At 39.0% G+C, this 72,089-nt stretch overlaps 4 protein-coding genes and 1 non-coding gene across 6 annotated transcripts in view; 1 reads left to right on the top strand and 4 right to left on the bottom strand.

Annotated features, from left to right (window-relative positions):
- Window positions 1–2,887, bottom strand: part of LOC132604451 (chitinase-like protein 2) — a 3,498-nt gene extending 611 nt beyond the window's left edge. The window contains exons 1-3 of the mRNA XM_060317964.1: window positions 2,296–2,887; window positions 416–575; window positions 1–67 (exon numbers count right to left, since the gene is read on the bottom strand). The exon at window positions 1–67 is cut by the window's left edge and continues 611 nt beyond it. Coding sequence (XP_060173947.1) covers window positions 1–67; window positions 416–575; window positions 2,296–2,692 — 624 coding nt within the window. The 5' untranslated portion in view covers window positions 2,693–2,887. The remainder of the gene's footprint in view (window positions 68–415; window positions 576–2,295) is intronic.
- A 2,041-nt stretch (window positions 2,888–4,928) lies between these two features.
- Window positions 4,929–8,885, bottom strand: LOC132604450 (extensin-2-like). Its single transcript, XM_060317963.1, has 3 exons — window positions 7,422–8,885; window positions 5,452–7,196; window positions 4,929–5,344 (listed from the first exon to the last, which is right to left on the bottom strand). Exons 1-2 carry the CDS (start codon window positions 8,845–8,847, stop codon window positions 5,491–5,493), a joined length of 3,132 nt encoding a protein of 1,043 aa, XP_060173946.1. The 5' UTR covers window positions 8,848–8,885; the 3' UTR covers window positions 4,929–5,344; window positions 5,452–5,490.
- A 16,895-nt stretch (window positions 8,886–25,780) lies between these two features.
- On the bottom strand, window positions 25,781–52,630 carry LOC132604449 (chitinase-like protein 2). Its single transcript, XM_060317962.1, has 3 exons — window positions 52,230–52,630; window positions 26,855–27,014; window positions 25,781–26,483 (listed from the first exon to the last, which is right to left on the bottom strand). The coding sequence occupies exons 1-3, from the start codon at window positions 52,624–52,626 to the stop codon at window positions 26,069–26,071; spliced, it is 972 nt and encodes a 323-aa protein (XP_060173945.1). The 5' UTR covers window positions 52,627–52,630; the 3' UTR covers window positions 25,781–26,068.
- LOC132604757 (small nucleolar RNA R71) lies at window positions 43,165–43,270 on the top strand. Its single transcript, XR_009568859.1, has one exon. It is a non-coding gene; the product is annotated as a small nucleolar RNA R71 (small nucleolar RNA).
- Window positions 52,631–54,468: 1,838 nt separating the features above from the next.
- On the bottom strand, window positions 54,469–63,400 carry LOC132602674 (extensin-2-like). Of its 2 annotated transcripts, none has more exons than XM_060315470.1 (3): window positions 61,955–63,400; window positions 60,044–61,729; window positions 54,469–54,497 (listed from the first exon to the last, which is right to left on the bottom strand). In XM_060315470.1, the coding sequence occupies exons 1-3, from the start codon at window positions 63,360–63,362 to the stop codon at window positions 54,469–54,471; spliced, it is 3,123 nt and encodes a 1,040-aa protein (XP_060171453.1). In that variant the 5' UTR covers window positions 63,363–63,400. The 2 variants fall into 2 exon arrangements, with proteins under 2 accessions (XP_060171453.1, XP_060171452.1); XM_060315469.1 differs by lacking the exon at window positions 54,469–54,497 and adding an exon at window positions 59,468–59,883 and having other exon boundaries at window positions 59,991–61,729.
- Between the last annotated feature and the right edge of the window lie 8,689 nt (window positions 63,401–72,089).

Genomic DNA, 72,089 nt, shown 5'->3' with positions numbered 1-72,089 from the left:
AATGAATTCGGGATGATTCAACAGATCTACCTTTAGCGCTTCGCCTATAGTTCCATAGTTGTAGTTCCTAAGTAGAAGTACCAAGGGAAAAAAAAAATTAGTGCTTATATATGCTAGAAGAATGAAATTAATAGTACCTAATAACAGGCATCCGCTTAGGTGGAGCATAACAAAGCAACAAAGAAGAGACTTCAATCTGCTTGAGTGGTGTCTTGATAACCCCCAATTAAAAAAAAAAAAAAACACTATGTTGCTTGGACTCTCTAAAAATGTTGCTGCAACCGTGTCAAATCCACCAAAAATGCACTACTTTTGGAAGATCCGATACACATCGGTGGCATTTTTGAAAAGTCCAAGCACCATAGTAAAAAAGAATCAATAGATAATCTGGATAAATTGGTAACGAAACATTTACCAGTAGATAGGCAAGGCACCACGACCATAATATTGGACTCCAGGAGAGCACGGGTAGGTTAACTTGAAGTAGTCATCACAGTAATCTTGGCTAGGACTCATTTCCTTGTTATAGCAAAGCCCCCACGCCAATGGTCCACCCGTAGCGACTCCATAACCACCTGTGTAAAGTCGTAGATTGGCAGAAAGAGAAGAGAAATCAATAAAAGGGTAAGCAAGGCTGAATAAACCAGAGGATTTTTAAAACTTAATTTTCTGTCGTTGTACCCACTAGAAGTTATGTATGGGGATCTAAGTTGCGTGGACTCTTCACTTTGGATGCCGCATCCGTGTCGGGTTCTTCAAAAATACACTACTTTTGGAGAATCCGACACGCACCCATCGACATTTTTGAAGAGTCTGAGCAACATAGATGGGGATACAACTGAATAGAACCATTGATCATGCCCATGAAAACAACTTTAGCAATAATGATTAGCAAGTAAATCCAAAGATCATCTGCTTTGAAGTAAATATGTCACTATCAACAGAGGGACCATCTATCTTATACATCTAGAGAACTGAGAAAGGCTAAATTTTGGCTGACAATAGAGATAAGTTATTAAGTTTTATGCCTGGGATAGCTATTCTTTCAAGAAGACGGCAATTGGAAGTTAAAAAGCATCTATATATATATATATTATACAAAGGTCTAGCTAGATAATATACACACACGCGCTCGAACACAGAGAGAGATACAAATCAAACAACAAGCTCACCGATTTTTAAAAGGAGAGAATATTAGGTGACTGTCTTAAATGGAACATTTTTGTTATTCTCATTATCTAGATTAGGCCAACTAAATTGCTCAGATGTCTATAGAATTAGTTCATCATATGTTAATACACTGCACCAAAATCTCAAGGCCTATATCATATTACTTGAGACTCAAGACCCAAACTAATGTCAAACAAGGTGAGTTTCAACCAGTGATTTTACGCAAGCTGTTGTTCTTTTCTAAGTACTGTTATAATTGATCAAATTAAAGTTCAATCATGACCCATATACATTTTAATCCTTAGAAGATCAAAGTTTTTCATGACTTTTTCTTATTCCAAAAAACATTCTCAATTCCTTGAGTTCTCTACGAAAATGTTCTCAATATTAATTTCAAAATCTGAAGGAAATTAAATATCTCCATGGTCTAAATATCTGTCCATTCATCTATTTCACCATTTCCTGAACAACAAAAAGCTATGCTGCTCGGATCCTTCAAAAATGCCTCCAGGTGCATGTCAGATGCTCCAAAGTTATGTATTTTTTTTTCAAGGATCCAACATGGGTGCAGCAACATTTCCGGAGGATCTGAGCAACATAGGCAAAAAAAAAGGATTTTTTTTGTAAATAAATAAATAAGACACAATCAACAATTATGGCTGAATCCGATATATATATATATATATATATATATATATCACTCAATCCGAGTCTATAACTCAAATGGTCAGTCAACTATCGGAAATTATATACTAAAGTCATTTTCTTGTAAGACAAATCACAAGTGTCACTTAACTATGCATATATCACTCAAAAGATCGCTCAACCATCAAATACCTGTTTTACCCTCTAAATTATCAACCATTGTCGTTTTTTACACAATTGAGAAAAAAGAAAATAAAAGCTTTTAGAAACTAGAGGATCTCTAAAATCTGCCACTTATTTATGCAGCAACATACCTAGTGGAATGTGTTGATTCGGGGAGAGTAGAGCGTACAAAAATCTTACCCCTACGTCACGTAGGTAGAGAGATTGTTTTCGAGGGACACTCATACTCAAGTGAATAGTAACAACAACAAAATAACGCGATAATCGAACTTGATCAAAAAAAAAAAGAGAACTTACAAGAAGTTTTACTTCCAACATGGCCAAGAAAAGCAGCAATTTCTTTCATCTGCATTTTTTTACCACCAGTAGTACCAAAACCAAGTGGTTGATAATCAGCTGAAGCAGTAATAAAAGATTTATAATCCCAAAAACCAACAGCATGTGCTATTGGTGAATTCCTCTTTGAAAACAAATTCTCAAATTGGTATGTCTCAAAATAATCTGATATTGTCAAATTACAACAAAACCTTGACAATTTAGTACATTCCCAATCTTTAGCACACATTTTTTTACCCTTAACTATTTTTACCAATGTTGGTGGCCTAGGTGATTCATTTTCATCACCCTTTGTAAATACAGATATTGAAAGCATTATTAGCATAAATCCCAACACCTTCATCTTTAAAGCTACCATTTTTATCACTCTGCAAAGGAAAAAAAAAATATTAACCAATTGCAATGATATTTGGAAAGATAAAATACTGATTTTTGAGATGTGGGTATGGTTCAAAAATGAATCTTTTTGCCTTTTTATATATGTTCTTGGTTTGTTGGTGAAGTTCTTTTTTTTTTTTTTTCGGTGCAAAACCAGTGAGGAAGAAGGAAACAAATACTCTACTAACTTATAAGGAAAAAAATTGCTTTGAACAAAAGGAAAAAAAAATTCTTTGAACATTCTAGACTAGCAATAAAGCTAGGTAGCTGACATTTTACGACACGACAGGTCAGCGTTTCATATTTGTTGGTCACAACAAGTTTTATGGTACAGTTGGCATTTGGTTGTGAATGGTTCATATGAGTTTAGTATTAGATACCAGATTTAAAAAAAAAAAAAAAATAATTAATCTATTTTTTTTTAACTTTATTCTATATTTAAAATCTATTAACACAGTCTAAATTACAAGGAATTTCTGTTATCAGGTAGTAGAGCGTTGCCTTGCTTATTTTTTCTTCATGTAGTTCCTGTTCGGCTATTTATGTTATTGACTACACTATTGTTTTTTATTCTTCACTTATTATATTATTTTATTGTAGTTATTGTTCCTTTTTTTTTGACCCATTTTAATATTGTTTTATCTTTTTTTTTTCAAACTGCTTACATTTTAAAATAGGGATAAGGTCTGCATATCCGCTCAGACCCACTTTATGCGATTATATTGTGTATGTTGTTGCGTAATATATTTGGTCTTATAATTTTGAACATGTAATGAGTTTAATATTTTAAATTTATAGAATTTAAATACTATACTATGCCTCGAAGCGTGAATATATTAATTGAAGCAGTGCAGAAGCATCTAGATTGAGCCAGAGACGACTTACAACTGTGAGACCCAAAATATAAAATGTAGAAATGACATATTAACGACCTGTTATTTTCCAAATTTAATTTAATGCTACTTACTAACCAAGCCTTTTTGTCGTTAAAGGCAATGCAGAAGCATCTAGATTAAAGCTCCTAGCATTGTTTGCTTCATCTGTAAGAGATGATTGGAAAATTTTCATAGGTAAAATATTATTCATCTATCCAATAACACATAGACATTTATCTAGATTAGAGCTCCTAGCATTTTCAGGGTCTGAAGAGGGTAAGATCAAACTTTATTCTTATCTTTATAGGATATGAAAACAAATTTTTGCTGCTTAAGAAATTTGGTTCCTTTTTAATTCTTTCGACATAAAAAAAAACACTAAAAATTAAAAAAGAGAAAAAGAAAAACACAAAAGACAAGTATTTGGTTCATCACATTGTTGAACAGTAAATACTTAGTGAGGTACTAATATTAAATTATTAAGTTACTTTTCACAATTAAAAATAAAAATAAAAATATTAAAGTTAATTTTAAATGTTTTTTTTCCACCCGGAATTTGATACTCACTTTAGGATGATGAATTCTGATTTGCGCTGCGAAATCTTACCTTGGAGTAGTAAAGTATTCCCCATCAAAGACGATTATGATGACTCCATATCAAGAGCTCGAACTCGATATCTCTAATTAAGGATAGAAGAGTATATATACTAAACCACAACTTTTGGCGGTAACGTTAAAAGTTAAAAATGTGTGCACAATACTTAGAGTCTGTTTGAATGGGCTTATAACTTATACAGTGTTTATAATTTATAAGCATAAATCATGAGTTAAAAATCTTAATTTATGACTTTTAACTTAAAAATAAATACTTAAACGTACTTTTTATTTTCCCAAACGTTATTAAAGTGCTTAGAAGCACCGAAAAACAAGCCAATCCAAACAGTCTCTTACATGTTTTTACCACATAAAATAAAAATGAATTTACCCGTTCCTTTATCTCAAAAAAAAAAAAAAAAAAACAGAATTTTCCTCATTTAGTTAATTCTTCCTTAACCCGCGTTTACAGTGCCCAATTAGCCCGTCTCCTATCTTCCCACTACATTTAAAAAAAAAACAGGATTACAATAATTGATTGTAAAATCAAAATGAAGAATCTAACAATTAGTCTTTTTGCTTTGAAAATTCCCCTTTTTTCTGCTGAATCTTTTTATTGGAGGGGAAAAAGAGTAACAAATAAAGTAATGGTATTTCATGTTTCATCTGTGATCGTATAGGAAAGATCGATCGGTTGAAAACATGTATATATGCAAAGCAAACAACAGAGAAGACAGTGAATAGAACAAAGAATCATCTTTTAATTGATTTGGTGCAAAAAGCACTAGAAGGTACAATGGAACAACTCACAATAGCAAATAAGAAAAGGATAAAAAGAGAGGACATTCTCCATACAACAATAAATTACGAAGAAACTGCACTGTGAAGCATAAAAAATCAGATACACCTCCAAAGGACTTCTAATTGATTAGCTCCCTCTTGTGAATAATTTAGTTGTTGAAGCCACTTCCGTGTGAAGACACAACGAGAAAAATGTGCAAAAAAGCCACAAGAGAAGTAGAATCAAGCAGGTCCAGGTCACGACGGATCAATCATTCCGTCGCAAAACAGAAATCATTTTGATGAATTAAGTGTTATGTACCATTGATGTTTGAATCTTCCCCTCAAGAAGCCATCACTTATTTTGTTCTTTAAATTAAAATCTGAAAAGGGGAATAAAGAAAATGAAGATTTGAATCTTTGATCAATGATATGTAAAACACAAAGTTGATCTTATAAGAAAAGAACTCAAAATCAAACAGTGACTTACTCGGATAACTGTAGATGGCGGTTGAACTCTCAAAAAAACTTAGTAATTAATTGGAGGTGGTGGAGAAGCATAAATGTATACTGGCGGATGAGGAGATTTTATGGGTGGGGGAGGCGAGTTGTAGTGATAAGGAGGAGGAGGAGACTTGATTGGTGGTGGAGGAGACTTGTAGTAGTATGGAGGTGGGGGAGATGGTGATGGTGGTGGTGGGGACTTGTAGTAATATGGAGGTGGGGGAGATGGTGATGGTGGTGGTGGGGACTTGTAGTGGTAGGGCGGGGGAGGTGATGAGGATGGTCGAGGAGGAGACTTATAGTAGTACGGCGGTGGTGGTGATGGTGATGGTGGTGGTGGTGACTTATAGTTGTATGGTGGTGGAGGTGATGGTGACGGTGGTGGTGGAGACTTGTAGTAGTAGGATGGTGAAGGAGATGTCGATGGTGGTGGTGGGGATTTGTAGTAGTATGGTGGAGGAGGAGAGGGAGATGGTGGTGGTGGGGACTTGTAGTAGTAGGGTGGTGGTGGTGATGAGGATGGTGGAGGAGGAGACTTATAGTAGTAAGACGGTGGCGGTGATGGTGATGGTGGTGGTGGTGACTTGTAGTAGTATGGTGGTGGAGGTGATGGTGACGGTGGTGGTTGAGACTTGTAGTAGTAGGATGGTGAAGGAGATGCCGATGGCGGTGGTGGGGATTTGTAGTAGTATGGTGGAGGAGGAGAGGGAGATGGTGGTGGTGGGGAGTTGTAGTAGTAGGGTGGTGGTGGTGATGGGGATGGTGGAGGAGGAGACTTATAGTAGTAAGGCGGTGGTGGTGATAGTGATGGTGGTGGTGGTGACTTGTAGTAATATAGTGGTGGAGGTGATGGTGACGGTGGTGGTGGAGACTTGTAGTAGTAGGATGGTGAAGGAGATGCCAATGGTGGTGGTGGGGATTTGTAGTAGTATGGTGGAGGAGGAGAGAGAGATAGTGGTGGTGGGGACTTGTAGTAGTATGGAGAAGGAGGAGAAGGTGATGAGGGTGGAGGAGATTTGTAATAGTAAGGAGGCGGAGGAGATGGTGATGGGTGTGGTGGTGAGTTATAATAGTAAGGCGGAGGAGAAGATGGGGATGAAGAAGGTGACTTGTAATGGTAGTGTGGTGACGGAGACGTTGATGGTGGATGAGGTGACTTGTTATAGTATATAGGTGAAGGTGTACTTGGTGATGGTGGAGGTGGAGACTTGTAGTAATAATGAGGTGATTGAGACTTAGCTGGCGGTGGTGGAGATTTGTAATGGTAAGTAGGTCGCAGTGGAGATTTGTAAATGTGTTCTGGTGATGGAGGAGGAGGTGACTTGTAAACATATGCTGGTGATGGAGTAGGAGGTGACTTATAAACATAATCCGGTGATGGATGTGGAGAAGATTTGTAGTAGTATGGAGCAGGTGTAGGTTTGGTCTTCTTGCACATCCCATAAGGTGTCTTAGGAGCATAAGCAAATGATTCTGCATAGAGTACAACTTCATGACTAGTCTTTGAGTACACTTTGAGGCTAGCACCCGTATTTCCCAAATGAATATTTGTAGGAATGTTACACTTTGAACCTTTTGGTGCCCTGTGGAGTTTAGCCTGGCAAGCCTTTGCTCCATATTTGCGATAGTCAAATCCTTTAAGAGTTATGCTAAATTTTCCATTGATCTTAGTATTACCATAACCGGCAATTAACTTGTTACCAGCCTTGCAAGTCACTCGAACAACAACATCTGATCCATGTGAACAAGATAATACTTTAATCAACAATAAAACAATTGAGTCGAAACCTCAAGAAGACATATCTCTAGCGAATAATAAGAAGGTAAAGCATTATTAGATCAAATAAGAAGATGAAGCATAAATGATTAAAATGAATAAATAGTTAAATAAATTATTAATGATGAAACATAAAAAGAAATAAAGGAATTCAGGGCGTGGAATCAAGGTTATTGTACCTTTGTGGTATATCTTGCCATGAGACATTTTTTGGTGTTTCCAGTCGTAGCATCTTAAACAATAGACTTGTCCAACAACCATGACCACCATGTGATGGCGTGAAGGATAGTAATGAGTAAGTGGTGGTGGTGAAGTGTAGTAGTATGGTGAGGGAGAAAACTTCTTTGGTGGTGGTGGGGAGGCGTGGTTGTATGGAGTTGGAGATGGCTTAATCGAGGGTGGAGGGGAAGTGTAGTAATATGACGTAGGAGATGACTTCTTAGATGGTGGAGGAGAACTATAATAGTGTGGAGTATGAGGTGCCTTCTTGGGTGGCGGTGGAGAACTGTAGTAGTACGGAGGAGGAAGTGACCTTACTGGTGGTGTTGGGGAAATATAGTGATATGGTGGGGGAGGTGATTTCGTTGGTGGTGGTGGTGAAGAGTAGTGATATGGCGGAGGAGACTTCATTGGTGGGGGTGGAGAACTATAATAGTATGGGGAAGGATATGGCTTAGCAGGCGGAGGTGGAGACTTGTGGTAATAAAGTGGAGGAGGTGATGACGATGGTGGTGGAGGCGACTTATAATAGTAAGGTGGTGGAGGAGAAGGTGAGGGAGGCGGTGGAGATTTATAATAATATGGTGGGGGAGGGGATGGCGAAGGTGGTGGAGGAGACTTAGAATAATAGGGTGGGGGTGGTGATGGTGAGGGCGGTGGTGGAGATTTGTAATAGTATGGCGGTGGAGGCGACGGTGAAGGTGGAGGTGGAGACTTATAGTAGTAGGGTGGTGGTGGTGATGGCGAGGGAGGTGGTGGAGACTTGTAGTAATATTGGGGTGGTGGTGATGGTGAGGGAGGTGGTGGAGACTTGTAGTAATATGGTGGTGGAGGCGATGGTGACGGTGGAGGAGGGAATTTGTAGTAGTATGATGGTGGTGGAGATGGTGACGGAGGTGGTGGAGACTTATGCACATATGGTGGTGGTGGAGAAGGTGAAGGAGGAGGTGGTGATTTATACTCATAAGGTTGTGGAGGTGAAGGTGATGGGGTTGGTGGAGACGTGTACACATATGGTGGTGGGGGAGAAGATAGAGGGGGAGGAGGTGATTTATACTCATAAGGTGGTGGGGGTGAAGGCGATGGAGGAGGTGGAGACTTATACACATATGGAGGAGTTGGAGACGGTGAAGGAGGAGGTGGAGATTTATAGATGTATGGTGGTGGGGGAGAAGGTGATGGAGGAGGTGGAGATTTGTACTCATAAGGTGGTGGTGGAGATGAAGAAGGAGGTGGTGGTGACTTGTACTCATTCGTTGGAGGTGGCGGAGAAGAATATATGTAAGTGTCTGCTGAAACTACATTAGCAACCGCCAATATGGCCAATGCCACCAAAATTTGATGCAAATGATGACCCCTGCCTGGGCCATTGCCTCGAAGCCTCATGTTATAGTTCAGAGGCTAGGATAGAAGAAACGCTGTAATGTTTAGTTCAGAGGTGATGAGTTTGGGGATTCAGTTGCCAAAGTATTTATAGTTGCACTGCTTGGAAGTAGTCGTTGCTATGAGATGTCAACTAGTGACCAATTCAATTAGTCTGATTGATGCTCAAGACTAAAAAATGATAACTCTAATAGCTGGAATTATTCTTGATCACTTTTAGTTTTCCATTTCATTTCTTTAACAAATATTTTTCACTAGCAGATAATGAGAACAACACATGAATGTGCACAGCCAGACAGAGAGTGCTAATTTTTAATACTTCCACTCTCTTGCCATTTTGTTTTCTCTGTGTTTTCCTTTGGAAGCCTAAACAGTTTCAGTAAGATTACACCCTTTAGCCATTCTGTTAGTTTATTGGTTGATAATTTCAAGATAAATATAGTGCAACCATTTTGTAATATTGAATTATGTGGTGTTTTACATTACAAATAATTACAGCAACTGTTGAGTTTTTTAGCCAAGTTAATTAATATCTCTTCCCCTGCTTTTAATTGCCTGTTGATCTATAGCGAAATCAGGATATATAATATTCTACGTCATGGACTCAAGCTAGCTGGTGAAAAAAAAGAGGCTGATGTCGATAGAGTTTATTACTGGTAATTGCTAAGGTGCGTTACTATGGCATCGCAAAATTCTATTCCAACTATTGCCAAATGCCCTGTGCGGACTTTTGTACATTTTTTAATCCCATAGTTAGGATCCTGGCTTCGCCACTAATCATGGTTAAAATGTTTAATTTTGCCAAGTGCATGCATAATTTTCTTTTTGGATCACTAGTTGGTAATAAAATCAAACTTGCAACCTTTTTCCTGTCTTATAATGATATTCAAGCTATTCAAACTGAAGATCACTCAATAACCCATTTGAGAACTTTGATAACTGGAAAGAATAAATACCTATTTACTATAAGTATGTCTGTTGATTGTTGATAGCTTCAAGTTGTTTGTTAGCTGTTGCCAACTGGAAATGGTGGTCTAGAAACTTAGAAGACAATAGTTTCTTTGACATCAGATTGTTTCACCAAATTGAGTGTACTTTATGATACTTAAAAAAATAAGTTTGACAAATTCTCTTTATTCTGATATCTTTTTATTATTTATTTCAGAAGCATCAGTTGACGAAATGAGTTATTAAAAATTATTTTCCGTCATTTTTTGGTTAGTACCACATAAGATTAGGAAAGAGGTTGTTTGTTGAGACTTGCCATGCACTACTACTAATTCAAAAAGTACAAATCCTAGTTTTGAGTTTTCTTTATTTTCTTTCGAGTGTACTAACAATGTACATATTTCTTTTATACAATAAGGTTACATTGACCTACAAGTTTACAAGTACTCCACTCCTCATAACAAGTCTGATTAACCTGAAAGCTTGAGTAACGACCTGCCATAGTTAATTCAAAAAGTACAAATCCGTGCACACATTTTGTAATTTTGTTATGTGGTGTTTTACATTTACAAATAATTACAGCAACTTTGACTTATATATTTAGCCAAAGTAATTAATCTCTCTTCCCCTGCTTTACTTGCATGTTGATGCTCTCTAGCGAAGTCAGGATATATATTCTATGTCATGGACTCAAGCTAGCTGGTGAAAAACAAGGCTAGCTGGTGAAAAACAAGACTGATGTTGATAGAGTTTATTACTGGCCGGTAATTGCTAAGGAGCGTTACTATGGTATCATCCAAATTCTGTACCAACTATTGCCAAATGCATTGTGCAGCATGCTCAACAAAGTCGAATTCTAAGTGTGCTATTCGTGTACTTTCTTGAATCCCCTTATTAGGAACTTGGCTTCGCCACTAATCATGGTTAAAATCTTTAATTTAGCCAAGTACATGAGTTATTTTCTTTTTGGATCACTAGTTTGTAATAAGATCAAACTTGAAACCTTTTTCCTGATCTAATATAATAACATGGTTAATATGCTGATTGTTGATGGCTTCAAGTTATTTGTTGCCAACTAGAAATGGTGTTCTAGAACTTTAGAACACCAACATTGTCTTTGAGATATATAGAATTGTTTCACCAAATCCGAATGTATTTTATGATATAAAAAAGTAAGTTTGACAAAATTTCTTTATCCTGATATCTTTTTAAAAATTTGTTTTTTGTCATTTTCAATTAGTACTACATAAGATTAGGAATGAGGTTGTTTGTTGCGACTTGACATGCACTACTACTGATCCAAAAAGTACAAATTCATGTTTCTTTCTGATGTCTTTTTATCATATATTTCAGAAGCATCAGTTCACGAAATGAGTCATTAAAAATTTATTTTCTGTCATTTTCGATTAGTACCAATAAGATTATGAATGAGGTTGTTTGTTCCGACTTGACATGCACTACTACTAATTCAAAAAGTAGTTATGTGTACAAACAATGTATATGTATATTTTAACATCATAAGGTTACATTGACCTACAATAACAAGGTACTCTCTACTCTTCGTAACAAGTTTGATATTAGCTTGAAAGGTTAGGTAATAACCTGCTATATTCGATTAACTACATAAAAGTTATTATTGTTAGTGTGATATAACTTAATTAATCCTTTCCTTATTACACAGTTGCATAATTATCGGTGTTGGAATGAGAATCATGAGGTCTCAGATTCAAATTCCAGCAAAAACAAAGGATAGTAGGTGATATTTTCTCATATGTCCAAGCATTGGTGGACAACTTTATTCGGTACTTATACTGATGGGAGTTAGTAAGCATTTCGTATAATTAATCGAGGTGAACACAAGCGGGCCATAATTATTAAAGAAAAAAAAGATATAAGAAGCTAGGGAGAAAGCTATTCATTTATGTTAAATAACAAAGAATATGGGTTGTAGTATTACAGGACTACTTAATTAAGTTTATTAATTTATTCAGTGGACTTTGCTTCCACACTATTACGTCTATTAGTTAAAGAGTTACTAATTAATATAATGCATTGCAAAGTACTTCTGAAGAATTTCTATTCTGCTTTTTTGTTTCATATTTAGTTACTTCTTCCACGTCTTAATAGTCTATTATTTCGCTAATTAGTTATAATTCTGATCAACTCAGAAAAGAAAATTAGACGTGGGTTGATTAACTTTTCAGTGATGATATTCTACACATTTTAAACTATATGAAAGTATAGGAAATTTTGACCTTTGTGACATTGATGTAAAAGATTTCAATTAAACATTTTTTGCTTAAATTTGAGAAGGCACATACTATATCTGGAATCCGAGAAATGTTTTACTTATTTCTTGAGTTCTTTTTACACTAAAATTGAATTTTAACTTCTATACTCTTTACAATTTCATATTACGTTGTAGATAACTACATATTGCAGTGTTGTATATATATCGAATTAACCAATGTGTCATCTTGGCAGGCCTCCGCAATTAGGCCTCGGACAATTCCTTTTGAGTTTCAGTCTTGTGACATACACTCTAGCCAGAGTGTTTCACGCGTTAGCTGGGCACAATAGACCAAGGCCGAACACTCATCGTTTACGACATGGACTACTAGGGTATTCAATCTTGTTCACTCCCCATGCTTTGGCATATTAGTGTCGGTAGGGATCCAAAATCCTGCCTTCTCTTTTGGTGTTCCTTTGTAGATATTCGAATTTCACTCCGCACGAAATTTCATTATTGTCGGTTATTTTAAAAAACTGGTGCAGCAAAATCGATTTGAAGAATGATTTAAAATGTCTCAATATTTGTGGACTTTAAACAACAACAACAACAACAACAACAACCTAGTGAAATCCCACAACTGTGGGGTCTGGGGAGGGTAGAGTGTACGCAGACCTTACTCCTACCAAGGTAGGACGGCTGTTTCCGAAAGACCCTCGGCTCAATAAAAAGCATAAAAAAGGTCAGATAAGGCTAAGAAATTTAAAGTGATATGAAAATGCAAATAACGAAAACTGACACAGATAAAATAGGATAATCAAAGTACAGGAAATAACAGATAATAGCAGAAATCAGAGCACAAGAAATTATACTGTGATAATGCGCCTACTAATAAGGAAGGATAACGAGACTATCTACTAGCCTACTACCCTAATCTGGGTCCTCCAAACCCTTCTATCTAAGGTCATGTCCTCGGTAAGCTGTAATTGCGCCATGTCCTGTCTAATCACCTCTCCCCAATACTTCTTCGACCTACCTCTACCTCTTATGAAACCATCCATGGCCAACCTCTCACATCTCCGCACTGGGGCATCTGTATCTCTCCTCTTCACATGCCTAAACCATCTCAGTCTCGCTTCCCGCATCTTGTCTTCCACCGAGGCCACTCCTACCTTGTCCCGAATAGCCTCATTCCTAATCCTGTCACTCTTGGTGTGCCCACACATCTATCTCAACATTCTCATCTCGACAACTTTCATCTTTTGAACGTGAGAGATCTTAATTGGCCAACACTCCGCCCTATACAACATAGTCGGTCTAACTACCACTTTGTAGAACTTGCCCTTAAGTTGTGGTGGCACCTTCTTGTCACAGAGTGCTCCGGAAGCGAGCCTCTATTTCATCCACTCTGCCCCAATATGATGTGTGACATCATCGTCAATCTCCCCGCTGCCTTGCATGATAGACCCAAGATACTTGAAACTATTTTTCTTCTGGATGGCCTAGGTACCAAGCCTCACTTCCACGCCAACCTCCTGAGGTGCTTCATTGAACTTGCACTCCAAGTACTCTGTCTTGGTCCTACTCAGCTTAAACCCTTTAGACTCCAAGGTATGTCTCCAACCCTCCAGCTTAGCGTTAACTCTGCTACGAGTCTCGTCGATCAGGACTATGTCATTCGCGAAAATCATACACCATGGCACCTCACCTTGAATTTGCCGCGTCAATCTATCCATCACTAAGGCAAATAAAAACAGACTAAGAGCTGATCCTTGGTGCAACCCCATCACGACTAGGAAGTGCTCTGAATCTCATCTTACTGTTCTTACCCTGGTTTTGGCTCCCTCATACATGTCCTTGATCACCCTAATGTACGCCACAGGTACACCTTTAGCCTCCAAGCATCTCCATAGGATCTCTCTTGGAACTTTGTCGTAAGCCTTTTCTAGGTCGATGAATACCATGTGTAAGTCCCTCTTCCTCTCCCTATACTGCTCCACCAGTCTCCTCACAAGATGGATGGCTTCTCTAGTTGAGCATCCCGACATGAATCCGAACTGGTTTTCTGAAATAGATATGCCTCTCCTCACCCTCATCTCCACCACCCTTTCCCACACTTTCATAGTATGGCTTAGCAGTTTGATATCTCTATAGTTGTTGCAACTCTTGATATCCCCCTTGTTCTTATATAGAGGTATTATTACACTCGACCTCCATTCTTCGGGCATCCTTGCCATCTTAAAAATGACATTAAACAACCTAGTCAGCCACTCCAAACCTACCGAGCCTGCGCTCTTCCAAAATTCCCCAGGAATCTCGTCAGATCCGGTCGCTCTTCCCATGCGCATCCTACGGACAACACCCTTAACCTCCTCAACCTTAAAACGCCTGCAATACCCAAAATCATGATGCCTCCCTGTATGTTCCAAATCTCCCAACACAATGTCTCTGTCCCCTTCTTCATTCAAGAGTTTGTGGAAGTATGATTGCCATCTTCGTCTAATGAGAGTATCCTCTACCAGTACTTTGCCATGCTCCTCCTTGAAGTGCTCGTCCTTGATGCACTTCACTTGATCCACATCACGTGCCCTTCTCTCCCTCGCCTTGGCCAGCCTGAACAATTTCTGATCCCCGCCTTTCTCCTCTAGTTCAGCATAAAGGCGTTCAAAAGCTGCTGTTTTTGCCGTCGAAACCGCCAACTTCGCCTCTTTCCTCGCTATCTTATAAAGTTACCTATTCGTTCACTTCTCCACCTCATCCTTACTTTCTATCAACTTCCCATATGCCACCTTTTTTGCTTCCACCTTCCCTTGAACTTCTCCATTCCACCACCAGTCCCCTCGATGCCGACCACGACTACCTGTCGAGACCTCCAACACTTCTCTTGCTACAACCCTAATGCAACTAGCCATCCTATCCCACATACTGGTCGCATCCCCACTACTATCCCAGGCCCCTATATCCTTCAATTTCTCTCCCATCTCCAGGGCACTAATCATGGTCAAACCCCTCCCCCCATCTGATCCTAGGTCGATCATTCACGTCCCTGTTCATACTCGTCATCTTGATCCCTAAATCCATCACCAAGAGCTTATGTCGGGTTGTAAGGTTGTCGCTCGGAATGACCTTACAGTCTTTGCACAGACCTTTATCATCCTTCCTAAGGAGTAAAAAGTCTATCTGAGTCTTAGCCATCGAACTACGGAAGGTTACCAAGTGCTCCTCCTTATTTGGGAAACTCGAATTGGCTATCACCAACCGAAAAGCTCTAGCAAAATCCAAAAGTGACACTCCTCCCCCATTCCTGCCAATTTAAAACAAAAAATCTGCTTAATTTAAAATTTAAAAAAAAATCAAATATCTCAACAAACTAATCTATCCAATAGAAATTTAAAATTCACAAATTAGATTCATCCTATACCCAAGAAACTTATTATTATGCTAAAAAATGACTGTAGTAACTGAAAGCAAATTTCAACAGTATTTTAAAAAAAATGGTTTGCCCTTCTTTAATTTGTTGCTTTGGCAGTTTGTGCTTGTGAATTCATTTGAGTCTTGCTGAATTTGCACAATTTTGAAACATGACTTTACCTTCTTCTTTTGATTTTACTCATAACACCCTCAATAACCTTGTCTTATCGTTTTTTTTAGCAAAAGTTTTTTTTTTAATAAATAAAAGTGAACCTCAAAGAGAAGAGTACAAGCAAGGGGGGCTAGGCCTTACCTTACTAATCCTAATAAGGTAATGAAACTCTACTAATTAACAAGCATGAAGAAAATAAGAGCTAGAGAAAACTAGGTATTCTATGATCATTACAGAGTTTATAATACACTCTATGATAATATTACAAATGAGGATGCTTAGGTAATGTAAAAATATAAAAGTAATGAATAATGTTGAGTTATCAACCTCGAACTTCATGTTATATATGTATGAACTAAAAAAGATAACTTGCCTGTCAATTTGAAGTATTTTCCGCTTGTCTTCTTCTTCAAATTTGTCCAACAATAGTTGATAGTTCATTACTTCTTGGATTTATTGGATATTTTTAAAGTTGTTGACACTGTCAGATGATTCTGCTTTTCCAGTCGCATCGGTAGGTGCCTTGGAACAAATTCCTCAGTCACCTTACCATCCCAACTGTGTTTCCTTCCATGTGTCTTCTTTTTTGCTTTTGTTGCTTCCACTTCTTTGTTGCCTAGGTGAGAGATCTCCATCCTTGGCCACCTTATCAAAGCATATGTCCAGCATAGCATCCTCATCATCCCCATAGGACATGTCATCAGTCATCGCCCAAGTCAATATCATAAGCTGTAGGTGATGTTGCTTGCTGCCACATATGCCCAGGAGATGTGGCATTGGTTGTGCAAATTTTCTTAGCTAGAGGTGTAACACCATACCCTTTATGTTGCTGATTGCTACCAATTGGAGTAGTCACCTGAGTTGAATTTTTTCTACTGCTCTTAGGCACAAAACTTGGTGCATTATGGTTGAGATTACTGCCCGAAATTGGTGAGCTATTCTCCTGTAAGCTTTCTCTTTCACTACCACTAATTTGATATTGTTGACACCCAATTTTGTCCCGCCTCTCCTCCAAAATATCTGTTTACGCTTATCATTATTTTTATTATTATTATTATTATTATTATTATTATTATTATTATTATTTTATTATTGCCAGTATTATTATAATTTGCATTATATTCATTTCGACATTTTTACCACCTTTGCACACGCATCGCATTTATTTTGCGCAGTTAAATAATAGCGTTTATTTAATTTTATTTTTATCCGAACACTGATAAATACATACTTTTATATTATGTAATATTTTTATTAAAATAGATTTTTTATTTAAATTTAGAACCCAAATCCGAGCCCAATCAGCCAAATATTTCAGACCAGCCCATAAGAATTCGTTTTCCTATAACCCGGCCCACTAAAGCATTAAATCCCCAAATCCACCAGCCCACTACCCGAAATACCCATGACCCGACCCGACTCGTCAACATAATGAACCACTAGGGTTTCTATTATTCATCCGCCGCTTCTCTCCCTTCTCTCTCTTCCGCTCCTCTCTTCCCTCTTCTCCCCCTCTCTCTTCGTCGACACATATAGAAAATCTGCAGGCTCCTTTCATTCCCAACAGGCCTTGAATGGCAAATTTTGGGAAAGAAATTAATGAATTGGCCTTTTTCCTTCAGGGTCAACGTTGAAGAGTTTGTCTTTTTTTTTCTCCCTCTGTTCTTTCGATCTGAAATGTTTTAATGGACTTCGTCCATTTGTGAATTCAAATCGCTTTCTTCATCAGCTCTTTTTCATTTTTCAAGTACCTATTTTTAATTGTTTTTGTCTCTTTATCTGGGTATTCTGATCGACGATCAGAACCCAACGTTTGAAAAGGGTTTCAACTTAAATCCCGCCCAAATTTGAAACCCTAGAGCAAACCCTAGATTTTCCCCCTATAAATAATCGTTTCTGGGTTCGTTGAGGGAGGTCTTGGAACGGCAGAAATTCCCTAAGATTAAAGTTCTTGAATCGCCAAATTTCCCTTGAAAATACAAGTCTTTAATTGTTCCAGTTCCCCTTTAAAAATATCAGCTCTTAATTTTCTTGATATCGTCTCAAATACTAAATCCTTTTCTGTTTTGCCTTTGGTATTTGGTTCGGATCCAAGTATATACAAACTCGGAGTTTGCGGTGTTTCGAGACATGTCGGAGACCCCGCCCCACTTCGCTGCACCCGAAGAAGGTAATTTATTTCCCTTTTAATTTCTGTAGCTTTTGTATCATTTAAGTGTTAATTATATGTTTAATTTGAGTAATCAACATGTTTTAAAATTTAGCTAAATATGTGGTTTAGTTGTACACTAGTTTTGGCATCATGTGTTTTAGCTAATACTGCTAGTTTTGGAGCTTTGTTGCTGGTCCTTGTATGATTAGGGTGCACTTAGTTTGTATTCCTGTTTTAAATATATGATTTGTTCCTGCTAATTAGTTGTCTCTTTAGATCTTAGCCATGTAACTGATTGGTATGATGAGGAAGCTATTAATCTAATCAAATGTGTTTATGTGTTCATACCTGTATGTGATCTCGGCTGGTTTATTTTCAGTTTAGCTTAGCTTAGTAGCATTATGCATATTCCTGTTTTAGTTAGTTTAGTCTCGGCTCAAAAGTTAAAATATTTTGATGTTCACGTTTAGTTCGGTTTGACTTCCAGTTTAGTAGTTGGTTATGTGTTAGTATGACAAACCTATTTCAAGCTTGGATGTGGAGTTTGTTAACTTGAGAATTTGGTGTATATGTATGAACTATACCAACATGGTATCATTAATGTCTCTATGCTAGTCCATAAGCTGGTTCTGATAGGTTTTGGTGTTGGCATGAGCTTATTTTGGTTCATATAGTCTTCAACATGATAAAGTAGAATTTAAATGATGTTAGTAGGTCTAAATAGGATTAACAAGGGATCTGAACTCAACTTCAATCAGCTTGTAAACATATAGTGTCTCTGATTAAATATCACTTTCTGCTTAAAAATGACTTAAATGACTATCTTGTTGCAACTAGTTTGGAATTAAGATTCATGCAAACAACCAGAGAAGTCTGACTATTAGATGAATATCATGTTAGTATATCTAGCCCAAGTTAGCTTGTAATAATCTATACCCTGTTGAACATATGAAGCCGAATATCATGTTTTCCTATGCTGCCTATTCTGAGTCATGTTTAGTTTTGTCAAAGCTGCCTGTATTTCTAAATTTAGCATGATTACTTACCTGGTTGTCTCAAATACATTGCATGAAATTACTAAAGCCTAGCATCTTTTCTAAAAGTTGTTTAAAGTCTACCCAATACGGCATCTGTTCCTGCCTGCATAAGTTCCTGGATTTTGTTAAAATAAGATCGCATACTAGATGATTGTCCAAGTTAGTTCCTTTATTGTTTTCTTTTCCCAAATAATAAGTCTTTTCTCAAACATGAAGTAGTTCGGTTTTCTTTCTAAGTTCGAATTTGGATAAATTGGTTTTCTTTTATTCTCTTAAGACTTTTCTAATTGAAATCTGAGTTCTGAAATAGTTGATATCTATTCTTAAGATAACCTGACCAGATGTGTATATTTGTTTCCTTCCCTTCTTTAAGTTAATCCCAACAGTTTCTTTCTTTTGCGGATAATGTCCACGAGATTCAAACTTTGTTCCGTTAGAGTCTTTAAACTGTTTTACTGCCTTAACTTGGACATACCAATATCCCAATTAAATGGCTTCCGTATCCTGGGGGTACTTGAACCCAAATGTGTCAGCTAATTACGTAAATTCCTAAAGAAGGTGCTGTTTGTAGTTTTTATGCTAATAGTTGGTTTAAACTTAGCTTCTTCCCTGAAATAATTGAACTCTTCCATGTTTGAATCACTGTCCCTTGGGAAGTCCGAAAGAGTCATTTCCTTTTATTCATATTTATGTTTTCTGTTTAATCATTTGATGAATTACTGAAGTTTGATTAAACTTGTTGTGTTAAGTCTAAAGCATGCTTGCGTTTCTGCACTTGTTCAAATTTCATATGCTCTTACATTGAATATAACATGCTTGATTTCGTGTATACTTATGTATATTGCTAGTATACTTTTAGTTAAAGCACTGTTAATGGGGAGGTTAGATTGGTCATTATGGATTAAGCTTGAACCCTCCCCGGTGTTAGCCATGCCTGGGATTCATGAAATCCCTTGGAACTTGTGCAACGTCGGGAAAACTGGGGGCAAAAGCTTTCCAATATTAGCCTTCTATACATCTTCATAGGATGTGTATACACTGAGGTATACTTAAATATACATAGTATATACATAATCTACTGATTTGTTTTGAACTTATATTCTACATGTTTAATCTTATTCGTTGAGTAGATACTAATCCTTTTCCTTTCGTTTTATGCATGACTATCGCATACGATGTCCGAGGGACTCGTTTTCTTCCGCATTTGACGTTGGGCTAAAAGCCCAACATGATTCCTCTCTCTGCCCAGCCCTCTATCCGCAGCAAGAATAGAAAAACATAAAATTTTGGGCCAAAGCCCAATAGGCATGAACAGTTCGCAGCATGTCTTAAAATGGGCCGAGCCCATTCCCAACAGCAGCAGATAGCAGCAGTCCTAAAACTGGGCTGAGCCCATTTGATTTGCTCCTTTATTTTATTTTTTTGTGCACTTAATTTGTATCATGCGACTAACTCTTTATGTTGCTTTATTTTCTTAATTTAGATGAACCTTAGCGAATTTAGGGGGTTAGCTTTAGTATAATGGGTAGTAAATTTAAGAGAGAAACTCACAATTAGTCCCATAGATTTCATTCCTTTTTTTGTTAAAATTATTTATAGCATCTATAATATTTTTTTTTATATATTAGAATGATTGATTTTCAAAAATAGCATGACTATATATTTTGAGCTAAAGTAATCATGATTTATGCTTACTATCTTAAAGAATTCAAACATAATGGATAGGCCAATGTGAACTCAAGTATATGTTTGTAAACAATTTTTCAAGATTTATCCAAATCGTGTATATTTTTAGCTAAGCATAATTAATAAGAAATAATAAAAGGATAAGGAAAGCTCTCATTAGCTATTTTTGTATTTTTGTTTATACTCCTAAAATGTAAAAATCAATTAATATCTCACCATTTGAGTTATTTCAAGGATTTATGAAAACGCTGCGGCAACCTGCATTTTCTTTACTTATATGCAAATTAGTATATAGTTTCTGCAAGTGTTATTTTAAATAACATTTTTTTTAAAGCCCTAGCAATATTTATAAGTCTATTTTTTAAATAGCATTATTATATTTTCATTTAAAGCCTTAGCAGCATTCTTAAGTCTTATTTTAAATAGCCTTGTTATTTAAAGCCTTAGGCAATACTTATAAGTTTTTGAAGTCTCCTTTTTATGCAAATTATTCTACAAGTCTTATTCTAAATAGCATTTTTTATTTAAAGCCTTAGCAATATTTATAAGTATTATTTTAAATAGCATTATTGCATTTTCCTTTGAAACCTTAGCGACATTTTCAAGCCATTTTCTTAAAATTTAAATGCTACATTTGCATCTTTAACCTTAAATTAATTAACCTTAAGTTTGACCGGTAAACCATAATTAATGGATTCTAAAGGATGCCTAACCCCTTCCTTTTAGGATAATTAGAACCCTTACCTAGAATTAAAATTTAAGCAGACCATTAACGGGGTTTAGTTAGCCTTCACCTTAGTTAATAATTAGGTGCCCTAATTCACCTTAAAATCAATTAGGTGGCGACTCCTTAGAACTAATAAATAAAGTAATCACCAATATGTTGTACTCTACTTTAACCCGTTTAAATGGGGTATAACAGATATTATTCACCTTCAACCTATTCTGCCCATGTCTTAGACTTGGACGAAACCTCGTCAATTACCTAAACTAAATCATTATTTAGTTGTCTAGGTTGCTTCTTGCTTATCTCTGTCGAAGTTGAACTATCTTTGTGTTGCTTATTTCCTATATGCGACGCCTCGTAGTCAAGATCCCATGCATAGTAAAAAACAGTTGCATTAGTCTCACCAGTAGCGTTCTCGTTTTCAACAACACACTGCCTAGAATCAGCAGTCTGAATCTCACATGTAGCATTTATTTTCTGCCCGGAATCAACTTGCAATTCATTGACTTTAACTATTGATGTTACCCCTGCATTAACAATTGCAGTTGGGCATTAATTTCTGCTCCGATTCTCTTTCTTGCACTCCATCTGTAGTAGCTAAAATCCCAGCTAGTACCAAATTATCACTTTGAGCAATAGCTTGAAAAGGATTATGTGACAAAATTTGTTGAGAAGTTGTATGTTCATTAATCCTAATTCCAGGTGATTTTCGATGTGTAACTACAACCCAACCATTGTCAACTTGCTGGTTATTTTTTCTGGCAATTTGGGTATTTCTAGTCCCACCTGAAATCTCAACAGTTTCATTCGAAACTGGAGCTCGCACCTGTCCATCCATCGCGTTTTCACCACCAGTAGTTGACATTTTTCCACTCTTGCCTATATTCTTTTGTGTATCACTAGTAGAAACAAGAGCATCAATAGTAGGGCGAGCTACAGCTGAGTCTTTCTCACGTTGCTTACTCGTCCCAATCGAACCAACTCTAGCACCACTGTTTCCAACCATCAGTTGTTGCCCAGAATTCTTTTGTGATGCATCGATCAAAGTTGCAGATTTTTTTCAGCTACATCAGTAGATAAATTATCATTTTTTTCTGCAATTTAGCATTTATAATCTCCCTTGCATCACCCTGATATTGCTTCACATATATACCTTTATGTACTGCCTCATTCTGGGTTTTATCACCAGTCTTTTCGAACATCAACGACAACTATTTTCATCATGCCCTTGACGTTTACAATGAGTACAATAATTCGGGAGATTATCATAAACAAATTCTTGATAATGTTCAATAACCTTACCTGAATTTTTGTCCACAAAGAATAACTTTATTCGTTTTGGGTGCTTACCAGTAAGTATAGAATTACCTTTACTCTAGTTGTACTTGGCTTGGTCCGATCTTGTCTTATCTGAAAGCTCTTTTAAAAGCATTTTAATCTGGACAATGATGAATTTCTAGGGAGTGCTCATAAGGATTGTTCTTCCATTACAACATTTCATAGATCATAGGTTTTGAGATATGATTTTATTTCACTGACCAAATATGATAATTTTCTCTAGCGAAATTTTGGAAATTTTGTGGGGCATTCAAAGAGAGACTGATGCTTGCCATGGTTGAAAAAATAGGTTTGAAAGTAATATGGATTAGAAAAATAGCCTGCGCTATAAAATAAGCACGGTTTAAAAATGCCCCATCTTCCCGCTTCCTTTGATCAATTTGTTGGCCATTTTTTGGGTTGTAAATTAGAAGATTGAACCCATTCGAAGCAGATTTAAAGCGTAATTTTCCACTTAAAGTATTGAAATTGCAATTTCCCAAGAGAATGCCTAATTTCTTTGACTATGATAAACACCAAAGATTACAATCAAATTGAACTTAGAACCGTTAATTAAGCTGTAGCATTTACTTCTATATTAGTCTTTTAATAAGGTAGTTACTCTTTTTTGCTTTAAAAATTTCCCCTTTTTCTGCTGAATCTAGTTATCGGGGGAAAAAAGAGTAACTAATGAAGTAATGATATTTCAGTTTTGATATGCTCGTTGAGAAAAGATTGATTCGATTGAATACATACATATATGCAAACCTGAACAACAAAGAAGATAGTGAATAGAACAACGAATCATCTTTTAATTGATTTGGTGCACAAAGCACAAGAAGGTACAATGAAACAACTGACAATAGCAAATAACAAATAGATAAAAAGAGAGGACATTCTCTATATAACAATAAATTATGAAGAAACTTGCATCGTGAAGCGTAAAAAATCAGATACACCTCCAAGGACTACTAATTGATTAGTTCCGTCTTGTGAATAATTTAGTTGTTGAAGACACTTCAATGCAAAGACACATCGAGAAAAATGTGTAACAAAGCCACAAGAGAGCAAAACACACCTGGACTTATATACTATGGTGTGTATAAAATCGTTTGATCTTAAATTGATTATTTTTAAAATGAGTAAAGGGTCAAAAACATACCTAAACTATCACTCTTTTTGTGTTTCATACCTGAACTATCCAAAGTAAGCAAAACACACCTAAACTATCACTATGCAGTTAGCAAAACACACCTGGACTTATATACTATGGTGTGTGTACTACACTCTCTTTTTCTGTTTAAAAATAGTGCCATGTGGCACTCCACGTGGATAAATAATTCCACTGTGGCAGAAGTTTATTTCACATGGATAAATAAAAGGTTTAAAGTTAAAGGGGCAATATGTTTGGTTAAAATTAGAAATCACCTGTCATTGTAAAAAAATTGTAAAATTCACACTGGATATTCTCTTCTTCTCCGATATTGATCTCATCTCTGTTGTGGATGGTGTCTAGCATTCCCCCATTAAGCTTCAATTTCATCATGGATTCCATATTAGTTGCTGATTTTCTTTAAAAAAAAGTTAGGGTTCTTCATGTCACAAAATATTGGGAATTTTGTATAAAAATTTAGGGTTTTAAATATAATGAAGAAGAAATAAATGAAAAAAATCTGCACAGGAGAAGAAGAAATGAAGAAAAATGGTTGAGAAATGATGAAGAAGGAAGGGTAGGGTTTTAAAGAATTAATTGAAATTTTTTTTAAAATTAAAATAATTATGAGTCAGCAAAATATAGCTGTTACCTATGCCAAATGGACCAAAATTTTTTGATAAAATTTTGCTTCACGCGCTTTTAGGTGAGTGAGGTCAAATATTTGGTCTAGTCAGCGTCGAGGTGTGTTTTGCTAACTGTATAGGGATAATTTAGGTGTGTTTTGCTCACTTCGGATAGTTCAGGTATGAAACACAAAAAAACGTGATAGTTTAGATGTGTTTTTGATCTTTTACTCTTTTAAAATCTTAATCATATATTGTTTTTTCTAAACAGACAAAAAAGAAGAAGAATAAAACACGCGAACTTGTAACACTGAACTCTGAACAAATCTGTCGGGTAAATATCTCACTATTCACGACATGGCATGACCAAGATTTTTTCAAACGTCTTGCTAAAAAATAATAAGAGTAATAAAGATGAAAATGTCGATGAAAAGATAGTTGAAACATTTGAAGAAAATTAAAAGAGTACAAGAAAACGTAAAGAAGAAAAATTCATACTGAGTCGAAGGAACGTCTTGATGATCTTTTTAATTGTCTTAACTTGGTAAAAGAAAGGGACATACGTAAGTTATTGTCAACTGTTTCCTTCCTCTCAAATAGTCATTCTTTTCCTTTTTTGGTGATTGAGAAATTTCTGAGGATAGTAACTTATGATTTGAAATTAAGTGGGTAATATAAGCTCCTTCTTTTACCTTTATCTACTTAAATATCAAATTTATGTCTGTGATAGAATTTGAGCTTGTGAAGTGTGCCTAAGCAAGTAACGCACGGCTCTAAATTCAGTGTGCAATAGGCCCGCTCCTTTGCTCGGCTCTAATTAAATACAAAGCTTATGACTGTGTCAGGATTTAAGCTCGTAACATGTGCCTAAGCCAGTGACTCATGGTTCAAACCTCGATGGGTAATAGGCCTGCTCCTTTACTCTTCTATTTAAATATCCGGCTTATATCTGTGACATGATTCGAATTCTTGATATGTACCTAAACCAATGACTCAAGATCCGAAAGTCAGTGGGTAATAGGCAGCTCCTTTCCAGATTTATGTCCATGACATAATTCGAACTTGTGACGTGTTTCTAAACCAATGACCAATGACGCATGATCCGTTCCTTTACTCTTCTATACTTAAATATACAAGGCTTATGTCTGCAATAGGATTCGAACTCGTGACATGAAGCACCAGTAGCAGAAGATTTGAAACTTAGTGAGTACTGGACTCACGTTTTTGCTCTTCTCTACTTAAATACCAAGCTTATGTCAGCAATAACATTCAAACTCTTGTACCCAAATCGAACTTGAAGGGCTTCTCTTTTCATCTTCTTCTTTGCCTTTGTTGATTGCATATTCATTTTTGTGATGGAACTCTCATTTTAATACCTAGTTTGGAACACTAGTATTGATTCCTTTTGTTGTGGCAGACTTGCAGTAACTTAGCTGTTCATTTCCCGAGTCTATGATAGCTCTCAAACAAAATGGTAGCAATGCAAGAACCATACAAAGTCTGTAACTTTTAAAAGTTCAAAAGATTACAATGACTAAAGTTCCACCTACACTGCGCATATTACACTGATCAAAATTCACTTCAATAAGACACAACAAGAAAGGGGCAACACATCCTTAATCCTTATATACGACTCCCAGACACACAGTTTACACCGGGAGCAGGACAACGACCCCAATATTGCTCCACTTATTGGATGCTTCTTTTCACGAAAACACTCGAGGATAAAAGCAACAAGCGCAAGCTGTCTAGAATCCAAACAGTCTCAAGAAGAAGCAGCGGGGGTGGAAGATGGATTGAAAGGTTTTTGTTCTGCGCATGTGAGTATTTCGTTAGGCCCTGCCTCCTCCCGACCAACGCCCATCAAGTCGAGATAATACAAATAGTGGGAAATGATGTTGTTCATGGAGTCAACATCACCTTGGTTACAAACATTGTCACCGTAGAGGATGTTCATCGTGGTGCCAAAACCGGGAACTCGTTTAGACAATGTGTCATTCTTTGTGGGCTTCCAATTGCCAACAAAGGCATCATGAGCTGAAGGCTGACCCTTTTTAACCGGGTTCATCCACTGCCAAATTGCGGCTTGGAAAGCCAATGTCGCGTTTTGTTCAATGAATTCGGGATGATTCAACAGATCTACCTTTAGCGCTTCGCCTATAGTTCCATAGTTGTAGTTCCTAAGTAGAAGAACCAAAGAAAAAAAAAAAACATATTTTAGTGCTTATATATGCTAGAAGAATGAAATTTTAATAGTACCTAATAACAGGCATCCGCTTAAGTGGAGCATAACAGAGCAACAAAGAAGAGAGCTCAATCAGCTTGAGTGGTGTCTTGATAAACCCCCTCCCCCCCCCCCCCCCCAAAAAAAAAAAAAACAACTATGTTGCTCGGACTCTCTAAAAATGTTGCTGCAACCGTGTCAAATCCACCAAATATGCACTACTTTTGGAAGATCCGACACACATCGATGACATTTTTGAAAAGTCCAAGCACCATAGCAAAAACGAATCAATAGACAATTTGGATAAATTGGTAACGAAACATTTACCAGTAGATAGGCAAGGCGCCACGACCATAATATTGGACTCCAGGAGAGCATGGGTAGGTTAACTTGAAGTAGTCATCACAGTAATCTTGGCTAGGACTCATTTCCTTGTTATAGCAAAGCCCCCAAGCCAATGGTCCACCTGTAGCGACTCCATAACCACCTGTGTAAAGTCGTAGATTTGCAGAAAGAGAAGAGAAATCAATACAAGGGTAAGCAAGGCTGAATAAACCAGAGGATTTTTAAAACTGAATTTTCTGTCGTTGTACCCACTAGAAGTTATGTATGGGGATCTAAGTTGCGTGGACTCTTCACTTTGGATGCCGCATCCGTGTCGGGTTCTTAAAAAATACACTACTTTTGGAGAATCCGACACGCACCCATTGACATTTTTGAAGAGTCTGAGCAACATAGATGGGGATACAACTGAATAGAACCATTGATCATGCCCATGAAAACAACTTTAGCAATAATGATTAGCAAGTAAATCCAAAGATCATCTGCTTTGAAGTAAATATGTCACTATCAACAGAGGGACCATCTATCTTATACATCTAGAGAACTGAGAAAGGCTAAATTTTGGCTGACAATAGAGATAAGTTATTAAGTTTTATGCCTGGGATAGCTATTCTTTCAAGAAGACGGCAATTGGAAGTTAAAAAGCATCTATATATATATATATATATATATATATATATATCTATTATACAAAGGTCTAGCTAGATAATATACACACACGCGCTCGAACACAGAGAGAGATACAAATCAAACAACAAGCTCACCGATTTTTAAAAGGAGAGAATATTAGGTGACTGTCTTAAATGGAACATTTTTGTTATTCTCATTATCTAGATTAGGCCAACTAAATTGCTCAGATGTCTATAGAATTAGTTCATCATATGTTAATACACTGCACCAAAATCTCAAGGCCTATATCATATTACTTGAGACTCAAGACCCAAACTAATGTCAAACAAGGTGAGTTTCAACCAGTGATTTTACGCAAGCTGTTGATCTTTTCTAAGTACTGTTATAATTGATCAAATTAAAGTTCAATCATGACCCATATACATTTTAATCCTTAGAAGATCAAAGTTTTTCATGACTTTTTCTTATTCCAAAAAACATTCTCAATTCCTTGAGTTCTCTACGAAAATGTTCTCAATATTAATTTCAAAATCTGAAGGAAATTAAATATCTCCATGGTCTAAATATCTGTCCATTCATCTATTTCACCATTTCCTGAACAACAAAGCAACAAAAAGCTATGCTGCTCGGATCCTTCAAAAATGCCTCCAGGTGCATGTCAGCTACTCCAAAGTTATGTATTTTTTTTCAAGGATCCGACATGGGTGCAACAACATTTCCGGAGGATCTGAGCAACATAGGCAAAAAAAAAGGAAAATATTTGTAAATAAATAAATAAGACACAATCAACAATTATGGCTCAATCCGATATATATATATATATATATATCACTCAATCCGAGTCTATAACTCAAATGGTCAGTCAACTATTTGAAATTATATACTAAAGTCATTTTCTTGTAAGACAAATCACAATAGTCACTTAACTATGCAGGTATCACTCAAAAGATCGCTCAACCATCAAATACCTGTTTTACCCTCGAAATTATCAACCATTGTTGTCTTTTACTTTTTTTTTTAATTATTATTATGATATCTATATAATAGACTTACTACCAAATAATTATTTATGAATTAAAAAGGTGAAAAATAATTTCAAGAATATATATATAATATTGGAAATAATAAAATAAGTAAGCACAACAAAAAACAATTAATTAAATAATATAACAACAAAAACTCAAAAAAAATAAAAAATACACAATTGAGAAGAAAAAGAAAATAAAAGCTTTTAGAAACTAGAGGATCTCCAAAAATCTGCCACTTATTCATGCAACATGTAACACCTCGTGCATTCGGGCTAAGATTTGACTCATAAGACGGGGGTATAATGAATCCAATTTTAGTATTATATAAATGGTGTTTGAAACCCAATCAAGACATGAGAAGAGTCCTTGAGCAAAAGAAAGTCGGAAGCTACCCTATGGAGCGTGTTTTTAAGTGAGTTTGCACCATGTCTAAATTAAAATGAGTATACGGAAAAATCCGTAAGGAATTTGGGAAAATTTCCTTCGTGAAAGTTGTATATATTTGAATTACCTTTCCAACGGTATATTATAGAGGCCAAACAGACATCTGTACAAAATGTTATGCCCGTTTTACTAAAACAGTGTTTTGGGATATACGGTACGGGCCGTGAAAATTATACGGGCCATATATTCCAGCCGTAAAACTGGTCCAGAAAGCCCAAATTACTGTAATGGATGTACGGTTACATATACGGTCCGTAAAACTTTTATGGACCGTAAAATAGGGCGTAAAATGGGTCAGATATCAATTTTAAAATTTCGTTTTAAGGCTTTTTCACTTTATTTTTCACACCCCCAAGCCCTAGAACGACCTTCTATTATCTCCCATCATCAAGAACACTAAGGTAAGACTATTCTAATCATTCCAAGTCAATTCTAATATATATCCTTGTAATCTAAACAAGTATCATCATTCCAAAACTAGGGTTTTCAAGAAAACCCATCTCAAGGTTCAAGAATTCAAAATTTTGGAAATCTTCTTCAAAGCTCAAGTCTTTAATTCAAGTTTTGGAGCGACTAAGGTATGTAGAGTTACTATCTACGCGTGGGAACATCATTGTTCTTCCCCATGCCTCATAATCCATAAATTATGATTCTTTACGAAAACTAGGGTTTCTATACCATGCTCATGATAACCCTAGGTCCATGTCCATGATTATATTATCTATGAATTGTTATAATTCCATGATTATATTATCTATGAAGATAATTCCCGACTTCCAACTTACTTCCCGTCTTGCAACTCTCTTAAGAATTATTCGTAGCCTCATAATCTACATATATAATTATTCATAATATCATTAGGATCATCGTCATACGCTCGTCTTAAACACTTAATGAAAGTCCTTTTAGATTCTGTCGAAATTCAGGCAGCATTTCCCCTGTTTATGTGCCTAGCCCGAAATTCCAATTCAACAACCAACAACATCGACAACAATACCAATAGTAGTAACATCATTTCCAACACCAACATATGCCATACAACAGCCCACACACTGTTGTCCAAATTTCTCAACCAACCAACTTGGGGTACGACTAATTAATAACTTTATTTCCGCAAAGAAGTCGAAATTAATACTAACAACATCAAGAACAACATCCTTAAAATTCTACAAGATGAACATATACATATCTTATCCAAAATTCTCTTCAAGCCTCGATCCATAATTCAACAACATCAACACAATAAACTATAACTCTATTCTTGCAATTATTCCTTAATCAAACTTGATAAAGAGAGAGATTTGAAGATTCATACCTTGTTTTATGAAAGCAGCAAAATCTTCAACATTTTCTTGTTCCCATGCTCCTCTAACTCCAAACGAAATTATATTCGTGACTGTACGGTGCCCGGACTTCGATTAGTACTTCGTAGCTTGAAATTTCACTCAAAATCCTCAATTTTAGGTAGCATGAGAGGCCCTTTTTATGGCTGAATTTTCTGGAAATTTTTGGATGAAAAAAATGGGGCTTTAACCCTTTTTATAGGGGCTGAGGCGGCGCACTGTAGCTACATTACTGTAGCAGTACTGTAGCGCCCTGTTTCTGCGTCAACAGTTCAGTTTGTAACGTCTATAATTCTCTACTCCGATGTCCTATCAACGAGCGGTTTGTTGTATTACAAACTAGACTCGACGAACTTCATTTTTGGATTTTGAAACACCTTAAAACTCCATATATACTAGGAGATATGCGCCTCCACAATTGACTAAAAATTCTTCCAGCGTTTCTCAAATTTTCGTCGAACTTATTTTGTTCAATTTGCTCGATCTCGAAATATTCCGAAACTCTCCATACATGATATTTATCACTTATTATACTAATAATGGCCATTTTCTTGTGTTTCAAAATACTTTTTCCCGATTACGACTTACGAGATCGTAATTCACCATTTTTTTTCGTTGTTACGTACTTTCCATGGCTTGTGCCTTTCAAAACATCATGGGACGTCTCCGACACTCCATTACTACGGTGAGGTACATGTCATACTCATGCTCTGAAAACGCGGGGTATAACAGGGCCTTGTCCCATTAATTATGTTTTCCTGTCAGACTCATGATAGAGGTTTCATAGACTAGACAAGTCAGTTATGTTATGTTAGACATTCGGAGTCGTATAGCCATTTTGGCTCATTCATGTTATTTCCGCACTCATGTTTAAATAAGTATTTTTATTAAGTATTATGACTTACTACGTTTTATAAAGGCTCATCATGCATTCACGTTATATTCCGCTCATGTTATGCCTCATGATGATTCAGCAAGCCATGTGGTTCGCTCGGTCACATGCAGCAAGGCACCGAGAGCCGTGTTACGCCCAGGCCATGGTTCGGGGCGTGACAAAACTTGGTATCAGAGCCTAGGTTCAAGTGTCTTAGGGAGTCTATGAAACCGTGTCCAGTGGGGTCACTTTTATATATGTGTGAGGGCCCCATACATATAAACAGTTGACCACCAAGACATTCAGGATTGTCTCACTTCTTTTATACTCTAGATCGTGCAGTTAGAGCAGTACTTCATGAATCCTTCTAACTCGTGCGAATTTCGTATTTCAGAAAATGCCTGCAAAAAGGAAGTACACCAGAAAAGCCACAACCACCAGCCAGGGGGCTACTGCAGAGGCAACTCGCGAAGAGACTGTTCCGACTCAGACAGCAGCCCCCACTGCTCCTACAGCTACGCCTCCTAACACTTCGGACATGGATGTTAGAGGAGCCATCTGATACGCTCAAATTACACCTATTAATGGTATAACGCGGACGTTGTCAAATATAGTAACCCAACAAGGTTGGGGTTGAATCCCACAGGGAATATGGTGTGAAAAGGTTACCAAAATCGTAGATGCTAAGTTCTAGGTCTAATGTCTTAATCCGATAATTGGTGTAAAAGTTGGTTGTTTCTATGACTAATTGCTAAACTATTGCTTTGGTGGAAATTTATGGTAAAAGAAACTAAGGTTGTGTCCCCGTTAGATAGGGTGTATGATCATAGGTATTGATCTTGATATACTTGTAATGGATCATTATATGAATGCACTTAATCTCTATGTGAATCTCTACTATTTCCCGATAAATAAAGATTATATCTTTCTATGATTTTTCCAAATATAAGAAAGTGACTATGAAGAACGATTAATCATGCCAAGTAAATTGTTCTTATTCCTAAGTGAATTTATTAAACAAAGTTTAAAGCTTTGAGTTCTTGTTAATTATTCTTACCAATCCTAATTATTTTCCCAAATAAATTAGGGTTTATGGTTTTAATCAATGTTTGCAACTATTAATTATGAATGAAGAATGAAGAATAACTAAACCCTAATAATCCATTATGTGTATATCAATCACAAACCCAATCACAAAACACCCATCATTGGGTTCACAACCCTAGTAGGGGAATTTAACTACTCATAAAGAAAGAAGAACAATGAGAAATAATAATAATAATCATAAAGCTTACAATTGATTGAATGGACTTGAGAAATTACTTGCAATTGTTTGTAATCTCCAAAAGAGCTCAAAAATATAGATACTTATGCTAAGAAATATAAAAACTGAGGTCTGAGGCAAAAAGCTCTGTACAAGAACCCTACAATTAAGTATTTATAGGAGCCAAAATCGTGAGAAGTGAAAAGACACAATTGCCCGTCGGGCTCGGTTTACGTTCCATTTTACGGTCCGTAAAACTGTTATATGGACCGTAAAATTACTTCCTCTCCTTCGTCAAATATCACAGCCTTTTTACGATACAATTTGACAATCCGTACAACAGTTTTACGGACCGTATAAATGTCCCGCAGAAATGGCTCGTCGATCATTGCTCACTGTGACCACTATACGGTCAATTTGACGGTCCGTCAAATACTTTTACGGTCCGTATAATTGTTCCGCAGAAATGGTTCGTCTATCATTGCTCACTGTGACCACTATACGGTCAATTTGACAGTCCGTATAAGGTTTTTACGGCCTGTCTAATTGCTCCGTCAAACTGCCTCTTCAGTGACTCTTATTTTCTCCACTTCTTCAACTTTGGCCATCAAAACACTTGATACCTGAAATCCACTAAAAAAACACATTAAATCACGTAGACTTTGCTTAAAAACAAGTAACACTTATAGTCGAAAAGCATCAATTGTGGCGTAAAATCACGCCACATCAACACCCCCAACTTAAAGTGTTTGCTTGTCCTCAAGCAAGCCATACAAAACAACGACTCAATCTACACCTAGATATCATAGAATAACAATGTCTACATCGATTTTGACTCGGAACTTCTGGCATGCATGCTTTCCTTCAACTGACCACCCAAACTGTCTATTGTAAAGCAATATTACACAACTTAAGAACGTTATGACTAACCATGAAGCTTCAATACATGACATTACATTACATTATCGAACATATTATAATGCACACAAACGCTACTTTCGGCGGTCACTTTATTTTGTTCAATTCTCATCCTTATGCCCTCACATTGACCAAATAATGTACCAACACACATATATACGACAAGAATGGGACGAAGATGAAAGAGAAGAGAAAAACACTCAACACTCACAAAGAATTCATATTTACACATGCAAATACCATAGGCTTGCCCTTATTTTCTATGTTTTCATCCTAGGCTCGTTCGATTGTGATCACATTAGGACTTGTTTCGGCTTGTGATGTAGGCTTAGGGATGGGTAGGATGTAATTTGGGTATTAGTGACTCACCCTCCTTGACACTACAACATCTCTTTACCTTGATTCGCCTCTTTTCCTTTCTTTCACGTTTTCGATCTCGATGTGGTTTTATTCCTATCCAACTAGCAGTTCTTTTTGTGTTTCAATTTTCTGTTTTTTTTTTTTTTTTTTTTAGTATCAACTACCACATCGACTCTCTACTAGCAATTTCACCACCCCCAACCTTTGTTCTCAACATCTACTTCACATTTAATTTACCCCCAACTTAGGAGTTTTGCCTCGTCTATCTAGTAGCATCAAGGAGGAAACGAGTGCGAAGATGGATAATTTTCACAACGGGTGAGGTTTCATTCGGCTAGCCAAGAAAAGGATCAAAAAGGCTCAAAAAGGGAAAACTAGTGATATTTTCAGCTTTTGGTGAGGCTTATTTAGGCAAAGTGACTTATTAACACAAAGAAAACCTAAGATCATTTCACAACTAAACTAACTTTCAGATTTCAAACAAGACCAACCAGGCAAGTTCTAGATTATGCATGCGTAAACCGAATTAAACTAACAACTCACACACATATCAGCATAAGGATAATCATTTTTACACTTGTGACTTCCTAAGTAGTCATTCATCACACACAATACCCCAATAATCAAAATGTCATATAAAAAATCAATCATGTCAGACAATAACTGTTCTAAGTCTGCATTTTTCAATATTTCTGAGGGGTCTAAAATTTTCAACAAACCACAACACATGCCATCAGTTACAAAGTAACACCAAATAAGTCAAAGTTATTCTACTCAAACTAAGCAACATCTTAAACATGCCAGTTTCAGCAAAATAAAACCACCCTCAGGAAAAGAACTCTGGTAAAGAAAAGCCGAGGGGGTTCCTAAACACATATTTACTCACCACTATTATCAAATAGTCCCACCCCCAACTAAAGAAGCATGCATTGTCCCCAATGCATGTAAATAAGCAAACCAAAGGGATAGGGCTACCTGAAACGCTCTAGGCGTCCTGCACGTCCTGAGGTCTCGTCACCTCAGTAGTGGGGTCCAGTGCCTGCTCTGCCGCTGGAACGGTAGTACCAACAACTGGCTCTATCAGACTCTGAGAGCGCGATTGCCCCCCTGAACCCATAGTACTAGCCTTTGCCGGTAGCACAACACTAGGCACTGTCATCTCAACAGGAAGGGTATGGCTGGATGACGCCCCTGTAAAATGGGTCTCCTCACGAGAGCGTCGCTGAACCTTTCGAAACTGATCTTCCTTCTCACTGTCATCCTCCTCATCATCAGTCTCCCCGTCCTTCCTAGGCCTTTTGCTGGTAGCCCGAGGTGGGGAATCATCTCCCAGCAAATCGACAACAGGCAACAGAGATGCTAAATCTAAATTCTGTGCTTGTGGCGGGGTTGCAGACGCAAGTCCCTCTTTTACCTTCAACGCTAGCACATCTTTCTTCAATTGCATCAACTCTGTCTGCTTCGTCCCTAGATCGACTGTGGGGCCTACCTTCTCAAGACCCAGAATCCGCCGCTCAAGGCCATCGATCCTAGAATGGATGAGTTTATGGGAATCCTCCCACTTCTTCCGTGCGGGATCCAAGGCTGCTGCCACCCTTTTATCTATATAACCCTGCAGCTGTCCCATCAAGTTTGCAACTTGGCAGTCTGCCCTGTCTGCTTTTACAAACGCGTCATGGAAATTTTGAGCATTAAACTGTATCATAACACCGCCAGGTAAGGCTGTAGAAGCTGAGGCCACATGGCTTCTCTGAGAGGTAGGAGTGCTGGGAATAGCTGGAGCTGCCTGGGAGGAGGGCCCTGTAGATGTATCCACGGTGCCCGAAATGAACTGATCTGATGTGCTTGTGGCAGTCAGCCTCTCCTGCGATGTCTCGGGAGCTGCTGGCTCATTTCCCTGGGATGCTGGAGGAGGCAGCCCAGCAGCTAGCTCTATAGGAACATCTGGAGTAAGGTGGATGTCCCCATCTCGACTCTTCCAAAGGTCATACACACTCTTGGCTATTAACCGATGATCTCGATGTGCATAATGATCTAGATTTTCCCGTAAGCACAACGCTGTAATGAGGCAGGGATATGCTAGTGACAACTCCTTGGTCATTGCTCGGTGATGAATTTGTTGAACCACCAACTCTCCCACATTTATGTTGTACCTTGACATGATGGCCGCTACTAGTATGGCCCGCTCAATCGTCAACATATTATCCGCCTGACTGGGGTACAACCTATGAATCAACACGCTCCACCAAAATTTTCCTTCCACGGACAAATCGGCTTTCTTTATTGGTAACGAGGTGTTTTTACTCTATTCAGGGGAACCCCGTGCTATCACTGACGCAACCCATGGTAACTCAGCCAGTTTGTCGTTCCGATCACCACCCAATCTGTATTGAAGCTCATCTGTGTTTGGAGGTGGTACATAATCGGGGCCAAAGTAGAAACGATTGATCGTCTCAGTAGAAATATTGATTCGCTTGCCTCGGACTGTCACTTCTGTCAACGGGGGTGGCTTCTTTTTCCTAAGTTGAACTGGCTTGAAGGTATTTTTCATTTCCGCCGCATAGTTAGCATAAAACTCCCGTACTAGAGACGAGATGTACTCCCCTGGAGGGTGGCTAATGAAATTCCACTGATGGTGGTCAAGAGTAGCAAGAAGCCGTGGAAAACCCGCCAGTCTATCTAGGTTAATTCGTTTCTCCTCATGGATGCTTTTCTTCGGGCCACCCCCTTCTTTTTCTTCAAGCCCCTGCTCGTATATTTCTTTGGAACCCGACACGGAAAACCTAACACTGTGTTCTGATTTTTCCTTCATTCGGATTTCCTTCAGCCTGGCAGCCTCCACCTCATCTTCCGAGCTGCTAGATGATGTAGACGTGTCCTTCTCTTCAGACTGGGAGGACACTTGTACCTGAGTTCCACCACTAGCTCTAGTGAGTCTTGCTGCTAGTGGTTCGTCATCCCCTGCACTAATTTCTCCTTGGTCGGGCTCATCACGGAAGCGTTGGCTACTTTGAGCTCTGTCCCTACCTCGTGAAGTGGTTGGAGCGCTTCCTCGAACTTTGGGAGGCATACCTGTAGAAAGCAAGTAAGTGTCGCCTGCAAATTATATGTGAGATGCACAAGTTGCATTGAATTAAAGCGTCAAGTGTGTTGTTTGGATCATTTGACGGTGATGTTTTAAGGTCCGTAGAAATTTCTACGTTCTGTCAAACCTACCGTCAAATGGTTACAGTGATTGTTGGCTGGTGGGATCATTTGACGATGAGGTTTTACGGTCTGTAGAAATTTCTACGGTCCGTCAAACCTACCGTCAAATGGTCACAGTTAGTGGGTTTTGTTTGGATCATTTGACGATGAGTTTTACGATCCGTAAAACAATTTTACGGATCGTCAAACCAACCGTCAACTGGTCACAGTACCTTATAGTCTCATTAAAAATTTGACGACACAACTTGACGAACCGTCTAAATTTTTACGGTCCGTCAATGTTGTAGTCGAATTGTTCCACTCAGTTCATGTTGTTCATTGTTACACTCGACTCTTTAATTCACAGACAAGATTATACATTCCCGCCCCCTTGTAGAACTCATATAAAGCCGGGGCTACTCAGACTTCACCCTTTTCTTTATCGATTTTCCTTTTTGGCATTTCATCGAACAGTTGGCGGACATCACAGTGATTGACTCCAAAGGCTTGAACAAAATCATTGAAATGCCCTCCAACCCATCATATCATCAGTTATGAGTTCATCAATAGACAAATTTATGCACACACCCCAATCCCAACATATATTATCAATTATGAGACATAATTCCCATTGATGATCATAGGAACATAGAATCACATACCTGTTTGCTTGTTGAAGTTTGTAGTATAGCACACAATCACTAATTTCCCAACAGGGACCTTGGTTTCGTTAAGATAACCAGCAAAAAAATAATAATATATTTTTACCCCAAAATTTGAAATATAAGACGGCTGGGAATTTTTTTTTTGTTGCTAAGGGAGAGAAAGATGGTTAAATGGAGAAAGGAAAGAGGAGACGTGGGGTGTAAGTGTAGGGAGTGGGTGGGGGGAGTTGAACGAATTTGTGTGAAGTGGGAATATGAAAGGAGTTGGATCTGTATTTGAATGGGAAATGAAAATGTAAAACCAGCGGACTCTTTATATTCTTTAAAATAAAAACTATCGGATAATTTTTTTTTTGAATGTTTTACGGATTGTAAAAACGTTTTACGAACCGTAAAAATGTTTTACGGCTTACATGGGAACAACAAAATGGCATCCTTTATTGTGACGGTTTTACGCTTACATTTGACGGACCGTAAAAAATTATACGGTCGTCAAATGTAGCGTAAACGCATCACAGTGAGCAGGTTTTGTTTGTAAAATTAAGCGGTCCATTTTATGGTCCGTCAAATGATTTGACGGTCCTTCGAATGTTCCGTCTAACGGTTGCACTTGTTTCTCCACTTGTTCATATCCTTCACCAAAACAAACATTACCCTATATCCAACTAGAAACCTGAATGAAAATAAATATTACACTTGGGTTGCCTCCCAAGAAGTGCTTGATTTAACGTCGCGGCACGACGGTGGTGATCATTTACTCCTTATGTTGGTGCACCAGATCATTGTTCGTTCCGAGGTGCTTCAACCTGTATCTGTCAACAATCCTATCCAATTGCTCCATGGGGTGAAACACCTACCACCTCAAACGGACCAGACCACCTCGATTTAAGCTTACCAGGCAGCAACTTCAACCGAGAGTTAAACAGCAATACAAGATCACCCTTATAGAACTCTCGCTTCAGGATCTTCTTGTCATGGTATTGCTTCATCCTTTCTTTATAAAGTGCTGCGCTCTCATATACTTGGTACCGAAATTCATTCATCTCATTTAGTTGAAACAACCTGAGCTTGGTTGCTTCCTCCCAATCCATATTCAGTTTCTTAAGCGCCCACATAGCCTTGTGCTCAAACTCAACCAGCAAGTGGCAAGCTTTTCCGAACACAAGCTTGAAGGGTGAAGTCCCAATCGGGGTCTTGAACGCAGTCCGGTATGCCCACAGAGCATCATCGAGCTTGCGGGCCCAATCAGTTCTATTTGCATTCACGGTTTTTGCTAGAATACTTTTGATCTCCCTATTGGATACTTCAACCCGTCCACTTGTATGAGGGTGATAAGGTGTTTCCACCCTATGTTTTACACCATAGTTCTCCATCAATCCCGCGAAAGCTCTATTACAAAAGTGTGATCCACCATCGCTGATTATAGCCCTCGGAGTACCAAAACGAGTAAATATGTTCTTCTTGAGGAATCCCATGACACTCTTGGCCTCGTTATTAGGTAAAGCCACCGCTTCTACCCATTTTGACACATAGTCCACAACAACCAAGATGTATTTCATGCCACCTGAGCTCACAAAGGGTCCCATAAAGTCAATCCCCCAAACATCGAACACTTCTACCTCCATAACAAAATTCATAGGCATTTCTTGCCTTTTTTCGATATTCCCTTGCCGCTGACATTGATCACAGGACCGAACCAATAGCTTAGAATCGTGGAAAATGGTCAGCCAGTAATAGCCGCACTCAAGTACCTTAGCTGCAGTTCAGTTTCCGCTATGGTGACCCCCAACAGGAGAGTCATGGCATGCTTTTAGAATTTCCATCACTTCACTTTCCGGAACGCAACACCGAATGATATTGTCAGCGCATGTTCGGAACAAATAAGGCTCGTCCCAGTAGTACTGTCGAGCGTCCCGCAAGAATTACTTCTTTTGGTAGGCTTTGATATCGTCTGGAACTATCCCTGTTACCACATAATTGGCAATGTCAGCATACCACGGGGCCACCTCATTTGACACAGCCAACACCCTCTCATCCGGAAAAGCATCCTCTATATCAAGCTCATGAGAAGGTCTCCCAGCTTCTTCCAACCGAGAGAGATGGTCAGCAACCTGGTTTTCAGTGCCCTTGCGGTCCTTCACCTCAAAATCAAACTCTTGCAGCAATAGCACCCATCTGATCAGTCGCGACTTTGCTTCCTTATTTGCCATGAGGTATCTCAAGGCTGTGTGATCAGTATAAACCACAACTTTGGACCCCAACAAGTTGGCCCGAAATTTCTCGAAAGCAAACACAATGGCAAGCAGCTCTTCCTCCGTCACTGTGTAATTCATCTGTGCAGCATTCAGTGTTCTGCTAGCATAATAGATCGGGTGCATAATTTTATTGTACCTCTGCCCAAGCACAGTTCAAATGGTAGGGACCAGTGAGGAGCAACAATGATAGGAGAAGTAGTGAGACGCTCTTTTAACTCCTCAAACGCCTTCTGGCACTTCTCATCAAACACAAATTTAGCCTCTTTTTCAAGAAGCTTGCACAATGGATTGGCAACTTTGGAGAAATCTTTGATGAAGCGCCTGTAGAACCCAGCATGTCCCAAGAAACTTCGGACACCTTTGACTGAGATAGGTGGAGGAAGTTTTGAAATCACATCAATTTTTGCTTGATCGACCTCGATTCCCTTTTCAGAGATTTTGACCGAGGACGATTCCTTCCTTCACCATAAAATGGCACTTCACCCAGTTTAGCACCAGATTGGTCTCCTCACACCTTTTTAGCAGTTGACCCAGATGGCCAAGACAGTCTTCAAACGAATCACCCACAACAGAAAAATCATCCATGAACACCTCCAAGAAATCCTCTACCATGTCAGAGAATATTGACATCATGCACCTCTGAAAAGTGGCTGGTGCATTACACAGACCAAACGGCATCCGGCTGAATGCAAATGTCCCATAAGGACAAGTAAAAGTGGTCTTCTCCTGATCCTCTAAAGCGATGTTGATTTGATTGTAGCCCGAATAACCATCAAGGAAACTTTAGTAGGAACGCCCTGCTAACCTATCAAGCATCTGATCAATGAAGGGCATAGGGAAATGTTCCTTGCAAGTGGTTGTGTTGAGCTTGCGATAATCCATGCAAACTCTCCATCCGGAGACAGTTCTGGTCGGGATCAACTCATTCTTTGCATTCGGCACAACAGTTATGCCGCCCTTCTTAGGAACACATTGGACCAGGCTCACCTATTTACTATCCGCAATTGGGTAAACCACGCCCGCATCCAGCCATTTGATGATCTCTTTCTTGACGACCTCTTGCATATTCTCGTTCAGTCGCCTCTAATGATCTACACTCGGTTTGCTATCTTCCTCCAACTGGATTTTGTGCTCACAGATTCCAGATGGAATACCTCGAATGTCTGCTATTGTCCAACCGATGGCACGTCTAAACTCCCTCAACACCTCCAAGAGCTGCAAAATCTGCTCCTCAGTCAATAGGGCTGAAACAACCACCGGTAATGTATTGTTCGGACTAAGGAACTCATATTTCAGATGTGATGGGAGCTATTTAAGCTCCATCTTAGGTGGCTTAATAATTGAGGGCTTTGCTGGAGGAGTTGTTCTATGTTCAAGATCAAGATTCAGCTTCTTTGGGTGGTATGTGTATGAGCCCAACCCAACAAGTGAGTTAACTGTCTCTACGTAACCTTCCATGTCTTCAGCATCGAAATTCATAAGAATACTAGCTAAAGCCTCACCCAAACTTTCGTCTTCCATCTTGAACTCCACTGTTTCATCAACAACATCGAATGAATCAATTACCGAAATACTCTCGTAGGCACTTGGTAACTTCATCCCTTTGCTAGCCTGAAAAGTCACTTCTTCATTGTTGACTCAGAACTTTATTTCATCTTTTTCTGAATCCATCAGAGCCCTCCCTGTAGCAAGGAAAGGTCTCCCCAGAATGATAGGAATGTCCCGATCAACAACACAGTCAAGAATCACAAAATTAGCGGGCAACATAAAATCACCAACCCGCACAATGATATCATCAACCACCCCAACAGGTCTTTTGATAGACCTATCAGCCATCTGCAATCTCATTGTAATCGGCCTTGGCATCCCCAAACCTGATTGTTTATATATAGCAAGGGGCATCAAATTTATACTCGCCCCATTATCACACAAAGCACGAGCAAAATCATGGTGCCCAATAGAACAAGGAATGGTGAACGCCCCAGGATCTCCCTTTTTCTGTACAGTTGTGGTTGAAATGATGGAACTCACAGTGTGAGTCAAACTCACGGTTTCATGTTGCACCGTTTTCTTCTTGGTCAGTAAATCCGTCAAATATTTCGCAAAACCGGGCATCTCCTTGACAACTTCCAAGAAGGGAAAATTTAGAGATAACTGCTTCAGCTGATCATAATACTTCTCAAACTTAGCATCTTCTTTCTTCTTTTCCAACCTCTGAGGAAAAGGAGGTTTAGATTTGAAAAGCTGTGTCAAAGGGCGGAGAGCCCCTTTTATAGCCTGCTTGCTTGTGTTATCAGCTTCCCTCACCATCTCTGGAATATCATCACCCTTCTTGTCTGTAACAATCTCATCAGCGGTGATGGGTGCCTCAGACTGCACCTCATTCTCTTCATCTATCGGCTCAAGATCAATCACCTTCTCAGCAGCCCCCTGTATTGTTTTACCACTTCTAGTAGTGATGGAAAACGCACGGTCTATACTGCCTCCCCCATTCTTGGGATTTAGAATAGTGTCACTTGGAAGTCCTCCCTTTTTTGGAGGGTGCTGTTCTCTAGAAATATCCCTCATCTGCGACTCAAGCTTCTGAATAGCCGCTGTATGAGAACCCACTGTTTTTGTCAGCCCAGATAAAGTCCTTTCAGACTTAGATTGATTTGCCAAAATCTTCTCAAGCATTGCTTCAACCTTCGAACCACCTTGCTCTGGTGACTCACCTTTCGGTGGTATATAAGGATTGGAACTCTTGTTCCCAAAATTGTTGTTGTTGTTGTAGCTCCTGTGGTTTCCACCACCATAATTATTGTTGTAATTCCTAGAGCTGTTGTAAGAACCTTGACCTTGCTGCGATCTCCATTGATTCTGACTCTGATAGCCACCTTGGTAATTCTGTCTTTGAAATCCCCCTTGAGAGTTGTTAACATAGTTAGCATCTTCAACCTGCATAGGTGGCCCATCAAGGAATGGACCATCTTGAGCATGGTACATCCCTTTTGGCAAGATTGTATCATCTTCACAAACATTTACCTTCTTGATTTGCGATTCATCAAACTTCTTCGTCAGCAGGGAAATATTTGTTGCAAGTTCTGCCAATGTTTGCTATGTGTCTTGATTCTCCTTCACTATATTCTGGAGCATAGCACTACCATATGGTACCACATCAGCATTGTTTGAGTGCCAAACTTGATTATGAGTGGTTAGCTTGTTAAGTATGGTGGTCACTCGTCGAAAGGTCTTGTTCATAAAACAACCATCAGCTGCATTATTAGCTACTGACTGTGTCACTGGATCTAACCCTCGGTAGAACTTCTCCATCAATATATTTTCCGAAAAACCATGATTCGGACTCCTCTGCAAATACTCTTTGAATCTCTCCCATGCTTCATATAGTTGTTCCCCCGGACGCTGCTTAAATTCATATATCTTGTCACGAATTTCAGCCTTTTTGCTAGGGGGTACCGCTTTGTGAGAAAAACAGCTACCATCTCTGCCCATGAAGTAATCGAATTTCGGGGCAGCTTCTCAAACCATGTTCTTGCCTCTCCAGCTAAGGAATATTTGAATAACCTCAACCGAATAGCATCTTGTGAAACATTGTTTTGGATGTGATTAGCACACACATCCACAAAATTCTGCAAATGACGTTGAGGGTCATTCTCGGTAGAATTCCGAAAGTATCCCTCAAGTTTCAACAACTGGCATAGAGAGGAATCAATTTTCACAGTAGCAGCTCCAACTCGAGGGTGAACAATAGGAGATGCATAGTCCTCCTCCGGAACAAGTTCAGCGAAAATGTTCTCATCGTCTGATTCATTCGCCTGATTGTTCACCAGATTTCCCTGGTTTTCAGCACGTTGATTTTGCTGATGTCGATTCATGTTCACCTTATTTACACAAAGTAGCAAACAAGGTGTGATGGAATAAGAAAAAGACTTTAATCAAAGCAAACACAATTTAGTAATTTCAAAACTGAATTCCCCGGCAGCGGCGCCAAAATTTGATACGCTCAAATTACACCTATTAATGGCATAACGCGGACGTTGTCAAATATAGTAACCCAACAAGGTTGGGGTCGAATCCCATAGGGAATATGGTGTGAAAAGGTTACTAAAATCGTAGATGCTAAGTTCTAGGTCTAATGTCTTAATCCGATAATTGGTGTAAAAGTTGGTTGTTTCTATGACTAATTGCTAAACTATTGCTTTGGTGGAAATTTATGGTAAAAGAAACTAAGGTTGTGTCCCCGTCAGATAGGGTGTATGATCATGGGTATTGATCTTGATATACTTGTAATGGATCATTATATGAATGCACTTAATCTCTATGTGAATCTCTACTATTTCCCGATAAATAAAGATTATATCTTTCTATGATATTCCCAAATATAAGAAAGTGAATATGAAGAACGATTAATCATGCCAAGTAAATTCTTCTTATTCCTAAGTGAATTTATTAAATAAAGTTTAAAGCTTTGAGTTCTTGTTAATTATTCTTACCAATCCTAATTATTTTCCCAAATAAATTAGGGTTTATGGTTTTAATCAATGTTTGCAACCATTAATTATGAATGAAAAATGAAAAATAACTAAACCCTAATAATCCATTATGTGTATATCAATCACAAACCCAATCACAAAACACCCATCACTGGGTTCACAACCCTAGTAGGGGAATTTAGCTACTCATAAAGAAAGAAGAACAATGAGAAATAATAATAATCATAAAGCTTACAATTGATTGAATGGACTTGAGAAATTACTTGCAATTGTTTGTAATCTCCAAAAGAGCTCAAAAATATAGATACTTATGCTAAGAAATATAAAAACTGAGGTCTGAGGCAAAAAGCTCTGTACAAGAACCCTACAATTAAGTATTTATAGGAGCCAAAATCGTGAGAAGTGAAAAGACACAATTGCCCGTCGGGCTCGGTTTACGTTCCATTTTACGGTCCGTAAAACTGTTATACGGACCGTAAAATTACTTCCTCTCATTCGTCAAATATCACAACCTTTTTACGATACAATTTGACAATCCGTACAACAGTTTTACGGACCGTATAAATGTCCCGCAGAAATGGCTCGTCGATCATTGGTCACTGTGACCACTATACGGTCAATTTGACGGTCCGTCAAATACTTTTACGGTCCGTATAATTGTTCCGTAGAAATGGTTCGTCTATCATTGCTCACTGTGACCACTATACGGTCAATTTGACGGTCCGTATAAGGTTTTTACGGCCCGTCTAATTGCTCCGTCAAACTGCCTCTTCAGTGACTCTTATTTTCTCCACTTCTTCAACTTTGGCCATCAAAACACTTGATACCTGAAATCCACTAAAAAACACATTAAATCACATAGACTTTGCTTAAAAATAAGTAACACTTACAGCCGAAAAGCATCAACTGTGGCGTAAAATCACGCCACATCACCATCCAGTTGTTTACTTAGATCGTTGCCAACCAGGCGCAGCGACAAGAATCAGCCCCTAGCTTAGGTTCTAATGGTGGGTCAAACAGTTCAAGAACTCAGGAATTCTTGCGGATGAAACCTCCCATTTTCACAGGGACTAAAGCTGAGGAGGATCCGCAGAACTATATTGATGGCCTACAGAAAGTGTTTCGTATTATGCATCTCACTGAGATTGAGGCAGCAGAGTTTGGTGCTTTTCAGCTGCAAGATGTTGCTCATATTTGGTATGAGACATGGGAACAATATCGAGGGGAGGATGCATCTCCTACTACTTGGGACGAGTTCGTTGACACTTTCCTTGGCTACTTCGTGCCTATCAAGGTCCGGGAAGCAAAGGCTTTGGAATTTGAGAGGTTGAGGCAGGGTATCTTGACCGTTCAAGAGTACTATCCCAAATTTATTTCGTTGTCCAGATATGCTTCTCACATGGTTCCCGACATGAGGGCAACGGTTAGAAGATTTTTACTGGGGTTGAAACCCGAATTGTATAGAGATACCAAGACTGCTGCTCAGAATGATAAGATGACTATCTGTAAGATCTTGGCATTTGTGCAAGGTAATGAAGCTGAACTGAAGGAAGAAGAAGCTCTGCAGAAACAAAAGGATAAAGAATTCAACAAGAGGGCTAAATCTTCAGGTAACTTTAGTCAGGGAGGAGGTAGGTAGTTCTTTAAGAGTAGGTCAGCAGGACCCGCTCCATCTACAGCTAGTGCCCCAGTCCATAATTTCAGAAATGACAAGAAGCAGAACTGTAGACCATCGAGTTTTTATTCTCAAGCTAGTGTGGGTCAGTCAGCCTATACTATTCCAGCTTGTAGCAAGTGTAGCAAGAGACACTTAGGTGAGTGTCGTATGGGCACAAATGCGTGCTATGGTTGCGGCCAGAAGGGCCACATTCAGAAGGACTGTTCATCAGCTAGACAGGGTACCGGAGGTAATGTGACGCAGTCCACAAATTCAGCAGCTCCTCGTTACAATCAGGCCCAGCAGGGGCGTGGCACGACAAGGTCCGGCAATACAAGCGGTGGTCAGAACCGTTTGTATGCATTAACAGGTCGTCAGGATACAGAGGCTAGAGCAGATGTTGTCACAGGTATACTCACAGTTTTCACTTTTGAAGTATATGCCCTTATTGACCCAGGATCCACCTTATCTTATGTAACCCCTTTTGTTGCTAAAAATTTTGGTATTGAACCTGAAAAATTGTATGAACCCTTTGAGGTGTCCACTCCAGTTGGGGAATCAGTCATAGCTAGACGTATTTATAGGGGTTGCCCAGTCTTAGTCTATCACCGCAGGACCATAACTGATTTAGCGGAATTAGAAATGGTAGACTTTGATGTGATCATGGGTATGGACTGGTTAGCTTCATGTTATGCCACAGTATGTTGTAGAACTAAAGTTGTAAGATTCGAGTTTCCTAATGAGCCAGTCATAGAATGGGAGGGTAATTCAGTAGTGCCTAGAAGTAGATTTATTTCTTACCTAAAAGCTAGAAAAATGATTTCCAAAGGTTATATCTACCACCTAGTTCGAGTCACGGATTCAAATGCCCACACTCCAACTATCCAGTCCGTCCCAGTTGTAAATGAATTTCCAGAGGTCTTTCCCAAGGATCTTCCAGGAGTCCCTCTTGACAGGGAGATTGAATTTGGAATTGATCTACTTCCCGATACTCAGCCGATATCTATTCCGCCATACAGAATGGCTCCAGCAGAGTTAAAAGAGTTAAAATCCCAGTTAAAAGATCTTCTTGACAAGGGGTTTATTAGGCCCAATGTTTCGCCTTGGGGTGCGCCAGTCTTATTTGTCCGAAAGAAGGATGGTTCCTTACGTATGTGTATAGACTACCATCAGCTGAACAAGGTCATCATTAAGAACAGGTACCCTCTTCCTAGAATAGATGACTTATTTGACCAACTGTAGGGCGCCCAATGTTATTCCAATATTGACCTCAGATCAGGCTATCATCAGTTAAAGGTTAAGCAAGTTGATATTCCGAAGACCGCTTTCAGGACCCGTTATGGCCATTTTGAATTTCTTGTTATGTCATTTGGGTTAACAAATGCTCCAGCTGCTTTCATGGATCTTATGAACAGGGTCTTCAAGCCTTATCTTGACTTATTCGTCATTGTCTTCATTGATGATATTTTGGTGTATTCCCGTAATGAGGCTGATCATGCAGGACATCTCAGAATAGTATTGCAGACTCTTAAGGATCGCGAACTTTTTACAAAATTCTCAAAGTGTGAGTTTTGGCTTAAGTCAGTGGCATTATTAGGCCATGTAATCTCAGGTGAAGGTGTTCAAGTTGATTCTCAGAAGATTGATGCCGTAAGGAGTTGGCCCAGACCCACCTCAGTTTCTGATATAAGAAGTTTCTTGGGTCTGGCAGGCTATTATAGACGCTTCGTAGAAGGATTTTCTTCTATCTCTGCTCCGTTGACTAAGTTGACTCAGAAGAAAGTTAAGTTTCAATGGTCAGATGCTTGTGAGCGAAGCTTCGAAGAGTTGAAGAACAGATTGACTTCTGCTCCAGTTTTGACGCTACTAGAGGGAACCAAAGGGTTCGTAGTTTATTGTGATGCTTCGGGAGTTGGTCTCGGATGTGTCTTAATGCAGCATGGCAAGGTTGTAGCTTATGCATCTCGTCAGCTCAAGGTTCACGAAAAGAATTATCCGACTCATGACCTAGAGTTGACAGCTGTAGTTTTTGTACGTAAGATATGGCGTCATTATTTGTATGGAGTGCATGTTGATATTTTCACAGATCATAAAAGCCTGCAGTATATCTTCAAGCAAAGGGAGCTGAATCTTAGGCAGAGGAGATGGCTCGAATTGCTTAAGGATTATGATGTGGATATTCTCTATCATCCGGGGAAAGCAAATGTTGTAGCCGATGCTCTTAGTCGGCGCTCCATAGGGAGTTTAGCCCACGTTGATGCAGATAAGAGGGTTATGATCAAGGAAGTTCACCGTTTGGCTAGTCTTGGAGTTCGACTTTTAGACTCCGGGGATAGGGGTGTGGTTGTTCAGAATAGGGTTCTTTCCTCTTTAGTCGTTGAAGTCAAGGAGAAACAGTTTAATGATCCCTACTTATTGCAGCTGAAAGATGGGATTCACAAGAATAGGACGATGGCTTTCGAACAAGGGGGAGATGATGGTACCTTGAGGTACCGAGGTAGATTATGTGTTCCAGATGTAGATGGGCTCAGAGAGCGAATCATGTCAGAAGCTCACAATTCCAGGTATTCCATTCACCCAGGTTCCACTAAGATGTATCATGATCTTAAGGAGATTTACTGGTGGAACGATATAAAGAAGAATGTGGCAGATTTTGTAGCTAAATGTCCGAATTGTCAGCAAGTGAAAGCCGAACACCAGAGGCCTGGTGGCTTGGCTTAGAATATTGATATCCCCGTTTGGAAATGGGAAATGATTAATATGGACTTTGTATCAGGTCTACCTCGCTCAGCCAGGAGACATGACTCTATTTGGGTGATCGTTGACAGGCTTACTAAGTCGGCGCACTTTTTACCAGTCAAGACCACAGATTCAGCAGAAGATTATGCCAAGCTGTATGTTAATGAAATTGTCAGATTGCATGGGACCCCAGTGTCTATTATTTCAGATCGTGATGCTAAGTTCATGGCGAAATTCTGGAAATCCTTTCAGAAAGGATTGGGTACCAAGGTGAACCTCAGCACAACTTTTCATCCACAGACAGATGGCCAGGCAGAACGTACTATTCAGACTCTGGAGGATATGTTGAGAGCATGCGTCTTGGATTTCAAAGGTAATTGGGATGACCACTTGCCTCTCATTGAGTTTTCTTATAATAACAGTTATCATGCTAGTATTGGGATGTCACCATTTGAAGCTCTGTATGGGCGTAGGTGTAGGTCACCAATTGGTTGGTTCGAAGTTGGTGAATCAGAGTTGTTAGGGCCAGATTTGGTCTATCAGGCAATGGAGAAAGTCAAGTTGATTCAAGAGCGTTTGAAAACGGCTCAGAGTCGCCAGAAGTCTTACACAAATGTGAGGCGAAGGGACTTAGAGTTTCAAGTTAATGATTGGGTATTCCTTAAAGTCTCACCCATGAAAGGTGTTATGAGATTTGACAAGAAAGGGAAGCTAAGTCCCAGATATATTAGACCTTACAGAATTCTACGAAAGGTCGGTCTAGTAGCTTATGAACTTGAGTTTCCACAAGATTTAGCTGCTGTACATCCCGATTTTCATGTGACCATGTTGAGGAAGTGTGTTGGAGACCCGTCGTTGGTTGTTCCGGCTGATACTATAACAGTTAAGGATGGTTTGACTTATGAGGAGATCCCCGTAGCCATTCTTGACCGTCAGGTTCACAAGTTGAGAACTAAGGAAGTAGCCTCAGTGAAAGTCCTATGGGGGAGCCAGAAGGTTGAGGAAGCTACATGGGAAGTCGAGGAGGATATGAAATCCAAATACCCATTTTTGTTTGAACAGCAAGCAGAGAACTCTCAAGGTAACTTTCCATAGCCCATGTCATGTTATGTCTCATGTTTCACGCTCATGTTATATATCCAGCGCTCATGTTTCATGTCTCATGCTTCAGTATCCATGTTCTCATGTAATCACATCCTTTCATGTCTCATGTTTCATGTCATGTTTTTTTTCACATTCATGTATTCAAGCCACGCTCAGCCATATTCTTAACCATGAGCCATCATTCGAGGACGAATGATCCCAAGAGGGAGATATTGTAACACCTCGTGCATTCGGGCTAAGATTTGACTCATAAGACGGGGGTATAATGAATCCAATTTTAGTATTATATAAATGGTGTTTGAAACCTAATAAATACATGAGAAGAGTCCTTGAGAAAAGGAAAGTCGGAAGCTACCCTACGGAGCGTGTTTTTAAGTGAGTTTGCACCATGTCTCAATTAAAATGAGTATACGGAAAACTCCGTAAGGAATTTGGGAAAATTTCCTTCTTGAAAGTTGTAGATCTTTGAATTACCTTTCCAACGGTATATTATGGAGGCCAAACAGACATCTGTACAAAATGTTATGCCCGTTTTACTAAATCAGTGTTTTGCCGATATACTGTAGAATATACGGGCCGTGAACATTATACTGGCCATATATTCCAACCGTAAAATTGGTCCAGAAAGCCCAAATCACTGTAATGGATGTACGGTTACATATACGGTCCGTAAAACTTTTATGGACCGTAAAATAGGGCGTAAAATGGGTCAGATATCAATTTTAAAACTTCGTTTTAAGGCTTTTTCACTTCATTTTTCACACCCCCAAGCCCTAGAACGACCTTCTATTATCTCCATCATCAAGAACACTAAGGTAAACCTATTCTAATCATTCCAAGTCAATTCTAATATATATCCTTGTAATCTAAACAAGAATCATCATTCCAAAACTAGGGTTTTCAAGAAAACCCATCTCAAGGTTCAAGAATTCAAGATTTTGGAAATCTTCTTCAAAGCTCAAGTCTTTAATTCAAGTTTTGGAGCGACTAAGGTATGTAGAGTTACTATCTACGTGTGGGAACATCATTGTTCTTCCCCACGCCTCATAATCCATAAATTATGATTCTTTACGAAAACTAGGGTTTCTATACCATGCTCATGATAACCCTAGGTCCATGTCCATGATTATATTATCTATGAATTGTTATAATTCCATCGTTGAGTTCTTAATATTTCTTTATGATTATTAAGAATCTATCCGTAATCTATGAAAAACTCATATATCTCATTCCACGGGTTCATGCATGCTAGTTTATGATATATTATGTTATTTCAAGAAAATACTATATATGTTTTACAAGTTCATGCAAGCAAGCTATAATTCATAATATCCATATACAAGCAAGTTATATTCATGAAAACCATGGGCAGCAAGTGCCACTTATTTTACATGTTCATGTTTTTGGGAGTTGCTTTAATTACCGAGGAGGGCTTTAGATAGCCTGAAACTACGTAGCCACCATAGGATGAGGATCGCTCCACCCATGTCCCGGACGATCTCTCATAATGACTGGATCCTTTCATATTTTATTAAATCTCATGTTCCCTGGAAAGGACTGAGTGTTCTGCTGGTGGGATGCAAGCACCAGACCATGGATCGGTTATAAGTTATTCCTCTCCCTACCGATAATATTTTTACCATGTTATGTATAAATATATGTATTCACGTTCATGACCATGTTTCAGTCCTTATCATTATTATTTCATGTCCCATGTTATTTCTTTCATTCGCTTTACATACCAATACATTCAATGTGCTGACGTCCCCTTTTATTGCCCGGGGGCCTGCATTTCACGATGCAGGTACGGATTTACAAGACGACGCATCTGCTCATTAGGATCTGCACGTACCAGCTTACTGGTGAGCCCCATCTCATTCGGGGTTTAGACATTGTCTTTCTTTATTTAGTTTTGCATCTAAAGGTATGCTGGGGACCTTGTCCCAATAATTAAGTTTTCCTGTCAGACTCATGATAGAGGTTTCGTAGATTAGACAAGTCAGTTATGTTATGTTAGACATTCAGAGTCGTATAGCCATTTTGGATCATTCATGTTATTTCTGCACTCATGTTTAAATAAGTATTTTTATTAAGTATTATGACTTACTACGTGTTATAAAGGCTCATCATGCATTCACGTTATATTCCGCTCATGTTATGCCTCATGATGATTCAGCAAGCCATATGGTTCGCTCGGTCACATGCAGCAAGGCACCGAGTGCCGTGTTACGCCCAGGACATGGTTCGGGGCGTGACACAACAACAAAAACATACCTAGTGAAATGTGTTGATTCGGGGAGGATAGAGTGTACACAGACCGTACACCTACCTAAGTGGATAGTAACAACAACAAAATAGCGAGATAATCAAACTTGATAAAAAAAAAAAAAAAGAACTTACAAGAAGTTTTACTCCCAACATGGCCAAGAAAAGCAGCAATTTCTTTCATCTGCATTTTTTTACCACCAGTAGTACCAAAACCAAGTGGTTGATAATCAGCTGAAGCAGTAATAAAAGATTTATAATCCCAAAAACCAACAGCGTGTGCTATTGGTGAATTCCTCTTTGAAAACAAATTCTCAAATTGGCATGTCTCAAAATAATCTGATATTGTCAAATTACAACAAAACCTTGACAATTTAGTACATTCCCAATCTTTAGCACACATTTTTTTACCCTTAACTATTTTTACCAATGTTGGTGGCCTAGGTGATTCATTTTCATCACCCTTTGTAAATACAGATATTGAAAGCATTATTAGCATAAATCCTAACACCTTCATCTTTAAAGCTACCATTTTTATCACTGTAGGAAATCAATCCGTGATTTGTATTGATGTATGAAAGTCATTATATACAAAGTAGGTATCTCACTATCAGAATGATACTCGGCTAAATTATAGGACCTAATTACTATACAGAAGGAAGAGAATATTTACAATATTTACATAGACTATTACATAGTCTATCACACCCCCGCAGTCGAAGCGGGAGGTTGTCGTACTGTCCCTGAAATCATCAAAGAGCGTGCGCGAAAGACCTTTAGTGAAGATATCTGCGATCTGGTAACGGGATGGACATACATTTAGTGTGTTGGTGCTGAACTGGATTACCTGATAGGTATATGGCACTAACATTATCACAATAAACCAATGTAGTTGTCCGGATAGGACCACGGAGCTCCAAAAGAAAGTTGCGAAGCCAACAGGACTCAGAGACGACATTAGCGACGCCACGGTATTCGGCCTCGGCACTCGACTTAGACATAGTAGGTTGCCGTTTGGATGACCATGAGAGGAGATTATCGCCAAGGAAGACACAGTAACCTGATGTGGATCAGCGAGTGTCTGGACAACCACCCCAATCTGCATCTGTATAAGAAACAAGAGAGGCAATTGAGGATTTGTACAGATGGAGACCAAACTCAATAGTACCTTGAATGTATCGGACTATGCGTTTAAGAACATGTATATGTGCAACCTTTGGATCATGCATGTGAATGCATACTTGTTGAACCGCATAAGAGATGTCTGGTCTTGTGAATGTAAGGTATTGCAACGCGCCGGCCAACTTATGATATTGGGTGGGATCATCGCAAGGAGGCCCGGCCGTGGCACCAAGTTTGGCTTTGGTGTCGACCGGTGTCTGACTTGGCTTACAGGCAGTCATGCCCGCACGCTCCATAATATCTGCTGAATAATTTTTCTGAGAGAGAAACATGCCGTGTGAAGTCCGGGTAACAGCGATACCTAGAAAATAGCTTAGAGGGCCCAAATCCTTCATAGCAAATTCGGTACTAAGCAGAGATATGATGGATTTTTTGAGAGCATCTGAGGAAGCTGTGATAATAATATCATCAACATATAGAAGAATGTAAGCAATGTCAGAACCTCGACAATAAATAAAGAGAGAGTGATCAGATCGGCTATGTGAAAAACCAATAGTGGAGACATAGTCTGCAAAGTGTTGGAACCATGCACAGGGAGCTTGCTTAAGTCCGTACAATGATTTCTTCAAGATACAGACATGATGTGGATGCTTTGGATCCTTAAACCCAATAGGCTGATGCATATAAACAGTCTCATTAAGATTACTGTGTAGGAAAGCATTCTTGACGTCCAACTGATGAATGGGCCAAGAGTGTGCAAGTGCAATGCTTAAGACAACGCGAATAGTAGCCGGTTTGACAACCGGACTGAAAGTCTCGTCGCAGTCAACTCCAACCTGTTGAGACCTGCCATCATAGACAAGACGGGCTTTGTGCCTCTCAAAAGAACCATCAGATTTCTTTTTATGACGAAAAATCCACATAGAACGAATAAAATTCACATCAGTGGGACGTGGAACCAACTCCCACATCTTATTACTAATTAGAGCATTATATTCATCAACCATGGCAGCTTTCCAATTGTGGTCATTTAGAGCACTGACAGGATTTCGTGGGATAGGCGAGATGGAGAGAGTGCTAGAAGTATTTAAGTTGAACGGTTGTTTGGGCTTAAAAATCCCATGTTGGCTTCTAGTGACCATGCGGGTGGGCTGCTGGGCAGTCACGGGTGGGGCAGTGGGGGGTAGGGGCTGTGGGGCAGTGACCATGGGGTTGGACTGCTGGGCAGTGGGGGGAGAGGGCTGCTGGGCAGTCACGGGTGGAGGGGGGGGGAGGGGCTGGACCGAGGGAACGACGGGTGGAGGAGGCTGTGACAGAAAATGCAGGGTATATGGAGAAATCCCATGGTCCAGAAAATCATAAGAAGTTGGGGTTGGTGAGTGCAATTTGGAGAAGGGAAATTGAGTTTTCTCAAAGATGACATGCCTTGAGATGATGATTTTGTTGGTGGATAAATCATAACATTTATATCCTCTATGATTCAACGGATAGCCCAAAAATACACACGAGGTGGATCTTGCTTGTAACTTATGAATAGTTGTAGATGGGAAAAGTGGATAGCATAGACACCCAAAAATCCAGAGATGAGAATAGGAGGGGGTTCGTTGATAGAGAACTTGCGTTGGTGATTTATACCCAAGGACTTTGGTGGGAAGTACATTAAGGAGGTATGTGGCCATTTGGAGAGCATGATGCCAAAAAGAGGGGGGCATGGAAGAGTGGACACGAAGAGTGCGCACTATGTTGTTAATGGATTTAATTTTTCTTTCCGCTTTGCCTTTTTGAGGAGAGGTATGGGGGCAAGAAAATCGGAAATTTAAACCATTTGAGGCGCAAAAAGATTGAAAATGCCCATTGGCGAACTCCCGCCCATTATCACATTGAATGTTTTTAATGTCTCTTTCGAATTAAGTCCGTATTAATGCCTTAAAAATAGAAAAGTGGAATAGACTTGGGGCTTGTTAGAGATTGCAAAAGTCCAAAGAAAATTACTATAATCATCAAGAAAGAAAACATAATAGCGGTGCCCATTAGAACTTAAAACAGGAGATGTCCATAAATCACTATGAATGATATCAAACGGCATAGTAGTAAATGACAATGAATCATAATATGGCAATTTAACATGTTTCCCCAAAGGACAAGAGGTACAAAAAGAAGTTCGGGGCCTATTACATTCAATTAAGGCATTACTACGAAGAGAACTAAGGATATCATTTCCCGGATGGCCGAGTCGGGAATGCCACAAGCTAGGTGATGCGGCAATGAAGGTGGATGGTGGAGTGGTCCATTTTGTGGAAATGATAGGATACAATTCCCCGGTGCTCTCACATCTCATTAGGCGGCTCCCCGTCGGTAAATCCTTCACAGAAAACCCAATAGGATCAAACTCAACAGAAACATTATTGTCCTTAGTGAATTTACGTACGGAAATAAGGTTTTTGATGAGTTTTGGAGTATGCAAGACATTTCGGAGACGTAATTGATGATTAAGAGGGGGTAGGGATGTATGACCATAGCCTCGAATTGGAATAGTGTTACCATTACCAACAATGATTCCAGAATTATTGCTCAAATTAAAATAAGACGTGAGAGTACCTGAGTTGGCAGTCATGTGGGAAGTCGCTCCGGTGTCCATGTACCAATTATCATCCGGTTGATGCATGGATAGAGTGTGCATGGCTACCTCCACGTCTGTCAGAGTGTACCCAGAATAGGTCGGACCATGCATGGAATAGGCCTGCTGAGGTCGAGGACCCGCACCGAGAATGCCTCTGGCGGGCCGTGGTGTGGTGGGACACTGCTGCCACTGTCTCGTCGGATACGGGCAGGGGGCATTGGCCACTGCTGGGGCGGCCAGGCAGGCCAGTAGTAGCCCCCTGCCTGTGGCTGTCCCGTCGGCCACTGGCCGTTGCTGGTCTGTCCGCTGCCGCCGGATTTCCCGCGGTTGTTGTTGTTGTTCCCCTTTCCCTTGTTCCTGTTAGAATTCCTGCCACGATTATTATCATGACGGTTAGTTGAATTATTGTTTCCGCCAGGTGGCGGGGAGGGAGTATCATTATCAACAAGTAGAGCCGCGAGACTGGAATCGCGGGTACGTTCCTTGGCTGCTGCGTCTTCGAGCTTGAGTCTGGAGCACACTTCAGAGAAAGAGGGCAGCACATCCTTCTGTTGGATGGTGGTGACAAAGTGTGCATATGTCTCCGGTAAGCCTGCAAGGAGGCGTAAGACCAGACGTTGGTCGGACACCGGCGACCCCACGTTGGCAAGCTGATCCGCGAGAGACTTGAGCCTATTATAATAGGCCATAACCGAGCCGAAGTCGGCCATTTTTGTGGTGGCGAATTCAGTTTCAAGGTACGCTGCCCCTGAGTGCTTGTTATCTTGGAAAAGTTGAGCAACTCGATTCCAAGCCTTCTCTGCAACATCATCCGCCACGAGAATAGAGGTAAGAATATCATGGGATACGGTGGCGTATATCCATTGAAGGACCACCTCATCTAGCCGTTTCCATAGCGGAAGGTTAGCCGCCTTTGTTGCGTTGTACGCGGTGAGTTCAGTGGTGTCAGTTGGTGGTATGATGTGTTCAAGTACGGAGTGGACGCGGGCTAGAACTTTGAATAGTGTCGCCCATTCGTGATAATGACCGGTTTCCATGTCTAGAGTGATTGGGATTAAAGATTTCACATTCGTGACGGTTAAAGCAGAATGAAATTTTTTGTTGTCAGCCATTGAAGAGAGAAGAGGGAGGAGGAAGGGGTAGCGGCTACGGCTAGGGTTAGGAGAGAAGAGGGAGGTGGACGGCTAGGGTTTAGGAAGCTAGGGTTTTTAGGAGAAACCTAGTCTGATACCATGTAGGAAATCAATCCGTGATTTGTATTGATGTATGAAAGTCATTATATACAAAGTAGGCATCTCACTATCAGAATGATACTCGGCTAAATTATATGACCTAATCACTATACATAAGGAAGAGAATATTTACAATATTTACATAAACTATTACATAGTCTATCAATCACTCTGCAAAGGAAAAAAAAAAATATTAACCAATTGCAATGATATTTGGAAAGATAAAATACTGATTTTTGAGATGTGGGTATGGTTCAAAAATGAATCTTTTTGCCTTTTTATATACTATGTTCTTGGTTTGTTGGTAAATTTTTTTTTTTTTTGGTGCAGTGCAATTGAGGAAGAAGGAAACAAATACTACTAACTTCTACGAATTTTTTTTTGCTTTGAACAAAAGGAAAAAAAAAAAAAATCTTTGAACATTCTAGACTAGCAATAAAGCTTGGTAGCTGACATTTTACGACACGACAGGTCAGCGTTTCATATTTGTTGGTCACAACAAGTTTTATGGTACAGTTGGCATTTGGTTGTGAATGGTTCATATGAGTTTAGTATTAGATACCGGATTTTTTTTAAAAAAAAATTAATTAATTAATATATTTTTTTAACTTTATTCTATATTTAAAATCTATTAACCCAGTCTAAATTACAAGGAATTTCTGTTATCAGGTAGTAGAGTGTTGCCTTGCTTATTTTTTCTTCATGTAGTTCCTGTTCGGCTATTTATGTTATTGACTACACTATTGTTTTTTATTCTTAACTTATCATATTATTTTATTGTAATTATTGCTCCTTTTCTTTTTTGACCCATTTTAATATTGTTTTATCTTTTTTTTTTTTCAAACTGCTTACGTTTTAAAATAGGGATAAGGTCTGCATATCCGCTCAGACCCACTCTATGCGATTATATTGTGTATGTTGTTGCGTAATATATTTGGTCTGATAATTTTGAACATGTAATGAGTTTTAATATTTTAAATTTATATAATTTAAATACTATACTATGCCTCGAAGCGTGAATATATTAATTGAAGCAGTGCAGAGGCATCAAGATTGAGCCAGAGACGACTTACAACTGTGAGACCCAAAATATAAAACGTAGAAATGACATATTAACGACCTGTTATTTTCCAAATTTAATTTAATGCTACTTACTAACCAAGCCTTTTTGTCGTTAAAGGCAATGCAGAAGCATCTAGATTAAAGCTCCTAGCATTGTTTGCTTCATCTGTAGGAGATGATTGGAAAATTTTCATAGGTAAAATATTATTCATCTATCCAACAACAACACATATACATTCATCTAGATTAAAGCTCCTAGCATTTTCAGGGTCTGAAGAGGGTAAGATCAAACCTTATCTTTATAGGATATGAAAACAAATTTTTGCTGCTTAAGAAATTTGGTGCCTTTTTAGTTCTTCCGACATAAAAAAAAACACTAAAAATTAAAAAAGAGAAAAAGAAAAACACAAAAGACAAATATTTGGTTCATCACATTGTTGAACAGTAAATACTTAGTGAGGTACTAATATTAAATTATTAAGTTACTTTTCACAATTAAAAATAAAAATAAAAATATTAAAGTTAATTTTAAATGTTTTTTTCCACCCGGAATTTGATACTCACTTTAGGATCGATGAATTCTAATTTGCGCTGCGAAATCTCACCTTGGAGTAGTAAAGTATTCCCCATCAAAGACGATTATGATGACTCCATATCAAGAGCTCGAACTTGATATCTCTAATTAAGGATAGAAGGGTACATCACTAAACCACAACTTTTGGTGGTAATGTTAAAAGTTAAAAATGTGTGTGCAATACTTAGAGTCTGTTTGAATGGGCTTATAACTTATACAGTGTTTATATTTTATAAGCAAAAGTCATGAGTTCAAAATCTTAATTTATGACTTTTAACTTAAAAATAAACACTTAAACGTACTTTTTATTTTCCCAAACGTTATTAAAGTGCTTAAAATCACCGAAAAACAAGCCAATCCAAACAGTCTCTTACAAGTTTTTACCACATAAAATAAAAATGAATTTACCCGTTCCTTTATCTCAAAAAAAAAAAAAAAAACAGAATTTTCCTCATTTAGTTAACTCTTCCTTAACCCGCGTTTACTGTGCCCAATTAGCCCGTCTCCTATCTTCCCGCTACATTTAAAAAAAAAAACAGGATTACAATAATTGATTGTAAAATCAAAATGAAGAATCTAACAATTAGTCTTTTTGCTTTGAAAATTCCCCTTTTTTCTGCTGAATCTTTTTATTGGAGGGGAAAAAGAGTAACAAATAAAGTAATGGTATTTCATGTTTCATCTGTGATCGTATAGGAAAGATCGATCGGTTGAAAACATGTATATATGCAAAGCAAACAACAAAGAAGACAGTGAATAGAACAAAGAATCATCTTTTAATTGATTTGGTGCAAAAAGCACTAGAAGGTACAATGGAACAACTCACAATAGCAAATAAGAAAAGGATAAAAAGAGAGGACATTCTCCATACAACAATAAATTACGAAGAAACTGCACTGTGAAGCATAAAAAATCAGATACACCTCCAAAGGACTTCTAATTGATTAGCTCCCTCTTGTGAATAATTTAGTTGTTGAAGCCACTTCCGTGTGAAGACACAACGAGAAAAATGTGCAAAAAAGCCACAAGAGAAGTAGAATCAAGCAGGTCCAGGTCACGACGGATCAATCTTTCCGTCGCAAAACAGAAATCATTTTGATGAATTAAGTGTTATGTACCATTGATGTTTGAATCTTCCCCTCAAGAAGCCATCACTTATTTTGTTCTTTAAATTAAAATCTGAAAAGGGGAATAAAGAAAATGAAGATTTGAATCTTTGATCAATGATATGTAAAACACAAAGTTGATCTTATAAGAAAAGAACTCAAAATCAAACAGTGACTTACTCGGATAACTGTAGATGGCGGTTGAACTCTCGAAAAAACTTAGTAATTAATTGGAGGTGGTGGAGAAGCATAAATGTATACTGGCGGAGGAGGAGATTTTATGGGTGGGGGAGGCGAGTTGTAGTGATAAGGAGGAGGAGGAGACTTGATTGGTGGTGGAGGAGACTTGTAGTAGTATGGAGGTGGGGGAGATGGTGGTGGTGGGGACTTGTAGTAATATGGAGGTGGGGGAGATGGTGATGGTGGTGGTGGGGACTTGTAGTGGTAGGGCGGGGGAGGTGATGAGGATGGTCGAGGAGGAGACTTATAGTAGTACGGCAGTGGTGGTGATGGTGATGGTGGTGGTGGTGACTTGTAGTTGTATGGTGGTGGAGGTGATGGTGACGGTGGTGGTGGAGACTTGTAGTAGTAGGATGGTGAAGGAGATGTCGATGGTGGTGGTGGGGATTTGTAGTAGTATGGTGGAGGAGGAGAGGGAGATGGTGGTGGTGGGGACTTGTAGTAGTAGGGTGGTGGTGGTGATGAGGATGGTGGAGGAGGAGACTTATAGTAGTAAGGCGGTGGCGGTGATGGTGATGGTGGTGGTGGTGACTTGTAGTAGTATGGTGGTGGAGGTGATGGTGACGGTGGTGGTGGAGACTTGTAGTAGTAGGATGGTGAAGGAGATGCCGATGGCGGTGGTGGGGATTTGTAGTAGTATGGTGGAGGAGGAGAGGGAGATGGTGGTGGTGAGGAGTTGTAGTAGTAGGGTGGTGGTGGTGATGGGGATGGTGGAGGAGGAGACTTATAGTAGTAAGGCGGTGGTGGTGATAGTGATGGTGGTGGTGGTGACTTGTAGTAATATGGTGGTGGAGGTGATGTTGACGGTGGTGGTGGAGACTTGTAGTAGTAGGATGGTGAAGGAGATGCCAATGGTGGTGGTGGGGATTTGTAGTAGTATGGTGGAGGAGGAGAGGGAGATAGTGATGGTGGGGACTTGTAGTAGTATGGAGGAGGAGGAGAAGGTGATGAGGGTGGAGGAGATTTGTAATAGTAAGGAGGCGGAGGAGATGGTGATGGGGGTGGTGGTGAGTTATAATAGTAAGGCGGAGGAGAAGATGGGGATGAAGAAGGTGACTTGTAATGGTAGTGTGGTGATGGAGACGCTGATGGTGGATGAGGTGACTTGTTATAGTATATAGGTGAAGGTGTACTTGGTGATGGTGGAGGTGGAGACTTGTAGTAATAATAAGGTGATTGAGACTTAGCTGGCGGTGGTGGAGATTTGTAATGGTAAGTAGGTCGCAGTGGAGATTTGTAAATGTGTTCTGGTGATGGAGGAGGAGGTGACTTGTAAACATATGCTGGTGATGGAGTAGGAGGTGACTTATAAACATAATCCGGTGATGGATGTGGAGAAGATTTGTAGTAGTATGGAGCAGGTGTAGGTTTGGTCTTCTTGCACATCCCATAAGGTGTCTTAGGAGCATAAGCAAATGATTCTGCATAGAGTACAACTTCATGACTAGTCTTTGAGTACACTTTGAGGCTAGCACCCGTATTTCCCAAATGAATATTTGTAGGAATGTTACACTTTGAACCTTTTTGTGCCCTGTGGAGTTTAGCCTGGCAAGCCTTTGCTCCATATTTGCGATAGTCAAATCCTTTAAGAGTTATGCTAAATTTTCCATTGATCTTAGTATTACCATAACCGACAATTAACTTGTTACCAGCCTTGCAAGTCACTCGAACAACAACATCTGATCCATGTGAACAAGATAATACTTTAATCAACAATAAAACAATTGAGTCGAAACCTCAAGAAGACATATCTCTAGCGAATAATAAGAAGGTAAAGCATTATTAGATCAAATAAGAAGATGAAGCATAAATGATTAAAATGAATAAATAGTTAAATAAATTATTAATGATGAAACATAAAAAGAAATAAAGGAATTCAGGGCGTTGAATCAAGGTTATTGTACCTTTGTGGTATATCTTGCCATGAGACATTTTTTGGTGTTTCCAGTTGTAGCATCTTAAACAATAGACTTGTCCAACAACCATGACCACCATGTGATGGCGTGAAGGATAGTAATGAGTAAGTGGTGGTGGTGAAGTGTAGTAGTATGGTGAGGGAGAAAACTTCTTTGGTGGTGGTGGGGAGGCGTGGTTGTATGGAGTTGGAGATGGCTTAATCGAGGGTGGAGGGGAAGTGTAGTAATATGACGTAGGAGCTGACTTCTTAGATGGTGGAGAAGAACTATAATAGTGTGGAGTATGAGGTGCCTTCTTGGGTGGCGGTGGAGAACTGTAGTAGTACGGAGGAGGAGGTGACCTTACTGGTGGTGTTGGGGAAATATAGTGATATGGTGGGGGAGGTGATTTCGTTGGTGGTGGTGGTGAAGAGTAGTGATATGGCGGAGGAGACTTCATTGGTGGGGGTGGAGAACTATAATAGTATGGGGAAGGATATGGCTTAGCAGGCGGAGGTGGAGACTTGTGGTAATAAAGTGGAGGAGGTGATGACGATGGTGGTGGAGGCGACTTATAATAGTAAGGTGGTGGAGGAGAGGGTGAGGGAGGCGGTGGAGATTTATAATAATATGGTGGGGGAGGGGATGGCGAAGGTGGTGGAGGAGACTTAGAATAATAGGGTGGGGGTGGTGATGGTGAGGGCGGTGGTGGAGATTTGTAATAGTATGGCGGTGGAGGCGACGGTGAAGGTGGAGGTGGAGACTTATAGTAGTAGGGTGGTGGTGGTGATGGCGAGGGAGGTGGTGGAGACTTGTAGTAATATTGGGGTGGTGGTGGAGACTTGTAGTAATATGGTGGTGGAGGCGATGGTGACGGTGGAGGAGGGAATTTGTAGTAGTATGATGGTGGTGGAGATGGTGACGGAGGTGGTGGAGACTTATGCACATATGGTGGTGGTGGAGAAGGTGAAGGAGGAGGTGGTGATTTATACTCATAAGGTTGTGGAGGTGAAGGTGATGGGGTTGGTGGAGACGTGTACACATATGGTGGTGGGGGAGAAGATAGAGGGGGAGGAGGTGATTTATACTCATAAGGTGGTGGGGGTGAAGGCGATGGAGGAGGTGGAGACTTATACACATATGGAGGAGTTGGAGACGGTGAAGGAGGAGGAGGAGATTTATAGATGTATGGTGGCGGGGGAGAAGGTGATGGAGGAGGTGGAGATTTGTACTCATAAGGTGGTGGTGGAGATGAAGAAGGAGGTGGTGGTGACTTGTACTCGTTCGTTGGAGGTGGCGGAGAAGAATATATGTAAGTGTCTGCTGAAACTACATTAGCAACCGCCAATATGGCCAATGCCACCAAAATTTGATGCAAATGATGATCCCTGCCTGGGCCATTGCCTCGAAGCCTCATGTTATAGTTCAGAGGCTAGGATAGAAGAAACGCTGTAATGTTTAGTTCAGAGGTGATGAGTTTGGGGATTCAGTTGCCAAAGTATTTATAGTTGCACTGCTTGGAAGTAGTCGTTGCTATGAGATGTCAACTAGTGACCAATTCAATTAGTCTGATTGATGCTCAAGACTAAAAAATGATAACTCTAATAGCTGGAATTATTCTTGATCACTTTTAGTTTTCCATTTCATTTCTTTAACAAATATTTTTCACTAGCAGATAATGAGAACAACATATGAATGTGCACAGCCAGACAGAGAGTGCTAATTTTTAATACTTCCACTCTCTTGCCATTTTGTTTTCTCTGTGTTTTCCTTTGGAAGCCTAAACAGTTTCAGTAAGATTACACCCTTTAGCCATTCTGTTAGTTTATTGGTTGATAATTTCAAGATAAATATAGTGCAACCATTTTGTAATATTGAATTATGTGGTGTTTTACATTACAAATAATTACAGCAACTGTTGAGTTTTTTAGCCAAGTTAATTAATATCTCTTCCCCTGCTTTTAATTGCCTGTTGATCTATAGCGAAATCAGGATATATAATATTCTACGTCATGGACTCAAGCTAGCTGGTAAAAAAAAAAAAAAAAGGCTGATGTCGATAGAGTTTATTACTGGTAATTGCTAAGGTGCGTTACTATGGCATCGCAAAATTCTATTCCAACTATTGCCAAATGCCTTGTGCGGACTTTTGTACATTTTTTAATCCCATAGTTAGGATCCTGGCTTCGCCACTAATCATGGTTAAAATGTTTAATTTTGCCAAGTGCATGCATAATTTTCTTTTTGGATCACTAGTTGGTAATAAAATCAAACTTGCAACCTTTTTCCTGTCTTATAATGATATTCAAGCTATTCAAACTGAAGATCACTCAATAACCCATTTGAGAACTGGAAAGAATAAATACCTATTTACTATAAGTATGTCTGTTGATTGTTGATAGCTTCAAGTTGTTTGTTAGCTGTTGCCAACTGGAAATGGTGGTCTAGAAACTTAGAAGACAATAGTTTCTTTGACATCTGATTGTTTCACCAAATTGAGTGTACATTATGATACTTAAAAAAATAAGTTTGACAAATTCTCTTCATTCTGATATCTTTTTTATTATTTATTTCAGAAGCATCAGTTGACGAAATGAGTTATTAAAAATTATTTTCCGTCATATTTTGGTTAGTACCACATAAGATTAGGAAAGAGGTTGTTTGTTGAGACTTGCCATGCACTACTACTAATTCAAAAAGTACAATTCCTAGTTTTGAGTTTTCTTTATTTTCTTTCGAGTGTACTAACAATGTACATATTTCTTTTATACAATAAGGTTACATTGACCTACAAGTTTACAAGTACTCCACTCCTCATAACAAGTCTGATTAAACTGAAAGCTTGAGTAACGACCTGCCATAGTTAATTCAAAAAGTACAAATCCGTGCACACATTTTGTAATTTTGTTATGTGGTGTTTTACATTTACAAATAATTACAGCAACTTTGACTTATATATTTAGCCAAAGTAATTAATCTCTCTTCCCCTGCTTTACTTGCATGTTGCTGCTCTCTAGCGAAGTCCGGATATATATTCTATGTCATGGACTCAAGCTAGCTGGTGAAAAACAAGGCTAGCTGGTGAAAAACAAGACCGATGTTGATAGAGTTTATTACTGGCCGGTAATTGCTAAGGAGCGTTACTATGGTATCATCCAAATTCTGTACCAACAAAGTCGAATTCCAAGTGTGATATTCGTGTACTTTCTTGAATCCCCTTATTAGGAACTTGGCTTTGCCACTAATCATGGTTAAAATCTTTAATTTAGCCAAGTACATAACCCCTTATTAGGAGTTATTTTCTTTTTGGATCACTAGTTTGTAATAAGATCAAACTTGAAACCTTTTTCCAGATCTAATATAATAACATGGTTAATATGCTGATTGTTGATGGCTTCAAGTTATTTGTTGCCAACTAGAAATGGTGTTCTAGAACTTTAAAACACCAACATTGTCTTTGACATATAGAATGAGGTTGTTTGTTGCGACTTGACATGCACTACTACTGATTCAAAAAGTACAAATTCATGTTTCTTTCTGATGTCTTTTTATCATATATTTCAGAAGCATCAGTTCACGAAATGAGTTATTAAAAATTTGTTTTCTGTCATTTTCGATTAGTACCACATAAGATTATGAATGAGGTTGTTTGTTCCGACTTGACATGCACTACTACTAATTCAAAAAGTAGTTATGTGTACAAACAATGTATATGTATATTTTAACATCACAAGGTTACATTGACCTACAATAACAAGGTACTCTCTACTCTTCGTAACAAGTTTGATATTGGCCTGAAAGGTTAGGTAATAACTTGCTATATCGATTAACTACATAAAAGTTATTATTGTTAGTGTGATATAACTTAATTAATCCTTTCCGTATTACACAATTGCATAATTATCGATGTTGGAATGAGAATCATGAGGTCTCAGATTCAAATTCCAGCAAAAACAAAGATAGTAGGTGATATTTTCTCATATGTCCAAGCATTGATGGACAACTTTATTCGGTACTTATACTGGTGGGAGTTAGTAAGTATCTCGTATAATTAATCGAGGTGAACACAAGCCGGTCATAATTATTAAAGAAAAAAAAGATATAATAAGCTAGGGAGAAACTATTCATTTATGTTAAATAACAAAGAATATGGGTTGTAGTATTACAGGACTACTTAATTAAGTTCATTAATTTATTCAGTGGACTTTGCTTCCACACTATTACGTCTATTAGTTAAAGAGTTACTAATTAATATAATGCATTGCAAAGTACTTCTGAAGAATTTCTATTCTGCTTTTTTTTTTTTTTTCATATTTAGTTACTTCTTCCACGTCTTAATATTCTATTATTTCGCTAATTAGTTATTAATTCTGATCAACTCAGAAAAGAAAATTAGACGTGGGTTGATTAACTTTTCAGTGATGATATTCTACACATTTTAAACTATATGAAAGTATAGGAAATTTGGACCTTTGTGACATTGATGTAAAAGATTTCAATTAAACATTTTTTGCTTAAATTTGAGAAGGCACATACTATATCTGGAATCCGAGAAATGTTTTACTTATTTCTTGAGTTCTTTTTACACTAAAATTGAATTTTAACTTCTATACTCTTTACAATTTCATATCACATTGTAGATAACTACATATTGCGTGTTGTATATATATCGAATTAACCAATGCGTCATCTTGGCAGGCCTCGGCAATTCCTTTTGAGTTTCAGTCTTGTGACATACACTCCAGCCAGAGTGTTTCACGCGTTAGCTGGGCCACAATAGACCAAGGCCGAACACTTATCGTTTACGACATGGACTACTAGGGCATTCAATCTTGTTCACTCCCCATGCTTTGGCATATTAGTGTCGGTATGGATCCAAAATCATGCCTTCTCTTTTGGTGTTCCTTTGTAGATATTCGAATTTCACTCCGCACGAAATTTCATTCTTGTCGGTTATTTTAAAAAAACTGGTGCAGCAAAATTGATTTGAAGAATGATTTAAAATGTTTCAATATTTGTGGACTTTAAACAACAACAACAACCTAGTGAAATCCCACAATGTGGGGTCTGGGAAGGGTAGAGTGTAGGCAGACCTTACTCCTACCAAGGTAGGACGGCTGTTTCCGAAAGACCCTCAGCTCAATAAAAAACATAAAAAAGGTCAGATAAGGCTAAGAAATTCAAAGTGATATGAAAATGCAAATAACGAAAGCGACACAGATAAAATAGGATAATCAAAGTACAGGAAATAACAGATAATAGCAGAAATCAGAGCACAAGAAATTATACTGCGATAATGCGCCTACTAATAAGGAAGGATAACGAGACAATCTACTAGCCTACTACCCTAATTTGGGTCCTCCAAACCCTCCTATCTAAGGTCATGTCCTCGATAAGCTGTAATTGCGCCATGTCCTGTCTAATCACCTCTCCCCAATACTTCTTCGGCCTACCCCTACCTCTACTGAAACCATCCATGGCCAACCTCTTACACCTCCGCACTGGGGCATCTGTGTCTTTCCTCTTCACATGCCCAAACCATCAGTCTCGCTTCCCGTATCTTGTCTTCCACCGAGGCCACTCCCACCTTGTCCCGAATAGCCTCATTCCTAATCCTGTCACTCCTGGTATGCCCACACATCCATCTCAACATTCTCATCTCGGCAACTTTCATCTTTTGAACGTGAGAGATCTTAACCGGCCAACACTCCACCTCATACAACATAGTCGGTCTAACCACCACTTTGTAGAACTTGCCCTTAAGTTGTGGTGGCACCTTCTTGTCACATAGCACTCCAGAAGCGAGCCTCCATTTCATCCACCCTGCCCCAATACAATATGTGATATCATCGTCAATCTCCTCGCTGCCTTGCATGATAGACCCAAGATACTTGAAACTACTTTTCTTCTGGATGGCCTGGGTACCAAGCCTCACTTCCACGCCAACCTCATGAGGTGTTTCACTGAACTTGCACTCCAAGTACTCTGTCTTGGTCCTACTCAGCTTAAACCCTTTAGACTCTAAGGTATCTCCAACCCTCCAGCTTAGCGTTAACTCCGCTATGAGTCTCATCGATCAGGACTATGTCATCCGTGAAAAGCATACACCATGGCACCTCATCTTGAATTTGCCGCGTCAATCCATCCATCACCAGGGCAAATAAAAACGAACTAAGAGCTGATCCTTGGTGCAACCCCATCACAACTGGGAAGTCCTCTGAGTCTCCTCCTACTATCCTTACCCTGGTTTTGGCTCCCTCATACATGTCCTTGATCACCCTAATGTACGCCACAGGTACACCTTTAGCCTCCAAGCATCTCCATAGGATCTCTCTTGGAACTTTGCCGTAAGCCTTTTCTAGGTCGATGAATACCTTGTGTAAGTCCCTCTTCCTCTCCCTATACTGCTCCACCAGTCTCCTCACAAGATGGATGGCTTCTGTAGTTGAGCGTCCCGGCATGAATCCGAACTGGTTCTCTGAAATAGACACGCCTCTCCTCACCCTCATCTCCACCACCTTTTCCCACACTTTCATAGTATGGCTTAGCAGCTTGATATCTCTATAGTTGTTGAAACTCTGGATATCCCCCTTGTTATTGTATAGAGGGATTATTACACTCGACCTCCATTCTTCGGGCATCCTTGCCGGCTTAAAGATGACATTAAACAACCTAGTCAGCCACTCCAAACCTACCGAGCCCGCGCTCTTCCAAAATTCACCAGGAATCTCGTCAGGTCCGGTCGCTCTTCCCTTGTGCATCCTACGAACAACACCCTTAACCTCCTCAACCTTAATACTCCTGCAATACCCAAAATCGTGACGCCTCCCTGTATGTTCCAAATCTCCCAACACAATGTCTCTGTCCCCTTCTTCATTCAAGAGTTTGTGGAAGTATGACTGCCATCTCCGTCTAATGAGAGTCTCCTCTACCAGTACTTTGCCATGCTCGTCCTTGATGCACTTCACTTGATCCACATCACGTGCCCTTCTCTTCCTCTCCTTGGCTAGCCTGAACAATTTCTGATCCCCGCCTTTCTCCTCTAGTTCAGCATAAAGGCGTTCAAAAGCTGCCGTTTTTGCCGTCGAAACCGCCAACTTCGCCTCCTTCCTCGCTATCTTATAAAGTTCCCTATTCGTCCACTTCTCCACCTTATCCTTACTTTCTATCAACTTCGCATACGCCACATTCTTTGCTTCCACCTTCCCTTGAACTTCTCCATTCCACCACCAGTCCCCTCGATGCCGACCACGACTACTTGTCGAGACCCCCAACACTTCCCTTGCTACAACCCTAATGCAACTAGCCGTTCTATCCTACATACTAGTCGCATCACCACTACTATCCCAGGCCCTCATATCCTTCAATTTCTTTCCCATCTCCAGGGCACTAGTCGTGGTCAAACTCCCCCATCTGATCCTAGGTCGGTCATTCACGACCCTCTTCATCCTCGTCATTTTGATCCCTACATCCATCACCAAGAGCTTATGTCGGGTTGTAAGGTTGTCGCTCGGAATGACCTTACAGTCTTTGCACAGACCTTTATCATCCTTCCTAAGGAGTAAAAAGTCTATCTGAGTCTTAGCCACCGAACTACGGAAGGTTACCAAGTGCTCCTCCTTCTTTGGGAAACTCGAATTGGCTATCACCAACCCAAAAAAAGCTCTAGCAAAATCCAAAAGTGACACTCCTTCTCCATTCTTGCCAATTTAAAACAAAAAATCTGCTTAATTTAAAATAAAAAAAAATCAAATATCTCAACAAACTAATCTATCCAATAGAAATTTAAAATTCACAAATTAGATTCATCCTATACCCAAGAAACTTATTATTATGCTAAAAAATGACTGTAGTAACTGAAAGCAAATTTCAACAGTATTTTAAAAAAATGGTTTGCCCCTCTTTAATTTTTGCTTTGGCAGTTTGTGCTTGTGAATTCTTTTGAGTCTTGCTGAATTTGCACAATTTTGAAACATGACTTTACCTTCTTCTTTTGATTTTACTCATAACACCCTCAATAACCTTGTCTTATAGTTTTTTTTTAGCAAAAGTTTTTTTTTTTAATAAATAAAAGTGAACCTCAAAGAGAAGAGTACAAGTAAGGGGGGCTAGGCCTTACCTTACTAATCCTAATAAGGTAATGAAACTCTACTAATTAACAAGCATGAAGAAAATAAGAGCTAGAGAAAACTAGGTATTCTATGATCATCACAGAGTTTATAATACACTCTATGATCATATTACAAATGAGGATGCTTAAGTAATGTAAAAATATAAAAGTCATGAATAAAGTTGAGTTATCAACCTCAAACTTCATGTTATATACGTATGAACTAAAAAAGATAGCTTGCCCGTCAATTTGAAGTATTTTCCTCTTGTCTTCTTCTTCTTCAAATTTGTCCAACAATAGTTGATAGTTCATCACTTCTTGGATTTATTGGATCTTTTTAAAGTTGTTGACACTGTCAGATGATTCTGCTTTGCCATTCGCATCGGTAGGTGCCTTGGAACAAATTCCTCAGTCACCTTACCATCCCATCCCAACTGTGTTGCCTTCCATGTGTCTTCTTTTTTGCTTTTGTTGCTTCCACTTCTTTGTTGCCTAGGTGAGAGATCTCCATCCTTGGCCACCTTATCAAAGCATATGTCCAGCATAGCATCCTCATCATCCCTATCGGACATGTCATCGTCATCGCCCAAGTCAATATCATAAGTTGTAGGTGATGTTGCTTGCTGCCACATATGCCCAGGAGATGTGGCATTGGTTGTGCAAATTTTCTTAGCCAGAGGTGTAACACCATACCCTTTATGTTGCTGATTGCTACCAATTGGAGTAGTCACCTGAGTTGCAATTTTTCTACTGCTCTTAGGCACAAAACTTGGTGCATTATGGTTGAGATTACTGCCCGAAATTGGTGAGCTATTCTCCTGTAAGCTTTCTCCTTCACTACCACTAATTTGATATTCTTCATCTTCAACCTGTTCTGCCCATGTCTTAGACTTGGACGAAACCTTGTCAATTACCTGAACTAAATCATTATTTAGTTGTCTAGGTTGCTCCTTACTTAGCTCTGTCGAAGTTGAATTATCTTTGTGTTGCTTATTTCCCATATGCGACGCCTTGTAGTTAAGATCCCATACATAGTAAAAAACAGTTGCATTAGTCTCACCAGTAGCGTTCTCGTTTTCAACAACACGCTGCCCAGAATCAGCAGTCTGAATCTCACATGTAACATTTATTTTCTGCCCCGAATCAACTTGCAATTCATTGACTTTAACTCTTGATGTTACCCCTGTATTAACAATTGCGTTGGGCATTAATTTCTGCCCCGATTCTCTTTCTTGCACCCCATCTGGAGTAGCTAAAATCCCAGCTGGTACCAAATTATCACTTTGAGCAATAGATTGAAAAGGATTATGTGACAAAATTTGTTGAGAAGCTGTATGTTCATTAATCCTAATTCCAGGTGATTTTCGATGTGTAACTACAGCCCAACCATTGTCAACTTGCTGGTTATTTCTAGTCCCACCTGAAATCTCAACAGTTTCATTCGAAACTGGAGCTCGCACCTGTCCATCCATCGCGTTTTCACCAGCAGTAGTTGACATTTTTCCACTCATGCCTACATTGTTTTGTGTATCACTAGTAGAAACAAGAGCATCAATAGTAGGGCGAGCTACAACTGATTCTTTCTCACGTTGCTTACTCGTCCCAATCGAACCAACTCTAGCACCACTGTTTCCAACCATTAGTTGTTGCCCAAAATTCTCTTGTGATGCATCGATCAAAGTTGCAGATTTTTTAGCTACATCAGTAGCTAAATTATCATTTTTGTTCTACAATTTAGCATTTATAATCTCCCTTGCATCACCCTGATATTGCTTCACATCTATACCTTTATGTACTGCCTCATTCTGGGTTTTATCACCAGTCTTGTCAAACATCAAATGACAACTATTTTCATCATGCCCTTGACGTTTACAATGAGTACAATACTTCGGGAGATTATCATAAACGAATTCTTGATAATGTTCAATAACTTTACCTGAATTTTGTCCACAAAGAATAACTTTATTCGTTTTGGGTGCTTATCCAGTAAGTCTAGAATTACCTTTACTCTAGCTGTACTTGGCCTGGTCCGAT

The sequence above is a fragment of the Lycium barbarum genome, chromosome 7 (genome assembly GCF_019175385.1).
Source record: "Lycium barbarum isolate Lr01 chromosome 7, ASM1917538v2, whole genome shotgun sequence".
NCBI classification, from domain to species: Eukaryota; Viridiplantae; Streptophyta; class Magnoliopsida; order Solanales; family Solanaceae; genus Lycium; species Lycium barbarum.
The sequence above is the reverse complement of the archived record's forward strand: the minus strand, read 5'-3'. Positions and strand labels throughout refer to the sequence as shown.

Excerpts from the sequence above, each read along its gene's own strand:
- LOC132604450 (XM_060317963.1), bottom strand. The coding sequence starts at position 8,847 with ATGAGGCTTCGAGGCAATGGCCCAGGCAGGGGTCATCATTTGCATCAA. Across the intron at positions 7,197-7,421 it reads TGGCAAGATATACCACAAAG|ATGTTGTTGTTCGAGTGACT; the intron begins GTACAATAACCT and ends CACATGGATCAG.
- LOC132604449 (XM_060317962.1), bottom strand. The coding sequence starts at position 52,626 with ATGGTAGCTTTAAAGATGAAGGTGTTAGGATTTATGCTAATAATGCTT. Across the intron at positions 27,015-52,229 it reads TGTTGGGAGTAAAACTTCTT|GTGGTTATGGAGTCGCTACA; the intron begins GTAAGTTCTTTT and ends GACTTTACACAG. Across the intron at positions 26,484-26,854 it reads GGCGCCTTGCCTATCTACTG|GAACTACAACTATGGAACTA; the intron begins GTAAATGTTTCG and ends TCTTCTACTTAG.
- LOC132602674 (XM_060315470.1), bottom strand. The coding sequence starts at position 63,362 with ATGAGGCTTCGAGGCAATGGCCCAGGCAGGGATCATCATTTGCATCAA. Across the intron at positions 61,730-61,954 it reads TGGCAAGATATACCACAAAG|ATGTTGTTGTTCGAGTGACT; the intron begins GTACAATAACCT and ends CACATGGATCAG. Across the intron at positions 54,498-60,043 it reads TTATGCTTCTCCACCACCTC|CCAGCCCCTCCCCCCCCCTC; the intron begins CAATTAATTACT and ends CGTTCCCTCGGT.